The sequence below is a fragment of the Martes martes genome (genome assembly GCF_963455335.1).
Source record: "Martes martes genome assembly, chromosome: 4".
In the NCBI taxonomy this organism is placed as follows: domain Eukaryota; kingdom Metazoa; phylum Chordata; class Mammalia; order Carnivora; family Mustelidae; genus Martes; species Martes martes.
This window is the reverse complement of record NC_137891.1, coordinates 183,037,768-183,105,125: the sequence shown is the minus strand read 5'-3', so window position 1 is coordinate 183,105,125 and position 67,358 is coordinate 183,037,768. Positions and strand designations below refer to the sequence as shown.

At 56.5% G+C, this 67,358-nt stretch overlaps 5 protein-coding genes across 12 annotated transcripts in view; 3 read left to right on the top strand and 2 right to left on the bottom strand.

Annotated features, from left to right (window-relative positions):
- Window positions 1–17,279: 17,279 nt before the first annotated feature.
- Window positions 17,280–22,673, bottom strand: FBXO2 (F-box protein 2; the record flags this gene model as incomplete). Its single annotated transcript, XM_080802789.1, has 6 exons — window positions 17,280–17,724; window positions 17,958–18,096; window positions 18,565–18,660; window positions 18,732–18,861; window positions 19,276–19,656; window positions 22,652–22,673. The coding sequence occupies 6 exons, from the start codon at window positions 22,671–22,673 to the stop codon at window positions 17,590–17,592; spliced, it is 903 nt and encodes a 300-aa protein (XP_080658915.1). The 3' UTR covers window positions 17,280–17,589.
- Window positions 22,674–23,222: 549 nt separating this feature from the next.
- On the top strand, window positions 23,223–28,508 carry LOC308342378 (F-box only protein 44). Of its 3 annotated transcripts, none has more exons than XM_080802786.1 (6): window positions 23,246–23,304; window positions 24,412–24,701; window positions 25,893–26,019; window positions 26,172–26,267; window positions 26,378–26,513; window positions 27,376–28,508. In XM_080802786.1, exons 2-6 carry the CDS (start codon window positions 24,437–24,439, stop codon window positions 27,517–27,519), a joined length of 768 nt encoding a protein of 255 aa, XP_080658912.1. In that variant the 5' UTR covers window positions 23,246–23,304; window positions 24,412–24,436; the 3' UTR covers window positions 27,520–28,508. The 3 variants fall into 3 exon arrangements, with proteins under 3 accessions (XP_080658914.1, XP_080658912.1, XP_080658913.1); XM_080802787.1 differs by having other exon boundaries at window positions 23,273–23,304; window positions 25,893–25,990; XM_080802788.1 differs by lacking the exon at window positions 26,172–26,267 and having other exon boundaries at window positions 23,223–23,304; window positions 25,893–25,990.
- A 771-nt stretch (window positions 28,509–29,279) lies between these two features.
- FBXO6 (F-box protein 6) lies at window positions 29,280–36,320 on the top strand. 4 transcript variants are annotated; one of them, XM_080802863.1, is made up of 6 exons: window positions 29,280–29,443; window positions 31,781–32,085; window positions 34,036–34,162; window positions 34,635–34,730; window positions 35,576–35,711; window positions 35,888–36,320. In XM_080802863.1, exons 2-6 carry the CDS (start codon window positions 31,821–31,823, stop codon window positions 36,068–36,070), a joined length of 807 nt encoding a protein of 268 aa, XP_080658989.1. In that variant the 5' UTR covers window positions 29,280–29,443; window positions 31,781–31,820; the 3' UTR covers window positions 36,071–36,320. The 4 variants fall into 4 exon arrangements, with proteins under 4 accessions (XP_080658989.1, XP_080658987.1, XP_080658988.1 ...); XM_080802861.1 differs by having other exon boundaries at window positions 29,312–29,499; XM_080802862.1 differs by having other exon boundaries at window positions 29,312–29,508.
- A 116-nt stretch (window positions 36,321–36,436) lies between these two features.
- MAD2L2 (mitotic arrest deficient 2 like 2) lies at window positions 36,437–41,915 on the bottom strand. Of its 3 annotated transcripts, XM_080802853.1 has the most exons (9): window positions 41,791–41,915; window positions 41,346–41,397; window positions 41,143–41,261; window positions 39,600–39,671; window positions 38,952–39,052; window positions 38,007–38,101; window positions 37,608–37,681; window positions 37,039–37,131; window positions 36,437–36,780 (listed from the first exon to the last, which is right to left on the bottom strand). In XM_080802853.1, exons 2-9 carry the CDS (start codon window positions 41,383–41,385, stop codon window positions 36,739–36,741), a joined length of 636 nt encoding a protein of 211 aa, XP_080658979.1. In that variant the 5' UTR covers window positions 41,386–41,397; window positions 41,791–41,915; the 3' UTR covers window positions 36,437–36,738. The 3 variants fall into 3 exon arrangements, with proteins under 3 accessions (XP_080658979.1, XP_080658981.1, XP_080658980.1); XM_080802855.1 differs by lacking the exon at window positions 38,007–38,101; XM_080802854.1 differs by lacking the exon at window positions 39,600–39,671.
- Window positions 41,916–61,307: 19,392 nt separating this feature from the next.
- DRAXIN (dorsal inhibitory axon guidance protein) overlaps window positions 61,308–67,358 on the top strand; it is a gene marked incomplete at its 3' end in the record, with an annotated part of 10,256 nt that continues 4,205 nt past the window's right edge. The window contains exons 1-4 of the mRNA XM_080800755.1: window positions 61,308–61,777; window positions 64,167–64,357; window positions 65,477–65,588; window positions 65,992–66,081. Of these exons, the coding sequence (XP_080656881.1) occupies window positions 61,327–61,777; window positions 64,167–64,357; window positions 65,477–65,588; window positions 65,992–66,081 (844 nt within the window). The 5' untranslated portion in view covers window positions 61,308–61,326. The remainder of the gene's footprint in view (window positions 61,778–64,166; window positions 64,358–65,476; window positions 65,589–65,991; window positions 66,082–67,358) is intronic.

The window sequence follows — 67,358 nt, the reverse complement described above, 5'->3', positions numbered from 1 at the left end:
TCCGATGCACGACTCAATCCCAGGACACTGAGATCATGACCTGAGCCAAAGGCAGATGCTTAGCTGACTGAGCCGCCCAGGTGCCCCTTAACTAATTAGAATTTAGACAAAATTTTGAAAAAAAAATATATGTATATATATAATATCTAACTTTTTTTAAAAATGCAAGGCAGGCAAGACCACAGAGTGTCTAGGAAGATTATGCCAGGGCATGGAGCCACAGAGTGCTAGGCTAGGAGCTGGGAGAGTGGGCTCCCTTTGCTCCCACAGCTTCTGTCCCAAGCTATCCCTTCTGCTCCCTCTCCGTGATCCCACAGCTAATAAGCAGCACAGCCAAGGTGCAAAATCTGGGCTCTGACTCAGAGCCCAGGGACCTCATGTGGACCCCCAGTGAGTTACGGAAAGAAAGCAGCTGGGAGTGATGTCTTCCCCAGTCAGGAATCGGGGGCCACAATGAGGAGATGGTGAAGAAGCATCTGAAATTGTACCCCAGACTGCTAAGTCCCTCTTTCCCATCTTCACAGAGCTTGCATTCTAGTGAAAGACACAAGAAACAAGCAGAAAATAAAGTGAAAAAGAAGACTGCGGGAACAGAGAAACATAACGTCGCTAGGATGGTCAGGGTCTCCTTGAGGAGCCGACACTGAAGCTGAGGTCAAAAGGATGAGGGGGAAACCCAGCCTCACCACATGGGTATTCTTGAGGACATGTCTGGGTTTACCTGGGAGGAGGGCCTCGGCGCACCCCACCTTCCCCGGCCAGACTCCTGCCTAGTCCTCAGAGCACAGCGAAAAGCTATCACTCACACCAATAAAAGCACCAGTTAACCTTGATGAGACCACAATTAGCCCGCAAGGTCTTAACTCCATCATTAGCCTGGGTGTGGGAGGGGAGGGCAGCGGGAAGCACATTGGATTCCCCAAATGGCCTGTGGTGTTGAAAAGTGGCCAGAGGCTGAAAACGCCTGACTCTTCCATGGGAGTTCATTCTGTTGTTCCTCAGATGAAGCAGCCACTTGCAGTCAAGAGGGACATCCTTGGCGGCTCCCCAGTACACCCCCATCCTTGGCGGCTGCTTCAGAAGACAATACCAGTCAAAGAGCTTAGGTGCAGTGATGTGCCGGTGAATGCTTACCAGCCCGCTCTCCGAGGGGGGAAAGCCCTGATCTGTGGCATCTGCCAACGCCCGTGGTGTAAATACTCCCACCAGGGCCCACTGCAAACAACCAACCTGACCTTCTTGAAGACCAGGTTGGGAAGAGGTGCAGACAGGTGCACCACTGCTCAACCCTTGGCAAGTTTGCTCATTGGCAAAGTGCAGATTAAACGAGGTAAGGTAAGTCACCGTCACCATCAGGAAGAGCTTGAACAAAAGTCAGTGTTGATAAAATAAAGATTTCCCTTTCTCACCCAAGGAAAGCGTGGGAGTCCCAGCACAAAATTGGGAAATGTCACCGGAGCATTTAGGGATTGAATATCTTGTTTAGCCATCTGGACAGAGATGGCATGGAGAGGGGTTGTGCGGGACAGGGAGGACAGACAATGTAGAAACCAGCAATTCCCAGTCCCCACCAGTGCTCAGCACCATCTCACCTCCCGGGTGGTAGCAGAGGGAGGGTTCCCCAGGACAGGGACCAGGCTTGGCTGGTTCACCCCTGCATGTGCAGCCCCCAGCCCGGTGTACAGCAGGAAATAGCAGATGTTTGAGAGTGTGTGCCAAATGACTGAAGGAATGAATCATAGAGACCTCTCCAAACGAAGGAAGGTAGCCTCCCCCTCTCAGCCCACGCACATGCACGACAAGCAGCCTAAATCATGACCACCAGGCCAGCACCCCCCACCTCCCAGACCCCCCCCCAGCCCAGGATGCTGGGAAAGTATCATGGGACCCGAAGACGGGCATGTGGTGCCGTGTGAGAACAGGTTAGAGACAGCCCCGTTATTCATAGCAGCAAATGCCGGGGAAATAAATATCACACTGCCCTAGCCCTTCCCATCTCAGCCTCTAATATCCTTTCCGCAGAAAGAGGCCTTATTATTCAGTGCCCGCGGTGACAGCTAACGAGTAAATCAGTGGCCTAGAGATTGCTCCCTGGGGAAATTGGCTACGGCTTCTGGTGGCAGCCACTCTGCAGGGGCTGCCACCAGCCCCTGGAAGGGTCACACTGGGGAAGGAGTGGGGCCAGGGGTGGGGTATGGAGAGAAACTCCCTGCCCATCTCCTTGCTTCTCGTGAAGCCCCACTCCCCACCCCCACCTCACCCCCATGCTGTCACTTGCCTTCCTGGAATAGAACCAGCTCATGGGGGAAATAGAGGCACAATTCAAAGGAGTATCATATAGTCTTCTGGGCACTAGCTCCCCCAGGACCAATATCTTGGAGGCAAATCCACCCTCCTGGGCTGGAATGGGTAAGAACCAAATTCACCAGTTATAGTGGTAAGAGATCACCTCTGTTTTCCCCATGTCAATACCTGATTCTTAACTATTTGCCTGGCACGTAATAACCCCTCAATAAATATTTGTGAATGAAGAGATGAATAAATGAAGGCCTGAAGGAATGATGACAGAACAGGCATGGCTGTGCATTTTCTTCTATTTCTCTGCCTCGTTATCTTCCTAATCTTTCCAAGGACGCACCACCACTTTTCATCACAGCAGTGATATAATTCACTGGGTCACACCAATTTCTAGTCGCCTGCTTCAAGCACCGCTTGGTTTTGCTTTCCCTTCCTCCCACTGTCAAAGTAACACCACTCCAAGGTCCTCTTCCTCCCTGCAGATGGTGGGCATCGTAAGCAAACTGGACCCTGTCCTCCCAGCCGGTGTAATGTCTTCTGACATCCCGACCAGGCCCCAACGTGATGGCCTTCATAGTTAGAATGCCAGATGCTGGGTCAAGCAAGGAGATAGTTTGGGGGTAAGAGGACTCTCCTATTGCCTTGAAACCCCACAGAAGAGTACATTTCAGGGGACGAGTGCCTATGGGGCTCTGTAGAGAACAGGATCCACGAACTTGGTGAGGGTAAAAGGCTCAGTTCTAAGTTTTCCCCAAGGTCAGCAGGATACAGCAGCACCAATCCTGCTGCCTGCCACTCTGGCAAATCTTTCTCCTAATTATATCTGAATTATGCAAATCAATACCAATGTCGATATACGATTTCCTCTAACAAGTCAAGAACACGCAAGAAGTGAAGACCTGGAGAGACGGAAACCCATCTAATTAGGAGTGAGATTCTCCGTTTTTCTCTTGGCTGTGGGAGTAGTTGGCTGCATGATAACCCCAGGGAAGAGAACGTTGGGGTGCAAAGCAGGGCAGAGGGCAGACAGAACATGAAGATGGGGTGTGGGCAGGAGGGGTCAGGAGACAGGGGCCATGCTGACAGCATGATGGGTTCAGTGCCAGTCTCAGATCAAGCATGTAATCTTGGAAACTCTCCTTCCAGTAAGCAGTTTAAAGTGTCTCGAAACTTGTTGTTGGGGGCCCAGGAACACAGAGAAGGCACAGTCTGCTCCCCTTGGACATGGGCTAAGAAGGAACGAATGAATGAATGAGTGAACGAGTATTATAGTTATCATACATTGGACCTTCGCCATGTGTCTCTGCTCAACTCTGTGCCTCCAGGCTTTCATTTAATCTTCAACACTCTGAGTCAGATACTACTATGACCCCATTCCAAAGATGAAGATGGTGAGGTCAGAAAGGGGAAATGTCCTGCCATGGTCCCACGACTATAAGTAGGAGGCTGGGACACCAGCCCTCATTGTCCCACTGCACCCCACTTGTTCGTTAACTACAAACTGAGGGATCATAGACAGAGTGTGGATGGGCAGAGTTGCCTCTGGAAGGGTGGGAGAGGGAACAAGAACACCTGCTTTATAGCCATGGGGGCCTTGGGCACCGTGACCCCTCCTGCAGGACCCTCATGCAAGGAAGAAGTACCAACACCTGAATCTAAGAAGAGGGAAGTCATCACAGGAAGGGGCTGGCTGAACTCCATTTGGAGCTTATGCCCAATCATTTTGTTATAGCATCTCTTCCCCAAGGGGAGACTGGAACACCTGGTGAGCTCTGAGGGCTCAGCATGAAGCACTATGCCATAGTAGCTAAGAACCTGACCTCTGGAGGCAGACTGTCTCCAATCCCAGCTCTGCCACTAGTGGCCATCTGGCTTATAACAAATTACTCTCTATGCCTCAGTTTTCCCATCTCTAAAATGGGACTGATGGTGGTACTTGACATATAGTAGGACCTCAATAAATGTTAGCTATCGTGATTGTTCAGGGCAGAGCACCAGGCCTCAAGATGAACAAGGCATCATCTCTGTCCTTGAGTGGTTCATAGTATAAGGAGAATAGGAAAAGACAGCACTGTGGTAAGTCAGTTATGGAGGTGAGCAAAGGGACCATGGGAGACCAAGAAAGAAGCCCTTACCCTTGCCTGGCTCAGTGGTCTGGGGAGCTATGGAGCAGGCAGGGAAGGCTTCCCAGAGGTGGCAACACTAGGGCTGAATCATGAATGATAAATGGTGCTTACAAGGTAGAAAAGAAAAGCAATGGTTTTGCAGGCAGAGGACTCAGCCTGTGCAAAGGCCTGGAGGCATTCAGGATGTGTACATCAGCCCATAGCAGGAGCTGAAGCTGGAGAGGTGGGCAGTACCTTGCCTTCCAGAGCCCTTGAATCCTAGGCTAAAAGATTGAGATTTCATCCTAGAAATGCCGGGAAGACCCTGAACACAGACAAGATGAGATTTACACGTTGGAAAGAGCACCCTGCAGGTGAGTGGAGGCTGGAGCAGAGATGTGGAGTGGGGAAGGCAGGAGGCTGCGTCCTGGAGCCTAAGCCCCAAGCTCCCAGCTCCCAGCCAGACTCCCTCTGTGGGGGCTGAGGTGGGAGCCGGAGCTCAGCGGGACCAGAGAAGTTATTAATCGCTCCACAACGCCGCAGGCCATGGTCCATTTGCTGCTTTTCTTGGTCTGTTTTGAAACTGTGAAATGAGCTCCAGTCTTCAAGGCAGCTCTAATAACCATCCTGATTCTGACATTTAAATTACAGATGGCATTTTCAATTAAACAGGCGCTCTCAGCAGGTTTAATCTAGCTATCAGTTCTGGTCTGTTCTTTAAGTGCTAAAAAAAAAAAAAAAAAAAGGCCAACAGTGAATGCTAGGTCTCCTTCCAGAAGGAGGGAGGGTCTCAGAGATACCACACCAACTCTCATCTTCCAGCTCCCCCTGGGACTGACACAGCCTCCTGTCAACAGTCACACTCCACTGAATCCACCCTCTTGCACATCCAGTGACAGTCACAAAGCCACACACATAAAAACAGACCCAACCTCTCAGCTGTAAGCCCAGCAGCTTTGGAGTCATTTTTGTCACAAGTATACAGAGGCTGTGCCTCTTCTGTCTGATCAGTCATAGTAAGAGATTCTAGAGCAAGACAAACCTCGATGGAGGTCCATTCTCTACACGAACCAGCTGTGTGACCTGGGACAACTTGCTTAAACTTGATGAGCCTAAGTTGTCTCAGAGGTAAAACGAGAATGAAGTTAAGGCCAAGTTGGAGTCATGTATTAAGGTGTCCAGCACTGGTGTGGGCTTATATGAATGCCTATGAATCCTTGTGTCCCCCACTCTCCTTCTCTTAGACTGCGCTACCCTGCTGTCTGTGGTTCTCCCATTCAGGATTTCCACTCCTGGATTCCTGGATTCCCCCCTACCCCGGGGGGGGGGGGGGGGGGCTGTCGCTGTCCGCGGTGCTGAACCATGCCTATTGCTTGCTCTTAGTTCCCGCTGAGTTATCTCCTGACCCCCCAGCCTGCTTCGCTTGCTCTGAAAACCTCACCACCACCCCCCAAGGCAGCCCCAAAGGCCCAAATGTCCTCCTAAGATTCTGCCTCCCCATATCCCAAAGTGATTAAACCGAGGGCAAGGGGCAGAGACACTAAAAGGAAGTGTGCCCAGACCTCCAGCCCATATCGACACAGAAAATCCCCAGCAATAGTCCAGCTGTTGGGCTCTAGCATGTGTGTCTGAGGCTTGTGTTGTTCTGGTTGATCCCTGCTCTCTCTTTGGGTTCTGGTTTTCTCTGAACTTTTGTTATCTGGACTTTGAAGTGCGGGCAATAAACCTTTGCCCTCTCCTTCCCTCAGCCCTATTTCCACTTGATCAGAAGTGGATCGGGAAGGGAAGGGACAGGCGGTCCATTCAAATGTACCCCAGCTGGCCACTTGCAGCTTCTCCAAAGCCAGCTTCTCCCTGAAACACTGGAATGAGCACACACTGTGCATCAGGTCAGGACTAGAGCTCCCGTCCACCCCAAGGCCAATAGACAGGGTGAACATCCTCCTGAAGACATTAGAAATTGGGGGGCAGGGGGAACATGAGGTTGCAGCCCAGAATCTCTGTAAAACAGTGTCTCCAAGGGATGGTTTTATAAGAGAGAAAATTCTTCCAGTCGAAACGTATTTGCAGAATATGAACAGTTCATAACGCACGTTCTCAACCACCCCCATCACTGGTTCCAGCAGGTGTTCCATGTACTAAGTACTATTATCCTATTTTATAGGGAAGGAAGCTGAGTCAGAGAAGTACAGTAACTTGCCTAAGGCCCCTGGGAAAAACCAGCAGTATGCGGATTTAAACTCTGGACTCAGGAAGTCCCATTCTCCCTGTCCTCACACCCCAGGCCACCTTACTCAGGAGGGTAGGGCAGTTGGCAGAAGACAAGGAGGGCCAGTGCCCTCTCAGAGCAAAACATGGAGCCTGAACCGAAGCCACGGGAATTCAGACAGACGTAAGAAGGCAGATGGGTGTGCGTACTGCCCCCACCAGGCTCTACACACCTGCAATAGGTGCTTTCAAGGCAGGGCACACCTGTGCTCGGCAAGGCTAAAGCTTCACCTCCCCAGACAAGTCCTCTACTCTCACCCCCTCACTGTCCTTCCCAGCATTTCTCATCTGGGCTCTGTGCTCTGTCTCCCAAGCCACAGCCTTTAGGGGAAACTGTGCCCAATGAGGACCCCTTCAGAGACCCCCACCTCTCCAGTATGTGCAGGACCTCATAGGAGACTCGAAACCCTCCCTGCATGCATCCAAACCCGATCAGTACCAGTCCTCGGTGAGCACCTGGAGTGTGTCCAGTGCTGTACACAGAACGAACTTAACTCTGGAGTAAGTATCACGATGTCCATTAAGAAAAATCTTACTGAGATTCTAAGGGGCAAAGAACTTGTGCAAAGCCCTCCAGCTCACTAGGAGTAGAGATACATTTGAACCCAGATGCTGCCTACATTTTTTTCCAACCATGCCCACTACTACAAGTTGATGGCTGGGAAGTGGGGGCAGCCTGGGAAGACGGAAGGGATTCTGGAAAGTCTTGGAGGAAGAGCACTTCTGGACTCCCCCAGATCCAGCCTCCACACTACCCCAGGTGCCCCCCCTCCACAGGTCCATAAGCTTCCATCTCCCACACCACCTCTGTTGCTCCTTCCACAAACCCCTGTGGACTACAGGAAGCAGCCTTGGATGACCTCACCCCTGTCCTTCATAAGGCCTCTAGCCCTGGCCCCTCTTCCAGAGCCCTCAAGTAGCTTTTATGCCCTAGAGGAAATATAATACTCATGAAATCAAATATTTGTTTTGAGCCCTAACCATGCCAGGCGTTGCACTGTGCCTTACACACCATCCAAGTTCCTTCTCATGACCACCAAACAAGGTAAGCCCAGTCTTGCTCCCTATTTGACAGTGGAGAAAACAAGCTCAGAGAAGTCTGGAGTCTTAGTCAGAGTCACACAGCCAGCAAGGGCTGGAGCTGGTGACTCTGCACCCACGCCTGAGCTGAGGACCTCGGCACTGCAGCGGTTCTCCAGAACCCGACCCCAGGTTTGCTCTCTGTGTATCAGCACCAATTCCTCTGGCTTCCTGAGGTCCCATGGACCAGGCGGTCAGATCAGGCACCTGAAGACCCCCCCAGAAGCCCAGTGTCTGCCAGCTGTTCCTACTTCCTTCTTCATTTCCTTTCTGGCTCCGGAGTCTTCCCAATGCACGCACACCCTTCCCCAGCCTGGGTTCTCCTCCACCCAGAGGACAATGGTGTAGGACGCAGCCTCCCCCCACCACACACACACATCTGATCCCAGAACCGAGGTGGCTGACTCTCAAGGGAGGCATGTTCATTCCCTCCTGTAACATGGCCTCAGTTTCCTCATCTGTACCTGGAAAGGTACAGAATAGGGGGTGTCTGGAGTGAAAACACCTAAGACAGAACGTGCCGGCAGTCTATGGTGAGTAGGAAATAGGACTGCTCCTTTTTTCCATCCTCTTCCTCCTCCTGGTCCTCCTCCTCCTCATCCTTCCTTAATCCCTGGGCCAGGTGTCTAATGGATGCAGTAGAGTTCATCAGAATCTCTCAGCATGTGTTGGGAGGAAAGGCTTGTAACGTAAAAAGGCAACCGTAATATTATAACATGACTTTATATTTGGGGAAAATAAAACAGATACCTAGGGCTTTCACAATACAGGCTCGAGATAACTGAGCCTGGCAAAATTGTTTTGGCCATTGGAGATAGTTTCTGCATGTGGGGGATGGGACACCGATGGGGCATCGAGGAGGGCAGGTACCCCTCGATAGCTGGCAGTGCCACTGTGGGCTGAGCAGCTCTCACCTCAGGGGGCACAGAGCCCCCTCTGCCCCCACCCCTCTCTCCCTGGCCAGACCTCCAGCTCCTGCAAAGCCCCAGCTTCGGCCCCTCCCCAGCATCTCCCTCGGCCCCAGCTCATTAGCCCTGAAAAACCTGCTCAAATCCAGGGGGAGGGTTTTTCAGCTAAAATAGCTCCATCTTGAACTAGCTTTTTCCTCTCTTCCCCACATCATTAGTGAAAATGCAATCTCGGCAGCTCCTGGGCTGTGTGGGGTGAGGAAACCCCCCCTCCCCAGGGACCCCTGGCCAGGCAGAGGGCCAAGGCTGGGATCTGGCCTGGGGGTGGGCTGGGGGAGCAGGTGGAGCGGGAGAGCATGAGGGAGGCAGAGAGTCTAGGCAGAGCCTGTGTATCCTGCTCAGGCCGACACCGCGTCGTCCTCACCAAAAATTGGCAGCACTCACTGACAGCAGGACCGTGGTTGGCAGACTGCTTGTCCTACGCCCTGCGCTGTGTCAAACATCCGCTCATTCTTGCCTGGAGCCCATGAGCGGCGGGGCTCCGTCCCAGGACCCAGTCCCCCTTCTTCAGGCCCCACAGCCCTCTACCGCCTTCTCCCAGCCTGTAGTCCTCCCTGGGTGAGTCTATACCAGGTCTTGCCCGCGAGAGGGCCATGACTGGCTCAGAGGTGGGTGTGGGAACCCACTGGACTTAATGTTGGGGGTGCCGGGCCCCTTCCAGAGTGAGCCTGTCTGGGATGAAGCCACACAGAGCCAAGAGACAAAGAGAAAACCCAAATCCTGAATATGCCATTAGAGCCCCTGGATCCAGCTATACCTGAGAGAACTCTACACTGGGTTTTTCTGTTACGTGAGCCCCAAATCTACTTTTTCATTAAACCACTCCAAACTGCATTTCTGTCATTTGCAGCTGACAGAGTGGCAGCCAGTACAAGGATTTTAGTAAACCCATTTTTTGGATTGGGAAACGGATGCCCAGAGAAATTGAGCTACTCTTCCCAGGTCACACAACTATGCCTGGGCAGAACGAGTATCCCAGAGTGAAAAGCTCTTCCAAGTTGTTCCACCTGGGATTTGGGGGGGGGGGGGGCGGGCAGGGACAGGGGGATGGATTTGAGGACACTTTCAGCTTGGCCCAGAGAGGGAGGGACCAAAAGGTAACAGGTTGCCATAGTTACTAGTTCACTGTGTGGCCTCAGAAAAACAACCTCACCTCTCTGAGCCTCAGGCTGGGAACAAAATGTCTCCCTCCTGCAAAATGCAGGTGGCCTCTTGAGCAGGTGAGATGACTGCCTCTTACCCCCCAGCCCAGAGTACTGTGAGCAGGGGGCTTGCTTCCCCAGCCAGGCGACAGAGGCCCCCGTGGTTGTCAGACACTCCCCACCAACATGCACACTCCACCTGGTTTTAAATTGTCTCGCAAAGACCAAATCCAATTTGGTATAACTCCGCCAGCTCTGCAGTGCAGAATTCATCGGATGAGGAGCCTGCTTTTGGGGGAATAATTCATTTTTCCGGTGTCGGAGAGCAGAGTAATTGATCCAGGGGGCCGATGCCTCCCTCCCTCCTCCCTCCCTGGGACCATCTGATTCCAAATGCAGCCCAAGACGGTTAGGTCAAAGTCACGGCAATAAATAGGAGGGGGGGTTTCTGCTTTAATATATTGGATTATTCCACTCAGTGGTGACGAAAAACAAGATTTAATTCCCTGAGAACGCCAGCTGAGAAAATCATTTCCCTGCCTGCTTCTCCTTTACTTATTTTTTTTTCCTTTTTATTTTTTCCAAAGACATCTTTGTCTTTATGCAGGCCAGGAGGGCCTTGCTACGTCCTGTACAAGAGATTTCTCCGCACCTGCCCAGGGTCTTCTATCTTTAGAGAAGATTCAGGACCCTCTTGGCCCACCACCCTCAATCGTGGGTCCCTAGGGCACAGATTTCTGCTCAAATCCACAGGACACTGTGGTGCTGAGCACATTGATAAATTATAACAAGAAGCCCCAGGAAATGACTGGTTACTACCATGGCTCCACCTGATGAGACAGGAACCTAAGAGCTGGTTAGGGAAGTGATTTATCTTCTCACTACTCCTCAGATCGAGAGTCTACTCACTGCTTCCTCCAGGAAGCCCTCCCTGATTAAGGTCCAAGTTAGATGCCTCTCCTCTGGGTTTGCAAAATATGGTGGGCCTTTTCCTCACAGCCCTTTTACTATTGATTACAAGCTGCCAGATTTGTTCATTTTACTTCTTTAACAAACTCACATACAGTACTTGCTATGTGCAAGCCCTGACCTTTACAAATATTACTTTGTGCATTACCAATATTCATTCATTCGATCCTCACAACAACCCTATGAGGTTAAGTACTATGATCAGCCCTGTTTTATACACAAGGAAGCTAGGGCACTGACTGGTTAAGTGACTTGGCCAAGGTCACACAGCAGGGAGAGTCAGAGCTGGCAAACTAGGTATTACCCCATTTCGTTTGAACTCCCAGTGGACAAGGCCTTCAGGGGTTCACTGGAGCCTGAGACTCATGCCCTCCCTCAATCCCACCCCTTACAGGACAGAATCTGCCATGAAAGTCAAGTCATGTGGGGACAGCCCCTTGGTGTGGACAGAACTCCCTCCCTGGAGTGGATTCCAGCTGTGTGGCCTCCGGCAAGCCTGCATTCTCTGGCCCTTGGTGAGAGCCACAGTCTCTCACATGGGAAGGGAAACAGTGCCTAGGTGTGCTGGAAGGATTCAAAAGCCACGCACCAGCGCCTAGCACACAGTGAGCGCTCAGTAGGTGTGCAATACCATGAACTAGAAAATGCGGACTTCCAGGATACTCTTGCCACACTCAGAAAACAACAGAACCTTATCAATCCCGGTAAATGAAGCAAGGCCTGAGATCTGGATGGAAAGGTGGACTATTTCTTAATAGTAGCAGCAAGACGGGTGAGTTGCCAACAATTACCAAGAAGAATTTTGCAATCAAGCACAACCCATTTGCTTCTGGGAGTTACCGATATGCCAGAGAGTCTGAAATGGAGACCTACTGGGCCAGAAGAGGCAAGTGAGGAATGTTTCATTCATTCAGCAAGTGTGGGTTGAATGCCTTCCAAGTGCACTGAAGCAATGTGGAGTGGGGGAGGGGCACAAACCCAAGGGCCTCTCGGATCCAGGTCCATTGCAGCTACCTTTGCAGGCCACAGTTTGTGATCTTGACCACTAGACACCCCTCGATGTGTCAAACTTCCCTTCCATAAATTGGGGTGACAAGTGAAGCTTCCCCCAGGGGCTGTCATGGGGAGTCTGTGAGATAATGTAGACGGGGCAGGAGATGGGCAAATGTTCGTCTCCTCCCCTACACCTCACCTCTCCACATTGGCCCCAGCAGTGCGGCAGTCCCCCTGATCCACGAGGCCCCTTGTCTTATACAAAGAACCCAGCAGGTGCCAGGAACTGGGCCTAGAAGCGTCAGTGCCTAAGCTCCTCATAGCCGCAAAGCAGGATGGCACGTGGGGTTGCAGGTCCCATTTTGCAGCTGAGAACGAGGGGCAAAGCCAGATGAAACCCAAGTGCTCTGTCTCCAAATCCATGCTCTTAACCCCGATTCCCAGGACAGGAAAGGAAGAGGGCAAGCAGGGTGGGGAGGAGGCTGGAGACCTCTGCATGCAAGTTCATTTACCAAAGCAACCCCAGAATGGAGCCCATGAGGCTGAGACAGGCCACCGCGCAATACCCTAAGGGAGGACAGGCAGGGAAAGGTGTCAGGTGGCCTGGGATGGAGACGGGTGAGAGGTCAGGACCTTAAGGAGCAAATGTCTTGAATGTTCAGGGACCCAGATGCTCCTGGGGAGCCTCCCTCCTTGTCCTACAAACCTCACCTGGCCAGGTGATTCCATACCCTTCACAACCCCCTCCTTGGCTTCAGCCCCTTCTCTCATCTAAGTAGTTCTTCTTAACATCTAACTGAAAGTTCTCCTGCTGCATCACCAGCAGACCCCTACTGGAGCACTAGGAGACAGCCCCCAGCCCTGATCACCCTGTCTGTAAGATTAGCGGTGGCTCCCGGTTCAGGGTGGTAATCCTGCTGACAATTAATTGGCTTTTGTTGGAGGAGAATGAATACCGTCTCATCTTAATCTTCTTCATTATTCTCCTTGTTCAGCAGAGTCAACACAAGATTAGGTTTAATTTACGGGGGAAAAAATAGCAAAGTCATTACTCACCAGGAGATCAGGACTGTATCTGCCTGGTATTCTGTGTTCACTGCAGGGGAGGGGCCAAGATGAAGACCCAGGGCTCTGCCAAGCTGGGGGTGAAGTAGCAGGGGTGGTGGTGGGGGAGGGGCGGGGGTGATGTCTAGGCCCCCAGACCTGTTAGGGGCTGGATTCCCGGAGACCACAGTCATCCTAATCTTAAAGAACTCTAGCCTCAGAGGACCTAGCATCCTAAGTATTTCACAGGAGCCTCTGGCGTTAGAGCAGCCCCAAAGCAGGCAGGAGGCCCAGACTTTCAGGCCCAGCCTCGGCCCCAGACAAGAAATCAGGCTTGGAATTCAAATCCCTCCTGCTGATGCCCCCCTTCCTCGGCAGAGATCCGGGCAAGAGGAGCCCAGCCTGGGAACTCCCTTGACGATGCTGACACCTAGTGGTCATCTGAGGAACTGGTCCCTCTTCCCTCCTCCCTATACAGCCACTACTGAACGTACCATGCCTACAAAAACCCAGGTTTCCAAAGAAAATAAATCAGGGGCGAAAAGGAGAACCTTTTCCCATTGCAAAACTGCTAAATAGGGGCGCCTGAGTGGCTCAGTGGGTTAAGGCCTCTGCCTTCGGCTCAGGTCATGATCCCCGGGTCCTGGGATGGGGCCCCGCATTGGGCTCTCTGCTCAGCAGGGAGCCTGCATCCCCTTCTCTCTCTCTCTGCCTGCCTCTCTGCCTACTTGTGATCTCTGTCAAATACATAAATAAAATCTTAAAAAAAAACTGCTAAATAGAGGGCCCCATCAAGAAATCTAAAAGAAAATTAATTTTACCTTCCCCAGCCCCATTACCAAAACGGCCCAGAAACACTTAGCACCCCCTCCTTCCATCTGGGGCAATCAGTAATATACTTTAGAAGGCCTGGAGCCCGACAACCCTTGTCATCTCCACCGTTTCCATGCTTAGTCACCTCAGAGCCTCTAGCTTCTACCCTGGCTCTGTCACCTGGCATGTGCCCATCTTTGAACCCGTGCCAGAGGGAAGTGGCTAGGACTTGAGCAGGAAGTTCAGCTCAACTGGATTTGAAACTGGAAAGTCATGACTATCTACACATTGGTTATATCCCTGGGCAAGTTACCCAACATCTCAGAGTCCGAGCTCTTTCATCTGTAAAATGGCAATATCTGTATCTACTGGAGAGGTCGAAGGAGACGGTGTGTCGAAGGAGACGGTGTGCTTAGCACAAGAATGGGGTCCCACCAGGTCCCAACCGATGCCTGTTATCATCTCCATCACTGCTGTTATCAGCACCCTCTTCATCCTGTTACTCTTGGGAAATTTGGTTTCATCACCCTGACTGTAAGCTGCTCATGTCTAACCCCCCATTCTTAGGTCCTGCTGGATAGAGCAAAGCTTTTTCCTTAAAACATGTATACTGTGTAAGACAGAGCACACAGCAGGTGCTCAGGAAACTCCAGGACTGCCTGCCTATATCTCCAACCTCACGTCAAACCACTTCCCTACTTGCTCACTGAGCCCCAGCCTTTCTGATCTGTGAATGAGTTCATTTCCACCTCAGGGCCTTTGCACTTACTGCTTCTACAATGCGTTCCCCACCCCCACCCCCAGATACCTGCATGGCTGGTTTCTCCTCATCCTTCAAATGCCCCTTCCTCAAAGAGGTCCTCCTTGATCAGTTTGACGAAAGGACCACTCTCACTCTCTAGTTTGTTTACTTCACTATGAAAGTCAAGTGCCTAAATGACTAAGTGGAATGCCAGTTCCACCAGATATTTGCTGTGTGGCCTCAGGCAAGCTGCTTAACCTCTCTGTGCTCCAGGTTTCTCTCCTATGAAAATGCAAGTAGTAATAGTTCCCCCTTCATAAGGTTATTTTAATGAATCTATATATATATAAAGCTCTCAGAGTGTTGCCTGATATGAATGTTAAGTACTCTATCATGTTGATAATTATCTTATTTATTTAGCTGCTTGTATTTAGTTTTCTGTCTAGACTGTATATTCCAGGGGGCAGAGTCCTGGTCTAGTTTAACCCTTCCTGGCAGATAGTAGGCACTCAATAAGCACCGACTGATTAGAAAGGACCTTCAGGAACATGTACCTCTCCTGAGTCTATGTTCAGGGACCAGAGCCATGGCCCTGACGGGTCCGCTATGCACACTCTCCCCTCAGGGAGGGCCCTGAGGCGCCCCCTGCTGGTCAGCGTAGCTTTTCCCTTGAAGGAAGCAGACACCAGCAGTCCTATAATCAATGGGGGGGGGGGGGCGGGGTTAGGGGTGAAGTGCCCCCTGTTTGAAGCCCATTGCCCCTAGGCTGAACCTTGTGCTTCTCGAATGAATCTGTGAGCCATATGCCAAGTCTTGGTTTCTCAGCATCCTCATGTGTACAGCAGGGTTAACAATGCCCTCTCCCCCTTCCTTCCCCATCGTCAACTGGGTCATGGGGGTGGTGTGACAGGCTGTGCCCCCACACATGGCGAGCTTTGCTTGCCCACCTACCCCTGAAACATCAGCCTTTTGATGACTCAGGAGCAGCTGTCTGGTTTTCCCAAGCTAAATGCCACCAGTGTATCCAACAGTCCCTCTGGTGACAGGCACTCAGGGACAGTGGGTCTGAAGCACCCCATTATCTGAATCCCTCAGGTCTCCTCTGTGGGTCCCATGCTCTGGGGCCTTAGGGCAGAGAATCTGGTCTCTGGATTTCTGGCTCCCTTCTCCTGAGAGCAGACCATTGTCCGCAGGTGACCTCACAGGGCTTGCATTCTCCTCCCCCCCCCCATTCCCACCTCCCTGGCTGTTCTGTCTCCCCCATCGTGGCCCCAGAGGCTGAGGTTTCTCTGTGCCCTCTCCCACCTCACTTCACATTTGTCCCCAGCCCTCACCAGGGGCCTTGGCTTTGCTGCTGGCCACATACGCTGCCAATCCTGTCTCTCCAGCCCAGAGCCCCAGACCTCTCAGGAGCCTCTCTTCTGACTGCCCCATGATGGGGGGGGGCTCCTCCACCCGCAGCACCTCCCATCCCCATGTCGCAGCCCTGACATCCCATCCCCACGGGCACCTGGGTTCAACTCCTACCTCTCACACTCACTGAGTCTCCATCCAGCTTCCTCCTTTTGCCCCCAGGGGAGGAGGGGGTGTCCCAGTCCTCTCCCAACTCACCCTCATGGGGCTCCCCACACGCCCATCCTAGCCCATCGCCCCAGAGCACTACCTTGCCTATTACTCTTTTGTGTAAACCTGGAATCTCACGGGGGGGGGGGGACCCTCTTCCTTCACGCTTTCATCAAACCCATCAAGGCATCAATTCCCCTGACTGGCAACCCACGTAGGTGTGGATGGTGCCTTCCCCACCAGACTGTGTGAGATCCCCTAGAAATGACTAAGGATGTGCATAGGGCAGGGGCTCTGCCTCCACCTTCAGACTGGGAGTTCTCTGAGAGACTGAGGGTGTCCCCAGAGATGGGACTCCAGTTGGAGCCCCCCCCCCCAGGACACTGGATATTTCTTTCCAGGGTGCCCCATATTCCTGGGACAAAGAGTGTCTTCCTCACCCCTGGACCCTCAAGGCCCCGCACGGAGCCCGGCACCAGGGCTGGGGCTTCAGGAATCATGAGTGAATGAATGAACCTGTGAACAAGTGCCGGCGGGCCCAGCTTAAACCGGGCCGTCCCATCTGACCCGCAGGTGGCAGCAGGGCTCGGAAGCAAAGGAAAGCTGGACGGCTGCTGAGATTTTTTTTGGTCACCGTTTCCAAGAGGAGAGCACCTGCGTTGAGACTCTCGGTCACCCCCAGGACCTGGGTTTGAGAGCTGCTTGGGAGGCCAGAAAGAGTGCCTGGCACCACAGCCCTGGCCCTTCTGCTCAAACCAGCGCTAAGGGGCCCGCCTCTGGGCAGGGCTGGAAAATGACCGAAGACCAGATGTGAATGACTCCTGCTCAGTCCAACACCAGAGACACCCCAAAGCCACCCTCCCCATCTCCCCATCCCCACCCAGGGCCACTGTCACCCATCCCTGGGCTCAGGAGAATTCCTATTCTCAGTGAGCGGCCAACAACCCCCTCCCCACACCCCACCCCCCAAAGATCCTGCCCTCAGAAAGGAACAGGATGGGGACCAAGGTATCCAGAGGCCTGGAGGGCAACGCCCCCCCCACACACACACACGCCCCGTTCTGGCCTCTGGGCAGCTTGGGTGTCAGTCAGGCGCCAGGCCCAGCTCCCCACTCCTCGCCCTCACAATCCCAGCCTTTGTCCAGCCGGCCCAGGCCTGGCCAACTCTGCACCGGCCCAAGGGCCCCTGGAAACCAGAGCAGCTGGAGCCCCACCAAGTATTTTTCCAGGCCGGGCCAGGGGCCCTCAGGAGACAGAGGATGCAAAGGGAGCGGTGTTCATTCATCCGTTTGTTCATTCATTCCTTCCTTGGACAAATAATATTTATTCGGCGCCCACTTCGTGGCAGGCATGGTACTAGGTGCAGGGGGTTCAGCAGTGGGCCCAGCCCAGGCCCAGACCCTCACCCATCTTACTTTCCAGATGCAAATAGATGCCAACAAAACCGCTCTTTCCCAGTGTGGGGGCTGGGCTTGGAGTGTGGGGCAGGAGAAGCCGTGTGGGGGTCGGGGTGGGAAAGGGGAGGAGTCTACCCACTAGACCTACATACCCCAGACCTCTGCCCCTCCTAGGCGAGGCGGCTGAGGTTGGAGAAGGGGGGTCCCTCAGGGCTCCACCCACACGCTGCTGTTGGTCACCCGGGCCCCGAACCAGCCCTTCCAGTAGACGGAGTCCTGACCCCCGTGCTCGAAGCGGACAAAGCGGACGCCGGGCCCATAGTCGGTGAAGGTGTGGGAGATCTGGGGAGTGGACGTAGGAGGGTCAGATTAGGGCCCTGGCGCCTCCCCCAGCTACCCCACCCCGGTACACTTTCCCGCCTCCAGCCTCCCCCCCTACTACGGATTTCTCAGCCGGGGTCTCTCTTCCACACCTCCGCCAAGTAGGCCCCAACCTCGTTCCGTGGGCGGGGTTCCCACGAGCCCCGCCCCTCTTTCCCAGGCCCCGCCCCATCACCCGGAGCCTCCAGATTCACCTGGATCCAGCCCGCATCGTCGCTGTCTGGGGGCACGGCCACCTGCCCGCTGCTGAACTCAGCCAGCACGTCCTCGTGCTCCGACAGCAGCTTCACGGTGAGCTCGTACAGGCAGCCGGCGTCGCTGCGGCCCGAGTACCTGCCCCGAGGGAGGGAGCGATTGCCCGCCAAGCCTCCCGGAGCTGGTACTGCGGGTCGCGCCTGCTACAGAAGTTCTCATTTCCGCCCAACCCCGCCGGCCGGTACTGTCAAGGTGCCCGTTTTACAGATAAGGAAACTGAGGCCAGAGAGAGAAAGGACTCGCCCAAGGTCCAAACCCAAGGCCTACACCCCAGACCCAACTCTGAGGCAAGCCAGCCGGCAGTGACGCGCTTTGTTTTTTTCACTGCCAACATTTAGAAATCAGGAGGGGAGGTGGATTTCCACCTTCTCCTGAAAACCCCTGGCCCACATGGCCACGACCACTAGAGTTGGGATGCAGTGGCCCCTGGGGCAGAGCAGCGGCTCCAAGCTGCCCCTATACACACACACACACACACACATACACACACTCCCTGCTTCACACCCCCCCCCCCCACAGTCCTGGCCCAGCCCCATGGCCGCTCACCAGTCCTTCGCCACGATGGCCGGCTGAGTGGTGTCCAGCAGCTCCTCCCAGTAGCCCTCAGCCTGCAGGTCAATGACCTGCGCTTTGCGACACCACCTGGGGAACTGGAGTTAGGAGGGGGTGGCGACCCCTCTCCCCTCTTTGCCCTCCATCCCCCTTCTCCTTACTCAAAGGACGAGGCGAAGTACTTCTTGACGCTCTCATCGTGGATGAATTCCACCCCACAGTCTCCGGGCAAGTCCTCCACCCTCCAGCCGTCCCCACCGTGCTCCACGTCGCACCAGCCCTCCAGGTCCTCTGTAGGAACAGGACAGCCCCACGCTGGTCACCCACTCCCTGCTGAGGGTGTGCCTGGGCTGGCTCTTTGTCCGATAGTTGGGGCGGGGGGACACGGGACGCTGGGCAGGTGATGGTGTGGGTAGAACCGGAGGCACTTCCTGTCCGTCCCCAGATTCTTTCTCCCGCCTGGGAGGGTCCCCCACGGGGCCGGTCTTGCCCTGGCTGGCTGAGAGTGGAAGGACCTGGGAAAGGGACCCCACTCCCCGCCCCCAGAGAACAGGCGACCAGGGAGGCAACCATATGTACAGTATTTGATGGGGCCACTCGGCAGGGCATCGGGCCAGGGCTTTATGTCACGCAGCACTCCGAGCGGGCCAGCGTTGTTCCTGCCCATTTTGCAGAAGGGGAAACTGAGCCCGCCGAGCCCCTCACCTTCTCCGCACGGATTGCGCAGCAGGTTGCGCCGTCGCTTGCTCAGGAAGTAGAACTGCTGCCAGTGGTCGCGCTCGTCCTCGGCGCCGCCTTCGGGCACCAGCCCCTCCTGCTGGCACTTGAGCAGCCAGAGAGGGGCGCCGTCCACCAGCTCCTTCCAGCGCAGGCACACCAGGCGGCAGGCCTGCACCAGCTGCGCGGCGGGCAGCTCGGCCAGCACGCGCAGCAGCAGCGGCTCGGGCAGCTCGTCCAGGTACGGCGCCGCCGCGGCCTCCTCGTCCTCCTCCTCGGGCCGCTCCTCCCCGGCGCTCGCCTCCTCCGCGCCCGCCTCCTCCTGCTGCCCCTCTGGGCTCACCTCCTCCTCCGGCTGGCCCACGCTCTCTGCAGGCGGGGGCGCGGGGGGGGGGGGTGCTGTGACTCTGCTCAGACCGTCCCTCTCCGAGCTCGAGAACCCCCATGCGTCGGGTATCTGCCTCCCACCCACCCTCGGATAATCCGCAGCTGGGGCCCGAGATTCTGTGCCCAGAGACTGGTGCCCAGTGGAGGAGGCCCACCCAAGGTTGGGGGAGGGGTGAGGACCACAGACCAGTCCTCAGTCCCAAGAGTGGCCTCAGAGGCCTCAGTTGTCCCTGCAGGGCCAGTAAACCTGAGAAGACAAGAGCTGATAAAATATTCCTATAAGGGCATGCATGCATTGCACAAACTTGACTTGATGTGTCACACCTCCACTCCTTTATCCTTACCACCAACCCCTGAGATCCCTGCTCCCCTCACCTCCTCTGGGGAGTGCTCCCAGACTTCCCACCAGGACATCTTCCCACTGTGGAGCTCCTGTCCGGCCTAGCCATCGTCCTAGCGTGTGTGGGGGCTTGGAAACACCTCTCTCAGGACCAGACTCAGTGCGAGAGGGCAGGAACTGGGTCTCGGACACTCACGGCTTCATCCCAGTGCCCGGCATCTGGAACCCTCCCTGGCACACTGTCAGCAGCTAATGTTTACTGGGCACGGAGCAAGAGCTAGACATAGTTCTAAGCGGTTTCTTTACTCTAAATCCTTACAGCCCCTCTTCGAGGTTGTTCCTGCTGCCGTTGCTGTTTCATTGATGAGGAAGCTGAGGCGTAGAGGGGTGAAACCGTCCAGGATCACACAGCAAATGAGTGGTGGGAGCCTGCACTTGAACCCAGGCAGCCCAGCTCCAGAGCCACCATTAACCACCATGCCCTCAATGAAATAAGGTATTGGCTTTGGAGGCACCGTTTTGAGTTTGAGTTTGATTCACCAAAGGTTACACCCCTAGTATGAGGGCAGGGCCGTGGGGGTCTGAGGCTGAACGGAAGGGAGAGCAGGGGTTGGAACCCCCCGCCAGCCACAGCTGGGTGACGGGGGGGCTCCCTAAAAGAGAGCAGGTATGTGGAACAGGGACATATAATAAATGCTGGAGAAATGAAGGTCCTTTCACTCCCTTCTTTTCCTACCCCCGGCCCTCTGTTTCCTCATCTGTGGAATGGGAGTAATCATTGGGCCAGACCACTCAAACAAGTACTGATGTTCTGATCCCCTGAGGAGGGGGCCAGAACACTCTAAATTGTAAGGAGGGGGGCAGATGTCAGGAGCTGCAGGCTGGACTGTCTCCTGGAACCCAGCCGGCCTCAGCTGGGCCATCAAAACCTTGAGTAAGCAGATACTGAGTGCAATGTCTCGGGAGGAGGAAGACAGTGGCGAGGAGATGGGGCCACTCCGGGTGATGGGGGGGGGGGGGGCAGTGTTCTCAGACGTAGGATGGGAGGGGTAGTCCTAAGGGTTAGAGACTGGAAAGCCCAGGCAGTGGTAGAAACAGGCTGAGCAGTGGGGGAGGGCACAGGCAGGGTCTAGACCCAAGTCAGGGTGTTGCCAGGACCCTGGCCTGCCAGCACTTACCTCCTTCCCCATGTGCAGTATTTTCTCCCCCTCCCACATCAGACCCTCGAGCTCAATCAGGGTTTACCTCTTCAGAGCCCAGAGCACAGTCAAACCTGCATAACACTCTCCTTCGTTAATAGCTCTTTTTTTTTTTTTTTTTTTTTGCCACATCTTTATGATGTGGGAGTTTACCCTTTCTCTTTTCCAAAGAAGGAACTGCGGCCCAGAGAGGCTTACTAGCTTCACTCAGGAACAAAGGGCATGCAGAGAGGAAAATGCCAGGCCCCAAAGCCACATCACCTGCCTGTCCTGCTGCCCACAGCTCTCTGGGGAGCTGGGCCCAGTGTCCTCACCTCTCCGCCCCTCCCCCTGCCCTGCCCTGGCCCTGGTGGACACCTGATGCTCCCCCGAAAGGTGCACCTTGCCCGGTCCCCTCTCCTGGCCTCAGGCCTGGCTCTCCAGGCCCCAGATCTGATTACAGGCCCCCCCACCCTTTTCCAGCACACACAACTCCCCACATTGTTGCCATCGGAAAGTTATCTGGCCCCTGGAAGCTGCCCCCCAGGCTGACTCACCTGCACTGGGCCCTGGAGGGGAACAGCTGAGCCCTGGGAAAACAGCAGGGCCCATTCTGGGGCCCTACAGAGGGTGTGGCAAGGGGGTCACGGATGGGGGGCAGGGGCTGAAGGAACTGGGAGTTTCAGTGCTAGAGGAGAGGGGCTTGGCTGCCTGAGCGTGCATGAGTGTTTCCCGTGGCCTGCTCCGAGCAAGGCCCCCTCTCAGATGGGCCTGGTGGGGGCAGGGGTGGGGGAATCTGCAGACAGGTCTTGTTCCCACCCTGACTCAGCAGGCAAACCCTACAGGCTCAGTAGGGACTTCAAGGGATGGGGGGGGGGGGTCCCTTGTGCCAGACAAGATGACTGGGCAGTCTCAGGGCCCTGAGCATAGGCAAGAGCTGTGCCCCAGCAACCACTGACGGCTGGTCTGATCCCCACTGGGCAACCAGCAACGCAGTTGAAGAGCAGCCCCACTAGCCAAGGGAGCCCAGGAGGAAGACTGGGGTGGGGTGGGAGAGGCCGGTAACCCCAAGAAATCCATGGGGCTACAGGAAGCTGAAGGGCCAGAGCTGGCAAATGAAAGAAGTTGATGGAAGAAAAAGGCATGCAGCCTCCTGAGATGTGTCCCAGACCCGAACCCAACAGACCCTCAGGTAGCGAGAGGGGGGAATGTGGGATGACTCCTGTGCTATGTCCCTGGTAAAGAGGACCCAGGAGCCCGTCACCTCTGGAGGCCTCCAGCCAGCCAAAGGGCTGTGCTCTTTTAAGAATGTCTCAAGGGGTTTGCTTGGGTGAAAGTTTGCTGCGCTGGATGTCGGGGACCCCCTCGCTCTCTGATGCCCCCTCTCTGTAGCAGTCGCCCGCCTGACCCGGTCTCCCCTCCCGGGCTTGAGCGAGTGGATCCGGCTGGCGGCAGCTACCTGGTTCACCGTCTCCGTCCATCGCTGCGGAGGGCGGTCTTGAGAGGAGGAGGAGCCGGAGCGCTGCGGGGCTGCGGGGCTGCCCGAGTCCCGCGGCGGCGGCGGCGAGTCCAGGCGCTGTCCGCGTCTAGGTCGGGGCCCGGCTGGCCGCGCCTCTTAAAGGCCCCAGCCTCCCCCCACCCCCCGCCCCGCCTTTGGCCGGTCGCCGGGACGCCCCGCAGTCTGGAGCGGTCGGCCCCAGGCCTGAGGCTACTGGTTCCTCGGCGGACCCAGGAGGCAGGGAAAGGTCGGGAGTCGGGTTTTTTAATGGGGGGGGGGCAGGAATCCGATTTGGGGCGTCCGTCTTCCAGCTCCCTCCAGGGGTGGCTGCTGGGAGGAGGAGACGAGGGGGCAGCGAGTCTGGGTCAGGCGGAGGGTGCGGGGCGCGCAGCCCAGGAGGAGGGAGGGGGCAGAGGCTCCTCCGGTGCCCCCCACCCCCACCAGGTAATTTTCCTACAGCGCGATGGGGAGGCACTGCGCGGGGCAGGGCCGAGGGGGCGGGCCCGGGGCGGGGTCTGGCGGTCAGGGGCGGGGCCGCACGCTCCAGCTAGGACAGGCCGAGGCCCGCCCAGCCCCAGGGCGGAGCGGGACCGCGCAGCGGCGGCGGAGCGCAGGTGACCGCGGGGAGTGGGCGCTGGGAGCCCCGCGGTGGGGGAGCCGGCGGCCCAGGGCCCCGCGGGCGGGCGGACTGCGCGGACGAGGAGGAAGGCCCGGCGCGGACAAGGCCCAGGCCTCGGGGACTGCGCGGCGCGGCCGAGAGCGGCAGCGGAGGCGAGAACCCGGGCTGGGGTGGCTAATCAATGCCCAGGGGTCGGAGCCCCGGCTTTGGGGGGTACTTGAAAGCCACAACGCGAGGTGGGAAGGCTGCAGGCGCGCCAGGGATCCTGGGGCTGAAGCCCAGCCGCGGGGGTAGAGGTGGGCGTCTGGGAAAGGCCTTTCCCCATCGCCCACCCCCTCGCGAGTCCCAGCTGGGCAGATCATTTTATTCTGCGGCCTCGAGAAAGTCTTTTGAGCTCTTTGGACCTACGTCGGAGACAATGATAATTATCCCCTGCCCCCAACCTCTCTTCCACCTCCATCTGAGGACTTGCTGGATGGTTCTGCCGGACTGCGCATTGTTACTTACACTCCATAAATACAGACTGGCCTATTGGAAAAGGCTTGCTCTAGAAGCAGAGAAGACTCCGTCCTCTGTCCCTGTCCGTTTGACCTTGGGCAGGTACTCGCACGCCTCCCGGCCTCCTTAGCGTCCTTTAGAGGCCGTTGTGAGGTGACAGTAAAATCGGTCACCTTTTTTTTTTTTTAAAGATTTTATCTATTTACTGGAGAGAGAGCAGGAGAGCATGAGCTGGGGTAGAGGGAGAAGCAGACTCCCCTGCTGAGCAGGGAGCCTGATGCTGAGCTGCATCCCAGGGCCCTGGAATCATTACCTGAGGCTAAGGCAAGACACTTAACCGACTGAGCCACACAGGCGCCCCCAAATCAATCACCTTTTATCAAGCATCTGCTGCATCAGGTCATTTGAAACCATTTTAGTACCCTTCCTGACCCCATTTTACAGAGGAGGAAACTGAGGCTCAGAGAGGCAGAGTGAATATCCCGAGATAGTAAATGGCAGAGCTGGGATGGGAATGTCCACCGCCATGGGGTGCTGCAAATTTTCAATTCTGGGGAGGGAGCCCAGTCTATATATCTTTCTATATATCTTTCAATAACTACAGGGGGGGCATCCAGAAGCCACCCGCCATGGCCGTGGGGAACATCAACGAGCTGCCCGAGAACATTCTGCTGGAGCTGTTCACGCACGTGCCCGCCCGCCAGCTGCTACTGCGCTGTCGCCTGGTCTGCAGCCTCTGGAGAGACCTCATTGACCTGGTGACACTCTGGAAGCGAAAGTGCCTTCGGGAGGGCTTCATCACTGAGGACTGGGACCAGCCCGTGGCTGACTGGAAGATCTTCTACTTCCTCCGAAGCCTCCACCGGAATCTCCTACACAACCCGTGTGCTGAAGGTGGGGTGCAGAGCGGGTCTGGCGTGCCCCCAATGCACACACTGCCATGATAGCAGCTGGCTTTCATTATGCACTTACTATGAGCCAGGCACCCTGGATTGTTTAACTCCTTTAATCCTCTCACAATAATCCTAAGAGGTAGATGCTGTTAGCACTCCCGTTTTTCAGATGGGCAAACTGAGGCCAAGAGTGGCATTTTTGTATTCCAAACCTTATTTCCCCAGTGACCTTTCCTAGGAGAGGGACTGTTGGCCAGTTGGGACTACCTGTGCCCAAGATACAAGACCAGGAAGTCAGAGCCATATTCTGTTGGCCTAGTTCCAAGACTCCAGGGCTAGGCTTCCTAGGACGGCCCCAGAGTGCAAAGGGGACTTTACTTATGGAAGAATGAGAGATCCAGTCTTCTTTCCAGCATATTACAACAACAGGTAAAACAAAATTTCTGCATCACCTAGAGCTCCCTTTTTCCCTTACTGTGCTGTAACTCATCGGCTCCACACTGGGATGAGATGGGAGCCTTGTTTCCCATTATGTGGCCAAATTCTGGAGCAAGATAATAATGACATGACTCCAAGCTGTCCACAGTTTCAGATGCCTGCCTCCCTTGACTCCCCAACAGCCATGTTCTTGACCACCAGTTGGTATACTATGGTCCATGAGCCAAATCTGGCCCAGAAGCTAAAAGTCATTTTTGCAGTTTTAAGTGGTTATTAAAAAAAAAAAAAAGACTGCAACAGAGATAGATAGTATATAGCCCACAAAACTTACAGTATTTTGGCCCTTTACAGAAAAAGTCTGCCAGCCCTTGTTCTTAACTCCAGTTTACAGAGGACAAAACCAAAGCTCAGAGAGGGAAAGCAACTTATCTAAAGTCACACAGCCCAGTATCTGGACAAACCTCAGATCTGTCTGGTGGGTGTCAGAGTGTTCTCCATCCCGGAAGGGTCATTCACGTGGTCATTCACATGGTCACATGTCTTGGGATTCCCAGTGGAAATCACTATGATGCTGGGCACATAGGCAGTATCTAATAGAAGACAACCACTATGGATCTGCAGTGTCCTACAGCATGGGGCTCGAGGGCAGCTGCAGAGATTCAGGGAGAGGATCAGGGAGGAAGGGGCTCTTGTAAGAAAGAGACCACTGGGGAGGGGGGGCCTCCCTATGATGTAAATTCTGCTTTATGGCCAGAGGGCTTTGAATTCTGGAGCCTGGACGTGAATGGCGGTGATGAGTGGAAGGTGGAGGATCTCTCTAGAGACCAGAGGAAGGAATTCCCCAATGACCAGGTCAAGAAATACTTCGTGACTTCTTATTAGTAAGATCCGAGGCTGGGGAAGTGTTGGGGTGGGGGGAAACCCAATACACTTCACCCTGGGGTCTCCTGCTCTGGGAAGGGCAGTCCTAGCCCCCCCCCCCAGTGCCCTAGTGCTGAGCCCCAGCCCCTCCCACCCCTCTGCCCGCCCCCAGCACCTGCCTCAAGTCCCAGGTGGTGGACCTCAAGGCCGAAGGGTATTGGGAGGAGCTGATGGACACCACACGGCCGGACATCGAGGTCAAGGACTGGTGAGTGCCTGGGGCGAGGGTCTGGGGGAGGGGGGCCTGCCACTCAGGCGCCCCACCCCCACCCTGCCCCCCATCTCCAAGGCCCTGATGGGCCCTCCCTCTGCCCACAGGTTCGCAGCCAGGCCAGACTGCGGGTCCAAGTACCAGCTGTGTGTTCAGCTCCTGTCGTCAGCACACGCACCTCTAGGGACCTTCCAGCCAGACCCGGCCACGATCCAGCAGAAGAGCGATGCCAAGTGGAGGGAGGTGTGTGGGCGAGGAAGAGGGCAGGTGGCACATCGCCCGAGGTGGAGACTGCAGTCAAACAGGCTTGGGTTCAGATCCCAGCTCTGCGGCTTCTCACCTGGGCCTTGGTCACTCAGCGTCTGAAATGATGCTGGTAAAGCCATGTTCAAAAAGGGTGACCATTATTAGTTATTAATATCAGTTATTACTACTATCTAGACCAAGGGCACCCAACATTTTCTTAACAGGCCAAATACAAATATTTTGGGCTTTGCAGGCTGAGTTGTCTCTGCCCCAACTACTCAGCTCTTCAACTCTGCCACTGTGTGGTGAAAGCGGCTTTATGGACATGGCTGTGTTTCAAGAAAACTTTATTTACAAAATTTTACAAAAGGGCAGTGGGCCCCTGGGCCACAGTTTGCCAATCTGACCAGTACTGTCCAGTAGAATTTTCTGCAGCAGTAGAAATGGTCTGTCTGCACCTGTGGTATGGTATAGCCACGTGTGACCATGGAACGCGTCCTAAGAGCCAGATTCTGCTGTGACTGAGGAACTAAATTTTTAATTTTATCTAATTTTCATGAATTTCAGCTTAAATAGCCACACGTGCCCAGGGATGACCATAGCGGACATCTTTTGGCAGTTTACAGACTTTCCTTCTGTTCCCTTCCATTCCTTTGAGCTGCCCTTAGGTAATCCTGTGGAGTGGACCCGGGAGGATTTGCTCCATTTTACAGATGAGGAAACTGAGGCAGAGAGGGGAAGTGGCCTGCCCAAAATCACAGAATTAGAGCTAGCACTGAGTTCTGCAGACTCTTGGTCCACCACTAAGACCTTGGCCCCTTCCTTGCTCTTGACCTCTCTCCACTTGTCCCCCACCCAGGTCTCTCACACCTTCTCCAACTACCCGCCCGGCGTCCGCTACATCTGGTTTCAGCACGGCGGCGTGGACACTCACTACTGGGCCGGCTGGTACGGCCCGAGGGTCACCAACAGCAGCATCACCATCGAACCTCCCCAGCCTTGACACCCCCCAAGCCCTGATCCGCCAAACCCTGACTGCTGTCAGAGAACGGCTGGGTTAGGGAAGGGGAGGGTGACCAGGCTCCCCCAGACCTCCTAGTTCATCCTTGCCCCTCAGTCGCCTATTCTGTGGAGCCTCTCAGTTTGTGCGGCCCTCACAAGCCGTGGCGGGGGGCAGTGCTCTAGGCCCAAAGTCTCAACCTGAATGACGTCAGGGGAGGCCTGGTGTCAGGCCCTTTAAGAGATGGGGCCCCTGAGGTTGGGGAGGTGCAAGGTGTTCTCCCAGGCTCCTCCAAGAGTGGTCTCCAAGCTCAGATGCCAACCTAGATGTGTGTCTCTACCTTCCCCTCCTGGGTCCTTCCTCCCTGTCTCCATTGGGGGCCCTCGGAGCAGGGACAATCTGGACATCTGGCAAGCCTGTGGCTGCTCTGGCTAGTGCAGATGCTGGGAGGTGACCATGTAGCTCAGCCAGATCTGAGAGTGGAAGGGGGGCTGTGCTGGCCTGTCCTCTGCCTCATCCTGCCACTCCTAAGCTCTTTGCTCTGCCTGCCTGCTCAGAGACGTGACTTTGACCCAGAGGCTCAGGCCTAGTCTGAGATGGACAGGGCCAAGATGGAGTGGGGGCCTCACTGTCAATGAAGCCCAGAAGTCAGATGGGTATCAGGCAGGGGTAGGATCTTCAAAAGACCCCTGGAATCCTGTGCATGGTAACCCAGGGCAGGGGAGGGGTGGATCAGACCCTGAATCTGAGAGCTGGGGCACTAAGCCCTGGGATGAGGTGAGTGGGTGGTTTTCAAGGACCACCTGTCCACCTCTATGCTTAGACCAGCTTCCCCGGGGCTTGGAATGTCCTAACCTACCCTTGGAACTGCCTTTCCTTGCACCCCCCACACCCTGCCCAGCCTCACTCCTGCCTCTCCCTCCTGCTGGAAGGACAGCAGTGCTCGGGTTTTGCCCCTGCTGCATGCAGCTAAATAAAAGGTGTTTCCGCCCAACCTTTGTCCTGTGGTCTCTGGGAGGAAAGGCAAATTTAATGGGAGGTCCTGCCCTGGACCTGCAGAAGGTGAGCCTGTGTGGCTTCTGTCCAAGGTGCAGGGAATGACTGACACTTCAGTAGCCAGACTATGGCAGGACCAGGGCCCTCATACAGATTCCTTAATGAGTCACCGACATCTCACCCCAGCAGGCCTCCAGTACTGGCAGCTTCCTCCAGAGGCCTGGCCACAAACCTGGGGTGAGGGGGGAGCAGTGGGTATCTGAGATACACCTCATGCTGGGTGTGCCGTCACAGGCTCACTGCTCACTGGTATCTTACTTACTCTGCCAAGAGCTTTACAGACATTAGGTGAAGCCAAAGCATTTAGAATGGTGTATGGCACACAGTAGGTGCTCAATGTACTGTTTAATTATCTCAATAGTCAGCTGGATTAGGGCCTCAGCCTTGACAGGGACACCACTCACTAGCTATATGTAAGTTAGCAGAAGACACCCTTGGGGGATATGCAGCCCTGACGAGTTAAAAAGGTGGCCTGGGCCAGGCACCTTTGCGCAGTGCACAACCTGCACAACCCTTTTTGGTTGCCTTAAGTAGGTGCTTGATGATTACCTGTTGAAGGAGTTAAGGAATTAATGACAAAAATGCGGAGATTTTTACCTTTGAGTAAACTGAGGTCTCCCTGAGGCCGAACTCTAGTGAAGGTAAAAGCCCTACTCCAGCCGTCTAGAGTGTCAACAATCTCCTTCCGGGGAGAGTCCCGCCTCCCTCCCTACAGCGGAGGAACTAGTGAAGCGGCCTCAGAGTGGCCCGCGCCGAGGTGAAGACTACGTTAGGTGAACGCCCTCTTCTTCCCGGAAAGCAAAGGGAAGCGGTGGGACCCTGCTGCTGAGCCGCCGATTACCTGGAGGAGAAGACAGGTTGAGGCTACGAGGTCGGGGGAGCCCGTCGCGCGACCCCCGGCACTGCGGAGCCCAAGACCCCCGCCGGGTAGCTGCGGTAGAAGCGGGCTGCGGGCTTAGGGAAGGCGGTGGGCGGGGAGAAGGCGGGGGGCGGGGAGAAGGCGGGGCGGGGCGGGGCGGGGGGCGGGGCGAAGCGGTGGGCGCGGCCCCGAAGCCCGAGGGGGCGGTCCGAGCGCGCGCGTGACACGGGGCGGGGCGGGGCGACAGTGGACAGCGCCGCGGAGGCCGGAGGCTCCAGACCGACGCGGAGGTCCGGTCCCGCCGGGCGTCCCGCCCCGCGTCCAGGTCGCGGCCCAGCTTGGGGAACGGGCGCGGGGGGGGGACAGGCGGGGGAAGGGCTGGGTGTCCTACACCCGAGGGCGGGGGTGGCGGACGGGGGGCGGGGCGTTAATTGAGCCGGCGGCGCTGTCCACCGCGGGCCTGCGGGGCCGCCGGGTAGGGACCCGGGCTGCGCGCGGTGCGCTCGAGACCAGATCCCACGCGGCCAGGCCCTGGCTCAGACTCCGGGAAGTGCTGCCTGGGAGCGACACCCTGGCCACAGCTCGCTGGTGGCGCCCCAGCCCAGGGCCGATCTGGGACCTCCCGGCACACGCACGCCCGCCGGTCCTGGGACGGGCCAAACTTTCCCAAGCCTCAGCTTCTGCTCTTGAACCGTGCTTACAGGGGTCGTTGAGAAGGCCGCGACTCGGGCCGGGCACGTGGGAAGTACAGGAACACCCCCCCCCCGAGGGTGGGGGAACCTCACCCCATGCCCCATTCGTACGCAGTCGGGCTTCGCCCTAGACCCACGAACGCCAGAAACTAAGGGAGGGGGTGCGACGAATAACGTGCGACCAGAGTCAGAGACCAGACTCTGGACTCCTGGGTGAGGAGCTCTTTGTACCTAAGTCGCCTCTGACTCCCACCCAGCGACTTTTATTTGGCCTAGACGGTGCTTTTAGAAGTTGCCAACATTTAAAAACCGATAGGTTTCATATTTTCGAAACTGCTTATGTAAAGTTCCTTCTGAAAAAGCAGAAGACCTAGCCACATGGAGTTTTTCCCATCATAGCATTTTTTGCACAAGGTACAAGTACCGTATTTATTGTTCTCTCCCGTGAGGACACGTTCCTGTCTGGGCCCGAGCCACGGTGTGCGTCTGCTCTCGTTTTTGCTGGGATGGTAGCTTTGAGAAGTCTGTGGGAGGATTCTTTGGTCAATTCTCTATGGAAAATGAGAAGCCTCCTCAGAGACTCTACCTGTGGGAGGAGAATAATCTCTCCCTCTCCCACCTGTGAGCAGATAAGGCCCATCTGAGTGACAGGGGCTGGCCTTCCCTCCCCCCCCCCAACCTGGTGGGGGAAGGGGACTTAGAGATCTCAACAGCCAGGCAAGATTCAGGCCAGGGTAGTGGCACTGTAAATTTTCCAAAACCCTTGTGCCATTCAGGTGTAGAGGGAGGAAGGTGTTCTCCGGAGCCACTGACTACTACTGACGAGCGTTTTTGCTCTAATGATAGAGAAGTAATGATGCCTGCCCAGTGCTAAAGGCTTGCCTTGTGCTAACTCAGACCTCCCGGCCCTGCTGAGGCTGGGACGGTCATTCACTCCTCTTAAGGCTCCCCAGCTAGCCACTGCAGGCCAGGATTAAACCCCCGGGCGGTCTTGCTCAGGGCCCCTCAATCGGCTTTGCAGTTTCTGAGCATTTCAAGGTGGGTCCTGACCTGATGCCCCAACCAGGATGGAAAGGCAGGTCCTCCTCGCTGCGGTGTCTTATCACATCTGGCTTCCAGGCCAACGTGAGCAGTTTGGGGAGGAGAAGTTGGTTTTAGCAACTAGCCCCACCACTTAATGAAGCTGTGACACAGAACGTGAAATCTATATTACACCCACAGACGAACAGTGAATTCCCAGCACTAAAATAACCTGACCACACACTTCTGCAGAGCTTGCAGACAGTGGCGTGGCCTTGGCAAGGTCTGCCAGTTCGCTGGGCCCGGCAACTTAAAATAAAGTAATTATTTTTTTAACAGGGCGGCGGGGGGGGGGAGTAGGGGAGGGATGGGTGCGGGGTGGGGGGGGGAGGTCAGGAGAGGGCCTCTTTAAATATTAGCCCCTGAAGTCTTTGTTAATATTTTTATTACACTCTTTCAAATGTGTGTAACGTGTGTGAGTGCTCCGTATTCTGACGGCCCACTGTGTACCCGAAGAATGCCTGACCCCTCTTGTTTCACAAAAGAAAAAGGATGAAGAGCCCCTGGCCCAGGTCCCTGGAAATCTGAAGGGTCCACCTCCTTGGTCAGGGCTCATAAACACTGTTGCCCCCTACAGGCCTGTGGGCGCCCCCCCTGCCTCCCACCCCCCGCCAGCCATGGCTCTGGTCAACATCAACGAGCTGCCCGAGAACATTCTGCTGGAGCTGTTCACGCACGTGCCCGCCCGCCAGCTGCTACTGCGCTGTCGCCTGGTCTGCAGCCTCTGGAGAGACCTCATTGACCTGGTGTCCCTGTGGAAGCGCAAGTGCCTGCGGGAGGGCTTCATCACCGAGGACTGGGACCAGCCCGTGGCTGACTGGAAGGTCTTCTACTTCCTGTGCAGCCTCCGCCGGAATCTCCTGCGGAACCCATGTGCGGAAGGTGGGCCGGGGGCTGCCCTGGGGCTGGCTCCCCACCTTTCCTGAAACCCAGGGCCTTTGCACCTGCGATTCCCGCACTATCTGGAATGTTCTCTCTCACAGCCCTGACACCTATACCACTCGCCCTTGGTTTCTCCTTGTTCTTCGGGTCTCCGTTCAGACCTCTGGCCCGGTCCCCCTGCTCCCCCACCTTCATCCCGTCTGTGCCGTTTTGTTCCTCCGTAGCGCTTTCCTAACCTGTAATTGTGTTTTTTCTTGTGGCTTTGGTTTTTTGTTTTGTTTTTTCTCTGCTACAAACTTCAAGGTCCAGGGGCCTAATGGGTCTTGGTCACTGCTCCACCAACACGAGTGTCCACAGTGATGCCTTCACATAGTGCTTGAAAAACGTTTACTGAATGAACAAACTGCACGTTCAGCTTTCCCTCTCTTGCTCCATCTAAGCCGCGTGACTCATATGGCGGGCGCCCTCCGTGCTGGGCCCTGGACTTCACTGGGCTCAGGGCTTCACAAATGTCCTTATCCTCCCGTTGCCCCCATTGCCCAGAGGAAGGAAAGGATTTTCAGAGGTGACTGTAATCACATCATTTGAGGGCCCTGTTTAACTTACTAGGTTCTCTTGTACTTGCCAGGGTCTTTTTCCTTCACTGAACACCTACTGCATACCACGCAGCAGGCTTCTTGCGGGGGCTAGGGCAGTAATTAATGGTCTGTACATAGTTTGTACACTTAGAATCCCCGTCGTGTCGGTTTTCTCTCTTGAGCCTCAAGAGGACCCCGGGAGTTAACCAAATAAGTAGGGTTGGCTCCATTTTATGGGTGGGGAGCGTTAGGCCCCACAGTGAGGATCCTGCCCTGAAACTGCCCCGTTGCCGGGGCCTGGTCCCGACCGATGAAGGCCCTCAGGCCCCTCTCGGAGTCCCCATAGACCATGGCTCAGACAATCCCTCTGCCTGCCCCAGATGCCGCTCAGAAGCTGCCTCGCCGGGCCGCCAGCTCAGCTCACACAGCTCCATGGAGCCCGGCGGCAGCCCCAACTTACACTGGGCTGTGGGCCGGCAGCCGGCAGCCCGGCCTCGCTTGGACCTCCTTGAGCCTGAGCTCAGCACGGCCTCTCCTGGATTTCTGTGGTGGTCCTCTGCTTCTCTCCGGGCAGGCCCCACGGCACCTGGGGAATATGTGCGGGCTCCTAGTAGACGGAACAATTTGGAAAAGTTCCCTTGGTGATTGTTCTGGAAAGCCTTGGTAGGGAAACACTGCTGGGTGTAAGGTCCTCTCGGTTCAGCGTGGAGGAGGAGACCAGAACCTGCCAAGCCAGCCTGGTGGGGATCGCAAATACGGGGTCGCTACGTGCCTCCAGCACCGAGGATGGCCATCTTCATGGTTCTCCCTCCCACCCTGGGCAGAGCGGCTCCAAGCTGGCACGGCAGCAAACCCAGAAAATCGATCCGTGGGCCCCCCGGGATCTCAGTTACATAGTTAGGGTGTCAGGGGAAATGTGAGTCATCCCGTAAGTGGTCTGCATTGGGACAAACGGACATTAGTCATTGAACAGAAGTGTTATCATAGGCCCTTCACAACTTCCTGTTTTGAGAACTGAAACTTTGGTATTTCCCCGAACCCCCCAGCAACACCAGAGGGAGAAAAGGCTAGTTTAGAACTCCTGGTAATACTTTTTTTCCCCCCCTCCAGCCTCATGTTAGGAGTCAAACCAGTCAGGGACGAAGTGGGAGAGAGAAGGTCCCAGATCAGAGCTGATGTGGTGAGGACAGGTGGAGATGCGTTGGAGGAAGGGCACTGTGTAGGGGTGCTTCGAGGCACAGTTGGGGTGCACACTTGAGACGGGAGCCTGAGCAGGCCACGCCTTAACCCCCCTCCCTCCCTGGCGCAGGTGGGCAGGACCGGACGAAACATTTACACAGGGGATCTGACCTTGGCTTCTGTTTTTCCCTAGAGGATCTGACTTCCTGGCAAATTGACTCCAATGGGGGAGACAAATGGAGGGTAGAGAGCCTCCCTGGAGACCATGGGACAGATTTTCCAGACTCCAAAGTCAGGAAGTACTTTGTCACATCTTTTGGGTAAGATTAACAACCGAGCTGGCAGTGTCGAGAGGGAAAAGGGTCAGGACCCCTTTTGCCAAATCTCAGGCCTAAGTGAGGCCCCCCCCCCCCCCCGTGCAGCTGGAGGAAGGCAGTTCCCAGACGGGCTCAGAGTCCCACTTTCCTAGAGCAGGAGTACTCAGCGGCCACGATGAACAGCCGTGGAGGGTGGAGACCAGTACGGGGGCCTGGGAGCCACTGGGTGACTAGGGTTGAGGCAGAGATGCCTGTAGGTTCCTCATCTAGGGACAGGGGTTCCTGGAGGTGCCCTCGTTGGGGCCCTTGAACTAGATCACATGCCCCCTAGGCACAACTGGGTCAGGGCCCCTGCGTGTTTCTCCTAGACCAGCCACAGCCAGAGGCAGCGGTCCTGCAGCAGTCTGGGGACTGTGCTGGGTCCTGGCCATGCAAAGCACACCTGGGAACATAAGCCTTTCCTTTTGCTCCCCAGGATGTGCCTCAAGTCCCAGCTGGTGGACCTCAAGGCCGAGGGCTACTGGGAGGACCTGCTAGACACGTTCCGGCCTGAAATCGAGGTTAAGGACTGGTGAGTGGGGCTCGGGCCACGCTCCGCAGCCTTCCCTCTTCTCTTCCTGAGGCTACCTAGAGGCAGCGCCCACTCTTTGCCCAGCGGTGTCCCAGGGTAGGCGCTGCCCCGGGAGCCAGCACTTGCTCATTCCACACCTCCTGACCTTCCTGCCACAGTGCATCAGCAGATGCTAATTCCACTTTACAGATGGGGAGACCGAGGCCTACCCACAAGCTGTCACAGACAGGTACTAGAGCATCAGAGGCAGCACAACGCAGCCTCCCTGGACCTCGCTCCCTTCCCTTCCATCCCGTCTGCCTCCCCGGCCCCTTCTCTGGGCTTCCCTCAGCTCTTTCCCAGGCTCCTGCTCTGTGCCCAGAGCTGTGCAAGGCTCTGGCTTGGCCCACAGCGGAAGCAGGACCCCAGTGCCAGCCAGGGCCACCACTCTAAGGGTGTGGGGGGTGGTACTGAGGAACGTGCGGAGGGGTGGACAGCAGGGCCAAGCAGAGGGTGAGCTCTGCCAGCTCCCATCGCACAGGCCGCCCCTTGGATCTCCCATTGAATCCCCACTCTGAGCCATGATAACATTCAGATGGCTCAGCTCCCACAACCCAGGCCTTTATCTCTGTAGAGAGCCTTTTCATGTGTTAAGGGAACGTCTTCACTGGGCACCCAAAAGGGTTGCCACTTTGCTCTGATATGGCCCCGCACAGAGAGACTGCAGACCCCAGGGGCATAGGAGGTCCCAGAGAGCAGTGAAACCAGCTGGGCCTCGGGCTCCAGTCTGTGGGTCTGCTGCCTGCCCTCCTCCAAGGCCACCTTCTGTCTGGGGGTGCACAGTGCTGAGCCCCACCTGCCCCTAGGTTCGCTGCCAGAGCCGACTGTGGCTGCACGTATCGCATTCGAGTGCAGCTGGTCTCAGAAAACTACATCGTTCTGGCCTCCTTCGAGCCCCCGCCTGTGACCATTGATCAGTGGAACAATGCCGAGTGGACAGAGGTGAGGCCTTACCTGCTTGGCCCTCACCACCCCCTTCTCAGAGCCCCTGCCTTCCAGCTCGGGGGGCTGTTCCCTGCGGGACCTGCCACCTCCCCTTCCCCTCTCCAGCGGAGTGATCACCCCATCTTTCCCCTCCCCAGTCCTGGTGATCTCTTCTTCCTCTTCCTTCCTCCCAGGTCTCCCACACTTTCTCGGATTACCCATCAGGGGTCCGCCACATCCTCTTCCAGCACGGGGGCAAGGACACCCAGTTCTGGGCAGGCTGGTACGGGCCCCGTGTCACCAACAGCAGCATCATCATCAGCCCTAAGATGACTAGGGACCGGGGCCCCTCCACGGCTCAGCCTGAGACCCTGTAGGGGCAGGAGAAGGCTGCCCACCTGCCCTCGTCACTTCATCTCCAAGGGCCCTTCTGACAGTCTGACATCCGCTCTCTGGGCCAGTCGACTTCCGGAGGTCCCCTCCAGCTGAGCCTGTAGTGGGCACTGAGGGCCCCTACCCTGGGAGCTCCTACCCCAGTTCCAACCTTGGGCAAACCCAGCAGTTTGTGGCAACTCCCTGTCATATACTCTGACATTTCATGACAATAAATGTTTTCAGTAAAACCAGCCTGGGGTGGGGTCTAGTGGCGGAAGCCCTGGTTGCTTCGGTGGAGAAGCTGCCCCTCCTCCCAGGGCAGTTCGGCTGCTCCTGTCCCTCCCACTCCAGGTAGTGACGGCCCAGCTCAGCCCTTGGGGCCCTTTATTGAAACAACTCACAGCACAGTATTTGAGACAGACAGTGTTGGCCGGCCAAATCCCAGGAGGCTAAGATCAGAAATCACAGTCCGAGCATCCTTCCCTGCCTTCCCGGGGAGAGTTTCTCCATGAAGGCAAGCAGCCCTGAGCAGCGCCGTGCTGGAGGGTGGGCGGTCCGTACACAAAGGCAATAAGAGCACTTGGAATCTGGGGGGCCCTACAGCACTGCCCTAGTCCGGGGCCCCCGGTGTCCAGCGGTGGGAGCGTCCACGGTGGGGGCAGGCACACCCTCAGCTGCTTTTATGAGCTCGCTCTTCCACGTAGAGCTGCATCTGGTGGACAGGAGTACACAGCCAGGGTCAGGAGGACACCCCGGGCACCGCCTGAGGAAGTCCCACAAGCCCCGGGCAGACAGATCTCTGCCAGGGGCTGGGGTCGTGTGGCGCAGCCACCGGTTAAGAGAAAGGCAGTTTGGAGCCTGACACCAGGCGTTTCCTGGTCATCTCCCACGCACCTTGAGCCATGCAAAAGCCTCTGGCAAGGCCTCAGCACACCTTCCATAAAGCTTACCAGGTCCCCATGCGGCTCACCTTTAAAATGTCTGACGTCATGGTTTTTAGTGGGATCAGCCGGGGGTCGTGCATGTGGACATCCTGCTCGTCTGCCAGGATCCAGGGAAAGTCCTAGGGTGGGGGACCGGGGGATGCTAGACCGTGGCCTGCCCTCACTTCGCGACCCCCTCCCTCTCCAGAGCTGGGGATCCTCAGACTTCGGGGAGCAGCAGAATCACTAGGGAGCTCCCCGCAGGACAGATGCCTAGGCTCCTGAGAGGGCGAGTCTACAGATCCGAGCTGGGCTGGGAACCCAGTGGTTTAACTGGCCTCAGGCACCAATTCGGAATCTGGGGGACAGTGAGAACTGCCACCGAGCTGGCAGCCCCAGGACGTGGCTCCGCCCTCCTCTCCGTGCTGAGTGCCCAGGCTGGGCAATGACAAGCACGTGGCCACCCAGCTGACATACCACAAAAAGCCACCAGCTGCTGGGCACTGCCGTAAGCAAGGTAATGAGCGCGCTGTCAGCGGCACCCCTGCCTGCTCTAGTTTTCAGGGCCTCCTGGCTGTGTCTTCCTGCCTACCTTCCCCAGCGCATCTCATCTCACCTTGATGACCTGAATCTTCTCCATGTTCCGCGTGGCAGCTTCTCTCGTGTGCACTAAGACGGTGAAGGTACAGCCTAAAGAGGCAAGAGTTTGGTCAGGGCCGGGCCACCTCATGCCTGCCACTGGGCACAGCCTCTTCCCACCTCCCCAGCTGGCTCGGCAGCCCCCCGGAGAGGAGAAGAGTGGAAACCAAGGACCAGGACAAGACACAGTCAGTAGGGAGCCTGAAGCGGGTGGAAATCAGGGTAGCTTCCTGGAGGAGGTAGACTCTCAGAGAAGTTCTAAACGGCAGGAAGGAAGAGAGGCAGCTTGCTGCAGCCAAGCAGGGACCTGAGAACACAGACCAAGCCAAGGGAGCCCTGGCCGTGCCTGAGGACGGGGGCGTGGGGGTGAGCACACCTGGGGGGTTGTGGTCCAGGACAGCGTCACATACGCTGATCTTCAGGATGAAGGCTCGGAGCAGCTGCTCCACATGAGACAGCAGGGAGTCTGAGCTGGCAGGAGAAAAGGAGGGTCTCCCATCACCCTGGCGCCCCCTCCCACCAGCAGGCAGTCAACCCAGGGAGCAGGCCTGGGGGCCCAGAGCCCCTCTCTGCTTCTGAGTGTGTTGGTTTCTAAGGGCCTGGCTACTTATCTTGTCTACACGGTTAAAACCATCTGAAAACCAATGTCAAGTGCCATCCCAAACTAAGTCCAAATGGGCCCCAGGGAGCCCCAGGAGGTCGTTCTAATATGCAGCCCAGTCTGAGAACAAGGACACAGCCCAAGCCTGTTCATACCCCAGGACACCAAGCCAGGAAGGGAGAGGGATTGCCCGAGCCTACACCTTGCCCCAGGAAGCCAGCAGCTGACCAGCTAGCACCCTTGCCCAAGGCCAGCCTCTGGTTGCCTAAAGACTGGACACTTGACTGGGAAGGCAGAAAACTGGGTCTGTGTCCTAACTCTGTCACCATTTGGGTGACCCTGGGTAGCTCATGTCATCTCTCCGGTCCTTATCCATCTGGAACATCAGGTTGGGACTAGCCCTTCAGCAACACTATGATATTCCAGGTGTGGACATCATAGAGGTTACATGGAGAGAGCCCTGAGCTGTGGCTCAGCTGCTAACAGGACTTGGGGTGGTGCACCTTGCCAATCCTCTCTTTGCCAAGCTTCCTGGAGGAGGTGGGCTCTCAGAGGGGTTCTAAAAGGCAGGAAGGAAAGAGGCAGCTTGGTGCAGGCAAGGAGGGACCTGAGCACGCAGACCAAGCCAAGGAATTCAGGGGCTGCCTAAAGCGGTGAGCGTGAGGCCTGTTTCTAGAGACTTCACAGCAGTCTCCGGGAGACCAGGGAGAAGCAGCTTACCTGATGGACAGCAGTGGCGGCTGGGTGATTTCAAACACGAATTTCTCCACTGGGCGGTGCTCTTTGTCCAAAATCACCACCACCACCTTCTCCACATCATTCTGCAAGGACAGGAATCCCCTATTCCAGAACCGGGTAACCCACCACTACCACCACCTCCCCGCCCCAGGAAGGATGGGAAGGACCCACGCGCAGCCCTGCTCAGCTTCTAGGCTGAGAGTCCCTGAGAGCCCAGAATGAGGTTTGAAAAGTTCAAGTAGGCACACTGCCTGACATGAGTGGTACAGACTGAGACAGGAGAGGATGCCTGGGCCTTAATGGGGCTACATCTCAGAGAGAAGGAGGAAACTCTGAGGGGCCAAGCCCAGACAGAACTTAGGGGTGGAAAGAGAAACAGACGTGGGCTCTGGGGCAGTCAGGCCCCAATCAGCCAACTCCACTCACCAGGGCTCTCAGGCCCCAGCACACAGATTGTGGCTCATGTGTCCTAACATCTGTCCCTGGGCAGGGGTGGTCTCCAGGGTACAGGAGACAGGCTTTAGGGTGTGGAGTCATGGGGACCCTGCACGGTCCTAGCATCACCCCATCCTGGAGCACTGGAGGAACAGACTGGGGGTAGAGGTGGGCTGGGGGACTCAGTACCCTCACCTTCTCCAGGAGTGGCTTGACACAGTGCAAGGTGTCCTGGATATACTGGTTCAGCTCCGGGTGGCAGGACATCTACGCACAACCCCATGATGGCTCGTGAGGCCCGAAGCACCAACAGGAAACCACCCAACACCCCTCCAGGAGCCCAGGGAGAGAGGCCGGCAGCTCCCTAGGGCTCCGCACCCAAGACACTGACTTCCCATCATGGGGCTAAGAACTGTGAATTATCCAGAGAGAGGGAGAAGTTAGAAGAATTCAGTCCCAACATCAGCACTCAATATAGCATTGGGGGTTTCTAATGGGTCCGTGGGCTCCTCCAGGGGCTGAGAAGTCCCTAAATTGTGTGTATTTGGGCATACAAGCATTTTTCCCATGAAATCGAAAAATTTAATCAGCTTTCAAAAAATTGAGAATCTGGAACTAAGAGCTATGTGGCCTCAGGTAAATCACTTAGTTTCTCTGAGCTTGACTTACTTCATCTGTACAAGATCTCATAAAGACAAAGTGAAGAGTGGATAAGCATCCAGTACACAGCAGGTGCCCAATAAATGCTATTCTGTTTTCATTGTACATCCTTCAAGCCTCCACCACCTTCCAGTATCGGCTCATCCATTTATTTAACGTTTACTAAGTGCCTTCTAAGGGGCCAGCACTTCTAGAGTGGGGAGAGGGGAGCACATACTTACTGCTTTGTCTGCTTTTTGGACCTGAGAACCCACTACAATGAAGGCCAAAGGAAAGCACCTGAGATTTCTAGGAATCACCTCCCCAAAGCAACCATTCATTCATCAACCTCAGGAGCTCTTTTAAATACAACCATGCCCCAGGGGCAATTCTGATCCCAGGGCCTGGTCCCTAACTTCAGGCAAGGGGAACTCCAAGTTCAGAGGGGACGAAAAAGAAAGTTACTGCAGTAGGAGTGAGAGGCTGTCAGCCTATCAACTGGGAACTAGAAGGCAAGGCCAGGGGCATCTGGGTGGTTCAGTGGGTTAAACCTCTGTCTTTGGCTCAGGTCATGGTCTCAGGGTCCTGGGATCGAGCCCCGCATGGGGCTTGGCAGCAGGGAGCCTGCTTCCCGACCCCTCTCTGCCTGCTGCTCTGCTCTTGTGATCTCTCTCTCTGCCAAATAAATAAAATAAAATCTTCAAAAAAAAAAAGAAGGCAAGGCCAGCCTGCTGGTGAGTGTGGTGGGGGAAGGGGCCTGAGCCTGTGAGCAGAGGATAGTTCAAAAATCCACCCTCCAGGGACGCCTGGGTGGCTCAGTTGGTTAAGTGGTTAAGCATCTGCCTTTGGCTCAGGTAATGACCCCAGGATCCTGTGATAGAGTCCCACACCGGGCTCCTTGTTCCTTGCTCAGCAGGGAGCCTGCTTCTCCCTCGGCCTGCTGCTCCCTGTGCTTGTGCTCACTCTCTCAATCTCTCTGACAAATAAATAAATAAAATCTTTAAAAAAAAAAAATCCACCCTCTACCCACCCTGTGGTGACCCAGTGGCCCCTGCCCCGATGCGGGGCGGAGGCGGGGGGACGGGAGGAGGACGCTCACCTGGACAGGCACGTTGTACTTCTTACGCTTCTGGAAGATACCCACCGGGTAGACCTCGCGCACGTAGAGGATGAGGTGCACAGCTACCTCCAGGAACTCGCAGAGCACGTCGGCCACCACTGCCAGGGGACAGAAGCCGGTGAGCTGGGAAAGCCCGCCCTCCCTCGCCCCCCACCCCGAGTCCACAGGCCCCGCCTCCCTACCTTGACCAAAGTTGAGGTCCTGGCGCGTGAGCGTGGTCATCCTTACCGCCACCTAGGGAGTGCGGCAGGAGTGGGGGCTAGTTCCAAGGGGCAGGGAGCCGCAGGGTCCGCCGGCCTCCACCGCCCCTCCCCTCCATCTGGGGGGACTGGGGCAGGGCGCTCCCCCTTCACACAAAATCAGGGCCGCTAGAATGGACCCTCCCCCCACGCTGGCGTCCCAGCTCGGGGACATCAGCTGCGCCCGATCGCCCTGCTGCCTCGGTGGGCAGAAAAGGCCAGAGCTGGGCGCATGGCCACAGAGGGAACGGCGGGTTGCGCAGGCCCGCGAGCGCAAAATGGGACGCGCGGAGAGCGAAACTAGGCTGGAATAAGACTCCCCAGGCTCTGCCTGGCCGGAAACCTCTCCCGAGGGAGCCCCGCCCCCGCCCCTCCCCTTCCCCGGTACCGGTTCCGGCTTCGGGGCCCGGCTGCGGGCCCGGGCCCGGCGCGGGAAACCAGCGACCCGACCACTCGCGCCTCGGGCTCAACCAGCGGCCTGGAAGCAGCTCCGTGACGTCCGCTCGGCGCTCGGGCAGGTCCTAGTGACCGCCTCCGGCCACGCCCACTTTCCCGCGCAGCCAACCGTGGGGGCGGGAGGGAGGAGCGGTCGGGGGCGGGGCCTAGGAGGGGCGGGGCCTAGGAGGGGCGGGGCCGGCCTTGGCGCCAAGGTCCCCCGGTCGCGCCGCCTCCCTTCTGTTTGGGGTGGGCGCGAGAAAAGACAGCTTTGCAGATCGCTAAGCATTTTGCTCCCTAGGCCATCTTTCTCTCTTTGGGAAGCTCTGAGAGGGGGCGGATAGGTGGTGCTGGTGAGAACCAGGTGGAGGGCACAGCGGGGGACTAAGACAGCGACATCTACTGCTAGCTCCAGAGTCACCATCCCCGGACCTCAGCTGCCCAACCGAAAGCGAATCCGCCGGCTCCGGGGGCGGGGACAGCGGAAGACAGGGTGGACCAGGGAGTCCCAGTCCCGCCCCCACCCGGAAACTAAATGCAGCCTGGGTTTACCTCCCAAGGAGATAAAACCTCCCGGGCCCAAGCATCATAGGGGTAGCTGCCCTTTATAGGGCGCCAGCCCTGTGCGAGGCCCGGGGCTAAGTGTGCCAGCGGATTATCTCACTAAATCCTCACACCAAGTCCGCGGCACAAGTACTATGATTGTCCCCACTTTACAGATGAGCCAAACGAGGTTCAGAAGGGTGAAGTAACCTGCCCGAATCACACATCTTTTGAGGGAGAGGATAGGTGGAGTTGTCCTCGGCCACAAACACTTTACAGTTTTGGAATCCCCTAGAGACACGGACTCTGGAAGGGCTGAGAGGCCCCTGGGATATAATAATAGTAATGTCAATCGTCACTAATACGGATTGAACATTTATCTGTGAAGCACTGATTTCTTTAATTCCCTCATTAACCCTCAGAGCCAAGCACCCATTTCCTAGCCCCACTTCATAGATGGTAAACAGGCTCAGAGATGTTCCCTAATTTGACAAAATCACACAGCCGGTAAACAAACCCAGTTCCGACTTCTAATCTGACTCCAGAGCCTCAACTCATTTTCAGCCGCTTTATCTTACAGGTGGGAAAACTAAGGTCAGAGAAGCGTGACCACAAGCCTGGGGAGCTTGTCCCTGACCTCCGGGGACATAAGAGCTTGTCAAGAGTCATGCCCACCTGTGGGTACACAGATCTTGCCAGCAATGTTTATCGGTTACAGTTCAGTATTGGAAACCTGTACTCCTTTTCACTCCGGATGCCTTCAAACCTGCATTTGCCCACTTCTGGGGTGAAGGCAGAGGAGAGGATAAGTAACCTGGTCCATTAAGCCAGGAATACCAGCAAAGCATTTCTCAGAAGCAGTCCTAGGAAATCTGCATCAGAATCCCTGGGGAGCCCATTTAACACCTGGAACCCAGGGTTCCCTGACCTACTGGACCAGTCTGGGCGCAAACTGGGGTATTGGCCCTTTAACAAGTTCCCCCAGGCGCCCGGATGCCCCCAAAAGTATGGGGATGGCCATAGCAGTCTGGGCTGTTCCCAAGGAAAATCTGCATTTCATACAATTTCCATGCTTACCCCAAAGTGATAGATGAATTATTTCAAGAATTGATACACCTGGGGCACCTGGGTGGCTCAGTGGGTTAAAGCCTCTGCCTTCGGCTCAGGTCATGATCCCAGGGTCCTGGGATCGAGCCCGCATTGGGCTCTCTGCTCAGCGGGGAGTCTGCTTCCTCCTCTCTCTGCCTACCTCTCTGCCTACTTGCGATCTCCCTGTCAAATAAATAAAATCTAAAAAAAAAAAAAAAATTGATACACCTGGCAGCCCATTTTGGGCTTGTAAACAGTGTCCCCTGCCTCCTTGAGATTTAATCATCTTGGATACTTTAGTACTGGAGACAGAGGTCCTTCTTTGTCCCTCTCTGGGGCTGTTCAAGCAGCTTTTCTCACTAGCGACAGGAAGTGGCAGTCTTGCGGGGGCGGGGTGGGGGGTCCAGGGGCAATTCCTTGTAAATTGTTTCTTAGGATTGGATCTGGGGTGGGAAATTCAGAGTCCAGCTACTCCTGTGGGATGGCTTCAGGGTACAGTGTGAGCAACGTGGGAACTCATGCCAGGTCCCCAGCCTTAGCCCCCTGCCCTGAGAAGACACAGTGCAAACCACCTGTCGGTCTCCTGACCCACGGAGCTAAAGCACGTCAAAGAAACCTTGGCGGACATACGACCCAACACTCAGCATCTTTCAGACACAGAAAGTAAGGTCCCAACAGCCTCTGTTTGACTCCGGGGCACCTCCTAGAAACCCATGGACAAAATGCCTACGTTTGGGGCTTTGGATTCAAAGCCAGCCAGAAGCAGAGGAAGGCAGGCTGGGAGACAGATGAGGAACAGTTCAAACTAATCTGCCCCTTAACCCCAAAAAGGCCTGAACAGGCTGGACAGATGTTCCCTAAACCCCTGACGGCCTTGGGTTCCGTGGGGGCCAAGAAGCTGGAGAGGGGTGGGGGGCTAAGGGAGAGCTCTAGGAGGACTCATCTGTCAATTTTATCCATAGGGCTCTGCGGCATCTGGCTTTCTAGATCTTAAGCACATCAGTGTGATGGATAGTCTTGGGACCCAGATTACATTATGGGGTTAATTTATTACATTTTTGAATACCCATTTGCTGGGAGACTGTTTTTCAAAGTTATTTGCATATTTTTCATCATAATGACAATATGTAGGAGGGCATCTGGGAGGAAAGGATTGGTGTTTAGGAGGAGAGAGCTTATTTGCCAACTGGAGCAGGTCCCTGAGGGTCTGCAATGAGGACAGAAAGAAAATGACTCTCAAGAGACATTGAAATTGAAACCAAGAGAAGGCAAGATGTAACAAAGTCTTGCAACGACCAAGGCCTTCAGGGGCAAAGGAAGATTCCTGGGGTCCCCCTGAACAGACATGCAACGAGTGAACTGGGTAAAACAATGGGCACTGGAGTGTCCAGACCCCTGAGATGCTTCCAAAGTCCTCCCAGACTGATTGTGAGACTCAACATTCAGGACTCAACATTCGTCCCATCCCTGCCTAAGATTCCTAAAATGCCAAACACAGGAGGGGGCTGCGGGGGGCAGTCACAGAGAGTCAGCCACATATAGTCTGGTGACAATCCCACTGGTCCCCGGTTGCTCAAGGACCATTCCAGTTAGAACACCTCCTGAGGGGCGCCTGGGTGGCTCAGTGGATTAAGCTTCTGCCTTCTGTTCAGGTCATGATCTCAGGGTCCTAGGATCGAGCCACCGCATCGGGCTCTCTGCTCAGCGGGGAGCCTGCTTCTCCTCTGTCTCTGCCTGCTGCTCTGCCTACTTGTGATCTCTCTCTCTGTCATATAAATAAAAATAAAAAGAACACCCTCTGAGCAGAGACCCAGCCCTGTTCATTCTTTTGGTCCAGCACCTAATCCAGGGCCTGGCCATACCCAGGTTCTCAGTGAGGACATGCAAATGAATTAATAAGACAGGAGAAAGGAAGTCATGGTGTACACTGACTCATTACCACTTGCCCCACTTGAACCCCAACTTATTCTGGATGAGAACAAACCCGGGGTTTCCATGCCTGCACTACGGGTCGCCACGTGCAGGGAAGAGAGGCTTTCAAAAATGAAGCAAGAGCTGGGGGGCCACTATGTGCCCCCTTCCTGCACCCACCAGGCTGCTCCTGGGCCTAACGCACTGCTCCCCCTCCCTACCACTGGTCCTTAGCCAGCTGTGAGGCCCTTCCCTCTCAATCGCAGGTTCCTCATCTGTAAAATGAGGTAATGGTAGCACCTTTCCATAGAGCTGGGGGTGTGTGTGTGGCAGAAAACAAGTGAGATGTTTGTAAAAATGTGAAGTCCACAATGTCTGGCCCATACCAGATTGGTGCTGTTATGACAATAAGATTAAGATCTACCCGCACTGGGGAGCCTGGGTGGCTCAGTGGGTTAAAGCCTCTGCTCAGGTCATGATCTCAGGGTCCTGGGATCGAGCCCCACAGTGGGCTCTCTGCTCAGCGGGGAGTCTGCTCCCCCCTCTCTCTCTGCCTGCTTCTCTGCCTACTTGTGATTTCTGTCAAATAAATAAATAAAATCTTAAAAAAAAAAAAAAAAGATCTACATGCACTATCCAAGCCCCTAGAGCAAGCACTCTGTAACCAGCCACCATGCTTTTCAGAACCCGATCTAAAACACCCTCGGCTGCATCTCCTTCCCCATTTCCAAAAAGGCAGCCCCCAAGTTGCCTTACGGGAGGACATGCATCCCCATGGCCAAGATGCCTGAAGACAAGGGACTGTGACCCACACTCAGCTCCTCCCCTCCCCGATCTGGCCTTCTGAGATGAGGCCTCACCAACATAGTTCCCCAGATCCTCTGCTGACCTCAGACCCAAGCCGGGGCCCTGACCTTAGGCCCGCGACACTGGGGGCTTCCAGCACCTCGGCCAGGGCAGAGTCCACACCTGCCATCCCCTCCCTGGTGTTTTGCTGACTCCCCAGCATCATTGACCCCTTGTTCGTCAGGAGGACCTTAAAATAATCTCTTCTTAGACTTAGAACCTCCACCCAGAGACACAAAATGTCTTCTGTACTGCAAGTTCAGGGATTCCTGGGCCCTCTGAAGTCATCCCAGACCACAGGTTAAGAACCCTTGATCCAGCTCAACTGCCACTTTTTAAAAAAATAACCGCTTTACTGAGATGTATTTCACAAACCATTTAGTTCTCCCTTTAAAGTATGCAATTTAGGGATGCCTGGGTGGCTCAGTCGGTTAAGCATCTGCCTTCGGCTCAGATCATGATCCCAGGGTTCTGGGATCGAGCCCCGCATCAGGCTCCCGGTTCAGTGGGGAGCCTGCTTCTCCCTCTGCCTCTGTCTTCCACTCCCCCTGCTTCTGCGCTCATTCTCTCTCTCTCTCTCTGACGAAGAAATAAATAATATGCAATTTAGTGGGTTTTGGTAAGTTGTACAGCAATCAGCACTAATTCCAGAACATTTTCATCCCTCCATAAAGAAAAACCCACACACACAGTAGCAGTCAACCCCCACCCCCATCTCCCCTTCAGCCAGCCCCAGGCAACCCCTAGACTACTTTCTGTCTCAATGGGCTTGCCTATTTTGAACATTTCATATAAATCCTACAAAAGGCGGCCTTTTATATCTGGCTTGTTTCACTTCCATAACGTTTGCAGGATTCATCCACATAGTGGCATGTATTTCATTCCTTTTTATGGCCTAATAATATTCCATTGTATGAACCCTCCTCCCCGCCCAGCCGCAGATTTTCTTCATCCACTCATCAGCCAATGGATATTTGAGTGGTTTCCACTTCGGCCATACAACTCTGGGGAAACTGAGGCTCAAAGTCACCATAACCACAATGGGATAGGAGTCCAGGCCTCTTCTAACATCTGTCTCCCAGTGCACCACTCTGGGACAACCCAGAGGACAGAGCGCATGGCAGAAGATCACCCCATTGGTGAACAGCCAGAGGAGCAGCCTTTGAACCACAGTCCTGGGGATACCCACCACAGTTTCATTCCTGAAAAGGAGAATCACGCCCACAGAGCCCCCTCCCATCCCAGCCCCCATCACCTCTTCCCAGCGACAGTTCCTCACTGTCTGCCCACTTTTGTCCTTGCCCTCTTGCAGTCTACTCCCAACTTTAGGAACTGGAGTGAACTGGTTAAAGCCTATCAGGTCATGGCTCCTCCCTGCCTAGAACCCAGTCCATCCTGGCGCCCATCGGGCTGATTATATTACAATAAGAGCACTTAATTTTTCCAGAGCATTTCCCCATGAGGCCAGGATCTTAGCAACATTGTTTCCTTACAAAGGTCATCGCACTTAATCCTTGAACTCTAAGAGTTAGAGATGATGATGAGCTCAGAGAGGTTAGGCGCCTTGCCCAAGGTGACCAGGAATGGCCTCCGCAGATAAGCCCAGGCATCTGGCCTGACCACAGAAAGGAGCTCCTAAACCTCTGAGCCGTAACTGCCACATTCTGGAGGAGGAGGAAAACAGTCGAAAAGGAAGCCATTGGGCGAGCTCCCGGCGCCAGGCAAGGCTGCCTCTTCTTGCGCGCCGGAGTCCCGCCCCACTGCTCTTTGATCCTCGCCGTGCTTGTGGCCCCACTGACCCCGCCGTGAGTTATGGGGGCCACGGGACTCATAACACAGCATTCCCGGACTCCCAGGGTCGTCGGGACGCGGCGCCCCGCGCGGTGATGGATGAGCCGCCTCTGGGGCTGGCTTTGTCCCGGCTGGGCTGAGCTGGGGAGCATCAGAAGCACTTTGGACAGGGCGTGGCTAGAGGAAGACTGTGTGTGTGTGTGTGTGTGTGTGTGTGTGTGTGTGTGTGTGTGCTGGGTAGAATTGTATTTCTACCTTCCCTCCCGGGGCGGGGGGTGGGGGGCACACAGTGCAGCCGTCACGCCCGGGATTCTCACCTGGTAACGTCTGAAGATCCCCCTATACCCCACATTGAAGAGCCACCTCTCCCAGAACCCCGCCCCCCGCTCCGCGCACTTTCCGAGGCTACAAAGGCCCTGCGGTGCCCCGTCCCGCCTTCCTTGCACCGGGCATTTCTTCTGTCCCATTTGACAGCCCGGGCGGAATAATCCTTTTGGGGACTGGCCGGCCCCTGCCCAGCCAGACGCGGCCGCAGCTGAGCGCACAGCTCCGATCCATTGTTGGGGTCCGCCAGGGACCCCCTGCCGCGACCCTTTGTCGCCCGCTCCCGGCGGGGCCGTTCCAGATGCGCCACCGCTGCCCGCGCCCCGCCCGTCCCACGCGCTCCGGGCAGCGCCGAGGCGGCTCTTACGCACCGGGAGGAGTGGGCCCGCCTCGCCCGGTGCCCGCACGGCCGCCCGACTGCGCCCGCCTTTGTCTGCCTCCTTTGTCTGCCCCGCGCCCTCGCGGCGGCGGCGGCGGCTAGGCCTCTGGGGAGCGGGCCCCGAATGCCGAGCGCAGCTGGCGAGGGCGCGCTGGCCGGGAGCGCGCGGGACCCGGCCCGGCCCGGGGCTGCCCCTCAGCAGGGGGCTAGCCTTGCCCGCTCCAGCCGCCCCTCCCCCGCACCCCTCTCCGCGCGCCCGCCCCCTTCCCGCGCGCCCGCCCCCTCTCCTTTCCTCCAGCCCCACTCAGCCTGGGCATATCCTCCCGCCGCCCGCGCACCTCTCGGTGCCGTCCACGCTTCGCGGCTTGGCCCTCCGCTGCGCTCGGCTCCCGCAGGCGCTCGGCCCCGCGCCCCTAGGCCCCCGCCCCGCCGGCCGGACAGGTAAGGCCTGGCCTTAGGCCCGCCCCTGACCCCGCCCTCCCGCCTCACCTGGTAGCGGGCCGGGACAAAGGTGGGCTACCTGGTGCGCTTAGGGGCGGGGCGCGCGGTGGTCTGTGGCCAGAGGTGAGGATCCCGCTTTCTGCCCTACCCGCCCCGCCTTCGGAGCCGTCGGTCCGAGTGTCCGCCGCCTCCGCTCCTCGCCGCGTCTCGGCTGAGCTCCAGGCTCAGCTCCCGGTTCTCCGCTCCAGCCCACCTTCCCGCCGGACGCTCACTTTTCTAAGCTCTGACGCTCTGCATTGCGCGCGCCCTCGCCGCCCTCTCTGGGTCGCGGCGTTCGCCCGCTCTCCTCCTCGCTTTCTCCCTCTGGGACCGCGTCTCTCTTTGTCTCTCTGTCTCTGAGTCTCTGGGTGGTCTCCAAGGCCGGAGAGTAGACTGGGGAGTCCACCACCGTTCAAAGAAGCTTCGAAGACTCCCTGCGCCCCGGACAGAGCTGGCAGGTGTGTCCTCCTGGCCCTTTCGAGGCTGCCGGGACGGGCTGGGGGGCGGCTAAAGTGTTTCTGGGAGAGGAGGTTCTGGGTGCGCCCCTACCGGTACTGCTGGTGGCCCCGCGCCTGGGCGGGTTCCGCGCGGTAGCAACCCCGACAGCCCGGGCTCAGGGCCGCTTCCTGCCCACTGGCTTTTCTCTGTTCGCGCACCTGGGTCTCAGCCGCCCGCGGGAGCCAGGAGTCCAGGTTTGAGACCAGAGGGCTCTTGGGTTTCCCGCCAAGTCTTCTTGCTTTCCTCCACTGGGTGTTTCCTTGGCCTTGGCCTCCCTCTGGTCTCCTGCCCGGCACACTTCTCCACGCTGCCCTCCTCCCGGCCTGTGTGGCACACCGAAGTGTCCTGGGGCTGATTCAGCACCATCCCTCTGTGATCCAGGAGACAGAGGCCCTGGGAGTGATCTTGGACAAAGGAACGCATGTCTCTGAGCCTCAGTGTCCCCTTCATAAAACGGGGATAATAGTACCTACCTACAGGGACGTGTGTTGGAACAGTAAAAAAGAGCAGATTGTATACCAGCTTGCTTGGGGGTCCTGGGAGAGGCCTCAGTCCCTGGCTGGGTTGGGAATGGGGGCGCCACAGCAAGGGGGAAATGACCACCAATTCCAGCCTTAGAGACTCTGCAGAGAAATGGGACTGTGGCCCCCTCCCACATGGAGGTCACAGTTACAGCCCCGGGCCATTACAGTGTTCCCGCTCTCATAGGCACTGCCCTCTCTTCTCGATCCTCCTCTCCACCTGTCCTAAAATCAGTTTAAAAATCAGGGTGAAAAGGGTCTCTGCTTCCAAAATGAGATGAGTGTCGCTGTGGCAGTGTTGCCAACAGCTGGTCATTCATCATAAGGTATCTGTGTGACTCATTCCCAATTCTGAACCTCTGCCTTGCACGGATTTCTTTTTTAATGGCCCTAGCTCACAAGCCATTTCCTTTCCTCTGAGGGCATTGTCTTGCTGTATCCTGGACCTGCTGTGTAATTGCCCAGAGCCTCTGACCATTAAAGCATCCCTGTCCTCCTAACAGGTGACACACACCCAATGCCTCCCCCCCCCCCAGGAGTCCAGCAGGGACAAGGGCCAAGTGGCTTCACGAGGGTCACTTCAGCAGAGGGAAACCTTCTCTCAGCCAGCAAGTTCTAGGCTTCCTTGGCTAAGTGCTGGTTTTCAGCCCCAGCCAGAGCTGGCAATCTGAGTCTTTCTCTTTAGAGAGGCAAGGCTGGGACTAGGGGCACAGGCGCACCGCATCCAGCCTCCTGCCCACGCTCCTGCGTGGCAGACAGGTCCATCTTTGCAAGCCAGGACCCTCCTGCCATGTCTGCCCCCTCTGGCCATAGCCTTCCTCAGGAAAGCCCGCTCAGCAGCCCCTGCAATCCCGCAGAAATCTCCTCCGAGCCTCCTTGCCCCTCACCCACTTTCTCTGCGTCCTCCTCACTGCTCAATCCACCCCCTCTCCCCAGCCCTAAATCCTGCAAATGCTCCCTGTTGCACTCAGTTAAGGACTCTACCTGCCTCCCACAATACTCTCATTTGCATCTTGGGTTTCAGCCGCTGAGGAGGGCTGAGCATCTCCACGCTGACTTCCTCTGAGCTTTTGCTGGGGCTCTTCCCTCCATCTGGAATGTCTCCCCTGCCCTGCGTTCAGTCGAAGGCTGCCCTCCTTGCAGGCCAAGGTTAGCTGTCCCTTCTCCTGGGAAGCCCTCCTGCTCCCCACTTGCCTCCCTGTCTCTCTTGGGGTCTGCCCTTCCCTGGGGCAGGGCTGGGTCTTATTTCGTTTGTGGTCCCAGTACACAGAGTAGGTGCCCTAGGTACACGTGTTCGGTCAGCTGGAACGCTGGTCACAGGGTTAGGAGTGAACTGAGAATTGCAAGCCACAGGTTATCCAGGGTTGGCCCTGGAGCAAAAGACCATAGCCGGGAAGGTTGGCGGGGGAACGAGCCACCTGGGAAAAATCCCTGTGGCACCAGGGGCTCTTCATACTTCTGGAAGATGAGGATGATTTTGGTGCCTGGTTATAGACAGGGAAGTGATCGCCCAAGTCCCACAGAATGGGTTTGAATCCCTGCTGTTGGCCTCCTCACCATTTGACCTGGAGGGAGTTGCTCTACTGGGTTCAGGCAGGAATGTGGGGGAGCCGGGATTTGCATGCTGGCCTCCCTGATTCTACAGCCTGGGGAGAACAGGAGCTCCCTCCAGAGAGGGGTTCTGGGCATATTCCCAAGGGTGGGTGACATACGAGCATCCCTAGTCTGTCCTTTCCAGGTGACACCTGCCACCCTTGCTGCCCCAGCCCCTCTGCCCGTCTTCGGCCAGCCTTTCCTCTTGAGCAGGCCGTTTGGCCACCAGAGCACAGGCCTTCTCCAGGAAGGACGTGGGAGGGCAGCTGAACCTTTGCTGCTAGAGGCCCTGCCCCTCACCCCCGCCAGGTCCCAGCTTTGGCCGCTCTCCGTACCACAACACCATGGTCTGGCACTGACCATCTGGTACACATCGCCGGATGGGTGGGGGGGACAAGGCCTCTGCTGGAATCCAGACCTGTTGAGATGGAGTCCTTGCAGAAAGTACACGTTTTTTTGAGGCTCTCTCTATGCCAGGCTCTGGCTTACGGCCCCCCACATGCACCATCCTTGAGAGTCCCAGCACCCAAACTGGTGTGGGTCCCTGAGGGTAGCATGAAGAGTGGCCAAAGACCCTGCCTTTGGAGTCAGATAACCGTGAGTTCAAGTCCCAGCTCTACCACTTTCTCTACCGGGTGACCTTGGGCAAGTCCCACAAAGCTTTGCCCTGATACCGAGTCCTTTTCGTCCACTTCAAAGGGCTGAATTAGATAATGGGCATAAAGCTCTGGGCCCTGATTAGTACATGGCCCATATAGGATGCTCAAGCAGCACATTCCTCTTTCACATGTGGGACTGAAGCCCAGAAAGGTTAATTGCCTTGCCCAGGGTCACCCAGCTATAAAGTGCTGGAGCCAGGATTCATCCCCAGGCCTGCCTGACACCAGGTGTCTTCCCACTCCATGCTGGCCTCTGCCAGAGCCAACAGCAAGCATTTTGTCACTTGATGATTAAGTGGTGGGTCTGCCCAGACAGCAAAGTGGTGTTAAATTGTCTGGGTACCAAGATAATGAAGTTTGGGGAAGAGGGGGACCAGGGGATTGCTTGGTGGGGGGGGGGGGGCGGAGCGGTAGCTACATATAATGTAGCAGGAGGCAGGATTTTGGCTCAGGGGGTGAGCAGGATTTTGGCTCTGGGAGCCCCTGGGAGGGGGGCTCCTCAGCCTCCCAACTCAACACCCCTGTGTAGGTTTTTTGAGGTGTGAAGCCTTAGGGGGGTTGCCAATTCCCAAGGTTAGGTTTGGAAACAATGTAAGCAGATGGGGCCGCCCCTGTGGGGAAGCCAAACCTCATTTACCAAGACAATGGTCCTGTCCAGGCAGGCGGGGGCCTGTCCTGCCCCACCCCACGGAAACCATCGATCACCCCACTGAGGACTGAGGACATGGCCACCTGCGCTTGCCCCCCTACACACACAGGCACAGATGCACAAATGCTTCCTGGACCAACCCCACTCCCCCGCCTCCACTGGCCACCCACTCCCTCTTTCCCTTTCCCTGTGAAAACCAGGGCTGTTGCTTATTTCGCCCTTACTGGGGACTGCTACTTTATATACCTTTATGTCTCCTCCTCCTTACAAGGCCTGGCATTTTACAGGAGAAGAAACTGAGGCTCAGAGAGGTTCGTTGACTTGCCCAAGGTCACACAGCTCTTCCCGCTCCACTCCATGGGCCCCTCCCATAGCTCCACTTCATGGATTTGTGTCGCCATCTGTGTTTGAATCAGTGCTAGTTATGTCTGGGCCTTGGTCTGTCTTTTTTTTTTTTTTAAGATTTTATTTATTTGAGAAACAGAATGAGAGAGAGAGAGCGCGCATGAGAAGGGGTAGGGTCAGAGGGAGAAGCAGACTCCACGCGGAGCGGGGATCCTGGTGGGGGACTCCGTCCCAGGATTCCAGGATCATGACCTGCGCTGAAGGCAGTCGCTTAACCAACTGAACCGCCCAGGGGCCCCTAAGGCCTTGCTCTCCCATTAGACCTGCGGCCTCTCCACCTGGTCAGAGTGGGGACGCCTGGAGCACAGGGGACTGTGTCTCTGCCCGTAGACTAAAAACTCCCTCCAGCAAAGGATATGTTTTCCCCCATGTTCTGGGAACTTCCAAGGCTGGATCTGGAACTCTCCTATCGGGCTGGGAAACCCCTGAGGGCATCACTGGATCTGCCCCTTTAGACGGCAGGTTTCCTTGGGCCCGGGGCTGAGGGCTCCCTGTGGGCAGGAGCGGGTTCTCTCTTATTGGTCTAGGAGTCCTCCGTCCTAGTCTTCCAAGGCAAGACCTGGATCTCCCCCATCACACTGGGAGCTCCCTAGGGCCTGGCCTAGTGTCCCCACTCAGACCGGGAATCATCAGAGCAGAGATCAGGTCTCCTCCTTCAGACTGGACCAGGCTGACGTGACATCCAGGTCCTACACCCAGAGGGGTTCAGCAAGTGGTGACCCCCTGGTGTCCCTCTCCCTGAAGCTTTCATTGCAGAGAAGCACCCAATGTTCAGCCCCTGGGGCTTCATGGGTCAAGATGCCACGTCCTCTGCATGAGGCCAGACTGGCTTAAAGTCCTCTGGAAGGGTAGGTAGGGTTCTGGCTCTTCTGAGACCCCTTCCTATCGGCCAGGGAGAGAGGTAGGGACTAGCTCAAGACTGTCAAGGCCCCAGAACATCGGTGAGCACCCCCCCAGGACAGCACCCCACAACATCAGTGAGCATGCCCCAGGGCAGCACCCCACTAGTGAGCTCCTCTTTGCTGCCTTCTACCCCATACACACTACTTGGGTTCCATGCATAGAGGAATCCCCCCCCCACACACACACACACACACAACACACAGAAATACTGATTTCCTAAACAATCCTATGTCGTGACAGGCTGATAATCCCATTTCAGACAGGGACGTCATGACTCATGGGGAGGTCTGATGGTGGGAGTAGCTAGAGGGGCAAAGTCTGGTCCCAAAATGCCTTGGGAAGAGCTCAGCCCAGGAACTTAAAAGCCACCTGCCCCCCCCCACACCCAATCTAGGCTATAACGGTTTTGATTGAACAAGCAAAATTACCCATTTTCTAGCCCTGGGGGAGTCAGCTCCCTGTAAAGAAGACAGGAATCTGCTCCCAGGAGCTCTAAGACCCCCCGCCGGCCAGAGCTCCAGCTTGGGCAGCCCCATTGTTCTAAGAGCAGAAGAGCAGAGGGAGAGCCTGGGGCTGGCCCCCTCCATTCTCCACTTCCAGCCCTTCCAGGAAGCCGCCAACCTGGTGAGGAGGAGGCACCAGAGGGAGGAGCCAGGCAGATGGGTTCCAAGTTAGGACATTCCTAAAATCTTCATGGACATATGGGAACATAAAACCAGAGATGATTCTTGCATCGAACAAAATCTGTCCTAAACACTACTGAGCCAGGCTTCCAGGCCTGTAGTCACTGCCAGGGCTCCCAGGCTGGGGGTGTCAAGGGGCTGGCAGTAGGTGAGAGCTCTTTATTTTTTAAGTTTTTATTGATTTATTTGGCAGAGACAGAGAGAGCACAAGCAGGGGGAAGGTCAGGGAGACAGGGAGAAGCAGGCTCTCGGCCAAGCAGGGAGCCAGATGCGGGACTCGATCCCAGGACCCTGGGATCATGACCTCAGCTGAAGGCAGCCGCTTAACCAACTGAGCCACTCAGGCGCCCAAAGACCTTTTTATATATTGAGGGGTTCATCTCTTTTCTGCTGGATAGGTTGCAAAAATGTCCCCCAAAGAGTTTTAAGCCTTAGAGGCAGTAATCAGATTTGTTCTTCTGACCGTGAGGCAGAGAACGTTTTGGTGAAAAGCCGGAGCAGAGACAGAAGGGCAGCGAGAGGCAGGGGAGGGGGCGGGGGGAGGTACTCAGAGGCTGCTGCTCGGAAGAGCAGAATCATCCCAAAGAGACCACTGTGTCGGTCCTAGGGTGGATCCCAGCAGCTCTGGGGGTCAGGGTCCCACTGGTGCCCGAGGGTCAGCCACTGTTAGAGAGATGGACAGAAAGATGGACAGGGCTCCTCCAAGAACAAGAGAGAGGGAAGGCCAGCCCTGGCATGGGGTTGTTACCATATGATTGTGCTTTAATTTGTAGCACGTGCCAGTATGTCCTCTGAGTTCACGCTGCTCGGGAGATGGTCCTAGACCCTAGGTCCCTACTCCAGATCCTGGAGGATATCACCTGTCACTGCTCCCCACAGGGGGCTGTCAGTTAGATAGGCAGACAGATGGAGAAGGCTTGTCACTTACGGTGGGTCACAAATTCCCAGGTTTCCAACACAGACAAGACCCTTAGGACACCCAACTTGTGACCAGTGGTCTTTTTCTTCCACTCCCCTCACCCCAACTTTTTTGAGCAGTGCAAGTCATTTCCCATGGAATCTTATTCATAATCCCAACCCATCAAACCGAGAAAGGGAGTTTCCTATGAACAGAGGTTCCCTTCCCCCACCAAGAATCTCTTCCCAGAATCAAATTTTCTCTGTCTCACGAAGACACAACTTCAAGCTCTCCTAAGCAGTCAGCCCTCTACGTAGACATGCCAGGTGACAACCTTATGCGCCCCGATTTACAATCCTGCCTTAAAGCGAATCAATGAGAAAAAAGAACTCATCCCCAGCGATACGAAGGCATGCAGTGGATGTGGGTTGCACTTGTCCCCAGGAGGCTGGGCCTCTAACTGGCTTTATGGGTCACGTCCAGAAAATCCTAGAGTGGGTACATAAGTAGGTGCAAATGGTCACAGTTCTTCTTTGAAACTGTTCCGCTTGCGTCCTGGGGACACTCTTCAATGACCCAGGAGAAGCCCGAGTTGTGATCGCGCCGTGCTCGTGTGCACATCTGAGCAGAGAAGGCATCTGAGAGCGTCTGCTGTTTTTGCTCCAGAATAGTTGGCTTTCAGAATAGTTTAAAATATATTTTTAAAATGTGACGTTAAAAATGGAACATCTAAAGGACCCCCGAAACATCGCTACCCAATGTGGGGGCTCCGATGTGTAGTTTTCCCACGTGAGGAGGAGATGCAAAGTCAGAGAGAGGGGTTCTTGGGCCAAGTTCTCCCAGCGGGTGGTTGTCTGGCTCATAGCCTGGACTGAGCTCCACACTCTGCAGCTCCGTCAGAGCATCACTGAGATTCCTGGCCCAGATCCCCAGCAGCCAGCCCTCCTCCCATCCCCATCCAGCTCCCCGCTGCTCCCCGCCCCCAACCCACCATCCCCCAACCCACCGTGCAGAGTGAGCTGATCAACAAGGCAGGAATGTGAGTCCTACAGCTGTCCTGGGATGCCCAGTGGCAGCCCAGCTCCACAGTTGTTGGCCAGGCAGGTGGGGCAGGAGTCCCCCTAGTCTCCCGGCCCCCACATGCCAGGGTGTTGGTGGGGGAGGGGCTCAGGAATCAAAGCCAACTCCAGGCTCAATTAATTGCCTTCATTTGCACGTGCAGCCTTTGCATGGGGGCAGTTCACAAGTCAACTATCCCCAGCGTGCAGGGACAGCTTCAGGACATGTCAGCTCTTTCCCCTCCGTCCCCAGCCGCCGGTGCCCGGTCCCCTTCTTGGTCCTTGACTGCACTCACAGCAATAACCGACTATGAGGGGGAGGCAGGGGACCCCTGATGAAGCTTAGTGCACGGGCAGTGGCGTGAAGGACCGTCCCGAGTGGCATCATCTTGGATGTGTGACTGAGCAACCCCACCCCAGAGTCTCCGCTTCCTCGTAAAAACGTGGAAAATGGCGCACTGTGCAGGGCGGCTGAGAGGACTCCGTAAGAAGTGGGTGAAAACAGCATGTGAGAGCTTCGTTTCCCCAGGAAGTAGAGGCTCGGAAGATTACGTTTGCTTTGGTTTTGTTTTGCCTTTAATGAGTCACTTAGATCTCAGTTATGAGAGGACCGAGGGCCATCTCTGGGCTGTGGATGGTCTTGATGCCCCTTGACAACTCTCATCCAGGCTGCTGGGGAGGGGGTGAGACCCAGGCCCAGAAGAGCAGACTTTGTGAGCGAGCGAGCCACAGGCAGAAGCATCCAGGGCTGACGGGGCTGGGGGAGGCGGACACCTGCTGCCCCTTTCTGCCTGGATGCCTGGCGCTTTGTGACGCTGCCTCCAGCCGGCTTCCAGAGTGACAGAAATGGATTGGAGCCCTTCATCGCTGTGGATCCCTGGCACGACTTCTGTAGCGTCCCACGTGTGCTGAGTGGCGCTTTGCCAGGCTGGCATCTCGGCTGCGGGGCTGGGCCAAGATCCTCGTACAAACCCTGCGGGCTTGGAGAGAGGGCTCCATGTAGTCCCGGGGCAAAGTGGGGCCAGGATCCCAGCCCTCACTCCAAGAACCTTTCTCAAACCCACACACACAGACACACGCGTGCACACACACGCGCACACACCACCACCACCACCACACCCTGAGAATTTATGATCTTCCACTCGGCTCTCAGTTTGTGCTCAATCTGCTTCCATCCCGACCCACAGTTAGTGCCTGTTATTTGCAGGGTCCTGTAGATGTGATAGGAACAGAGAGAAGAAGGGGATGGAGCCCCTAGGATCTGCTGGACCCATCAGAGTCTTTAAAAAAAAAACAAGGCTGATTGGCCCAGCAGGAGACAGCACGGGCGGTCTTCAAGAGCTGGGCAAATCTGTGTGGGAGCACGGGCGGGGAGCACTTCTAACTGGGGGACTGATGAGACTTCCTGGGGGAGAGGACATTTGGGGTGGACCCCAGAGGATGGGCAGGATTTGGACAGAGGGAGCTGGGGGTGGAGCGCAGAGGTTGTTCCAGGCAGAGGGAACAGCCCAAGTGAGAACAGAGACGGGAAAGAAGGGGTGTATTCGGGGCTTGGGAAGTAGTCTCTACTGCCTGTGAAGGGAGGAAAAGTCAAGGCTGGGAAATCAGGTCGAGGCCACATTATACAAGGTCTCAGGTGCCAAGGTCAGGAGACCATGGTTGAATGGGAAGGCAAAAGGGAGCCAAGGACAGTTTAAAGCAGGCGAGGGTCAGGGTCAGAGGAATCTGTCAGCAGTATGGACTGGTCTGGGACGGGACGGTGCTGAGAAGTTCTGGAGAGAGGGATGGTTCCCCATGGTTGCATCCGCACTGCACCCTGAAATCCCCTTCTGCTGGCCCCAAGCAGGCTTGTGCATGATTTGTGGGGTGCAAAGGGAGGGAGGGAACAAATATGGTTCTGAAATTCACTGGGGTATGTTAAACAGACCCACAGCCTTTGGAAGGGTCTTGGCAACAGGGTATCAGTGAGAGAGAGAGAGAGAGAGAGAGATGGCAACGGGGTTGGTGGGGGGCTCGTGATGCCTGAGGGTGTGGGATGGGCCTCCTCTCCGGGTTTCTGCAGAGGAGGGGGTGTCCTCAGCGCTCAGACCGCTCAGACCTCGGCTCCCGCTGCCCATATAGGCCCGCAGTCCCGCCCCCCCCCATCCTGAGCCAGCCTCCCCGGCCCCTTCTGCACTTCTGGAGTGACCTGCCTTGCTGACTCCCACCGCGGGAGGGGGGATCCCAAAGCTTCCCTCCCACGAGGCCACTCTGTGGGCTTCTCCCGGGCTATTGTCCCTGCGAGACAGAAGGGCTGGGCCGGGCGGGGGACCGCATCCCACACAGCCTCAAAGCCTTTCTCAGCCACAGGGAGAGCGAAGTCTGGCCAACACCAGTCTGGAGAGCGGCCCGCATCTGCCTCAGGCCTGGAAACCCGGTTTGAGGGGTTCCCGGGAGCAGAACAATACTTGACTGACAGGCCTTTAGAATGGGCCCCTCCTCTCTCCCAGCTGCCTCCGAGCAGAAGGCCTGGCCGCCTGAGCTGGGCCTCCAGGGCCCTCATTAGGGAAAGGCTGGAGGTGAGGCTGAGGGGGCAGAACCAGCTCGTGGCCCCGTGAGGCGGCCAAGACAGCGGGGCCGGGACTGCCCGGTGTCCGGTCTTCGGAGCAGAAGGCTGTGTGATGAGACGGGAGCTGTCACGCCAAGCCACCCCACGGTGCCACCCAGCTCTCCCAGAACGTGCAGGCAGCTCCCAAGGTGCGAGGGGATATGACAGACTCTCTCTCTCAGTCCATGGTTCCAGAAAGAGCAGAGCTGAGGGCAGTGGAGGGGACAAGGCCTGGGCCTCGCAGGGGACCAGCACACTCCAGGCTGGGAGGAAGGGGGAGCAGGAGAAAGGATGGTGGGGACCGGGCGAGGTGGGAGGAGCTGTTCCCCACCCCGCCGTCTGGCCCCCCTTCTCCTCAGAGTGGGTCAGTCTGGAGGGGACCCAGCCTCCCTGTCCCACCCACCCTCCCCGCCCATTCCCAGGGCCTCACTGGGCGTTGGCTAAAGGCGAACCTGGTAAGGGTGCAGGGGGGCGGTGAGGCGGGGGAGAGGGCTGGAGGGAGAGATGCTAGGAGTTATCACAGGCCCACCAACCTTTCCTCAGCCCTGCGTGATCCCATGGCCACAAATCAAAAGGAAATGTTTGTGTAAGCCCCTTTGCCAGCTTAATGGGACACATAGGAGGCCCGGGGAGGCCATAAAAATGCAATCAGCCTGCTAACCTGGTGCTGAGCTTGTCCAGATGCCATGAGACTGGTAGAGGGTGGGGGCCGTGGGGGAGGGCCGCAGGGGGTCGTCTCCGGACTTCGGTAGACATCCCACCCACCCCCAGCCACGGGGCTCATGAGCCTTAGCTCTGAGGTCCTCCGGGACATCGGGGGTTGCTCCCTCCTCCCACAGGAGGCTGATGGAGAATGGGGGGGTGATCCTGAGGGTAGGTCAGGGTCAGCTCACCACCCCATCACCTGCAGGTAGCAGACCCAGGCTTCCACAGTTCCGCAGCCCCAGCGGGGACAGGGCTGGGTCAGAACCTGCCAGGCCCTTAGAAGGAAAGAAAGAAGCAAGGACCGGACTGGGCTGCAAGGCAGGTGCAGAGCACAGACATGGCAATGCCACTGTGCCAGGTCATTCCTGCTGCAGAAAACACTAGAAGCCACCTCGGATGCTTGTCGGAAGGACAAAGTGACATAAATTCCCATGAAGCACTAATAAAGCTGATTCCTGCCTGGGGCCCACTCTCAGAGGGGCTGTTCTGTTTGTTTGAATTTACACTTTGAGTCAACCTCCGGGATGACAGTCCTGTTTCTGAGCTTGGAAGGACTCAGCTCATTCTGGGGTACTTGGCAAAGGGCAGAGGTGTGTGCAGAGAAAGGGATTCTAGACTCATCTGGAACCTGGATGTTGCTTACACTATTTAAACCAGGGCTTCCCAGCCTTAGCAGTGTGGTCTCTCCAGGCCAGCAAGTCACCATGGTGGGGCCATCCTGGGCACTCGGGGGCGTCCGGTAGCATCCCTGGCCCCAGGCCCTGGAATCAGCAGCACTGCCCCGCTGTGGCAACCAAAAACGTCTCTAGGCATTGCCAAATGTCCCCTGGGGGCAAAGCTGCCCTCCGTCCCTGTTGATAGACACTGGACTCTAATAATGTGGGCAAGGGGACTTGGCAGTGGGGAAGCAGAAGAAGGCTCCTGGGCTGTCCACTCACGGTGCTACTTTTCTTCCAGACCAGAGCTCATGGCTGGGCCCGGCACCCACGTTGTCCCTATGCTGTTCCTCGCCCTTCTGGTGCTCCTGGAGTTGAGCCTGGCAGGCTCCCTGGGACCTGGAACCTCTGCTCGGAACGTCCCTGAGAATCACATCGACCTCCAGGAGCCAGCACTGTGGATGCCTCCAGCCAGCCACCACCGCCGGCGGGGCCTGGGCAAGAAGGAGCGGGGCCCAGGCATGCCTGGCCGGGCCCAGGACGGAACTGTGGTCTCCACCACCAGGCAGGCCTCCAGGCTGCCAAGGGCAGAGGAGCTGCTGCCCGGGCAGAGTCCTGCAGGCCTGGTGCAGGACAAGGAGCTGCTCCTGGGGTTGGAGCTGCCCTACCCCGAGAAGGAGAACCAGTCTCCTGGGTCAGAGAGGGTCAAGAAACGCAGCAGGGAGCACAAGAGACGCAGGGAGAGGTTGAAACTGCACAGAGGTAGCCGGAGGTCTGCGAGGGGGTGGGGGTCCTGCCCTGGAAGGGAGAGGTAGGGGATGGGAGAAGGTCATACCCAAATGACCAAGGGGGCTCTCTGAGCAGGAGGGGGAAGCCATGAGGGAAGTGTGAGGACCCTGGGAAGATATTCAGAGCCCCCAAAGAGGGCAGGCAGTGAGCCCCCAGAAGTGGGGAGGGGTCTCTCAAAAGTCAGAATGATCTGGGAAGAAGAAGGAGCTGGGAGAAGCCTGGTGGTCAAGCGTGGGAGGAGAGGGATACACAGCTGTCGAAGCTCCATCTTCGCAATGAACGATCCTCCTAAATCAGGAAGTTCTACCTTGGGTCTGACCTGAATCCAGCCCACGACGAGCCCTGAATTGAAATGCACTCATTCAGTGCCCTCCAATCACATCCCTTAACCAACTCTGAAGCCCAGAGTGGGGACCAAGTGTTTAGACTCTTGATGCTGGGTCTGCCCAAGTTCAGGTTATGACTCTGCCACTTCTTGGCCGTGTGCCCTGCGCAAGTCACCTTTCTGTGCCTCAGTTTTTCCCTCTGCAAAATGAGGATAATGGCCCCATTTACCCCCGGGGTCGATTCATAGATGATTTAGATGCTTAGAATGGTGCCTGGCGGGCATCAGGGGCAATGAGCGTAGCTAATTCTCAACTTGCTCTTGACGTGGGAATCGCCGGCCCCTGACCTGGATGCAGATGACCCAGGGAGAGACGTGGTGTCCTTATCCCTCCTGCCTCTGCCCTGTGTGTCTCTTGGGGCACTCCCCCGCAGCCCTGCTCACCTTCTTTTAGGTCACCCACAACCCCAAATCCCTGTGAGGGCCCCGCTGCCCCTGGCCCCAGCCGCCCCCTCCCTTTACCCACTCAGTCCTTAACAAACACGCCCCAGCCGCCCTGTCCACGTGGCTCTTCCTGTCTCCCCCAGCCCCGAAGCCACGAGGGAACCTCGGCTTCCAAGTCTCTTCAGGTGACCAGACAGCCTCCAGGGGCAGACCAAGTTTTACAAACGTGGGACACGTATTCTGTAGGAGGAGAGTGATGGAGACTCAGGCCCCCCGTCTCTTGCATCAGCAGGGGCTTGCTTCCCTACCAGGCTTCTGAGACCTCCCCCCAAGGTGGACAGAACCCAGTTGAGAGACCCCAGCTTAGACTCAGCCTCCCACCCCTAGAGGTCAGTGTCAGGTTGGACGCTGGTATCCCCGAGGCAGGAACTCATCCTGGCTCAGCCCCAGGTCCCAGCTCCATCAAGCCAAGGGGGCCCTCCGAAGGGAGTCGGCGTGTTGGGTGCATGGAGGAGGGGACAGTGGAGGTCTAGAAGCCAGGCCCAGCCCTGCTAACTTGCTGTGGAGCTCCGGTTGCCTGAGCCCCGGTTTCCTCTTCTGTAAAACGAATGGAGCGGATTCAGTGGTCCCTAAGTCCCCTTTCTACTCTCTGCGGTTAGTTTCTGGAGGGTGAGGTGGCCCCAACGGACCCAACCAATCTGAAAGTCAGATCTTGCCTGAGAAAAAGAGTCAAGGATGAGCCAGGGTCCCCCAGCTTCTCTTAAAGTCTCTTTGTTCTGATCACCCCAACCCTGCACACTCTGTCCCCCTCACACTTAACCTACCCAACGACCATGGGTCTTGGAGGGCAGCATTAGTTGTTAAAAAGCATTGGCTTTGCACTCAGATGGACCTGGGTTTGAATCCAGGCTCTGTTGTCTGGTAGCTGTGTGTCCCGAGGCAAGTTGCCTAACCTCTCTGTGCTTTAGTTTCCTCCCCCATAGATGAAACTGAAGGAGAACCCATATCCTAAGAGTTCCTACGATGGTTAGATGAAATAATACTTGTAGGGCAGGACCCAGCATATGGCAAGGACCTGGTACACAGTAGGTGCTTAATAAACAGGGAGGTGATTATCACCACATAGGAAGACTCATTTACACATGATAAGCTGCAGCTCTTACCTTCTCAGTCTTCTCCCCTACTGCAATGCCTCTTAGCCTCATCACGTTCCTCCCCTCCTCAAACTTCACCTCTTCCAGGAAGCCTTCTGTGGTTAATCCCACTAGTTTCCATTTGTTGCACCCCTGGCTGCACCCACCAACCCGGACTTGAACTTGCGGGAATGTTGCTCTAGAGAGAGAATCCTTGGGCTGTCCCCTCAGCAACACCACAAGTTCATTCAAGACGTTCCTTCCCACCTCTTTCCTGCCACCCCGAGACCCCCTTTCCACCTCCCCAGGAAGGGGAGCAGCAGGAATACTGGCTGAGCCGATGGCTTGTCCCATGGTCCCTGCCGCCTCCTTGCTTGGCGTTGGAAACGTGAGTTTTGCTGTGGGCTGACCCAGGACGGTGAGCAGATAAAGCCCCTGTGTGTCCCCCTCCGTGTCTCAGGCCGAGCCGTGGTCCGAGGTCCTAGCTCCCTGATGAAGAAGGCAGAGCCCCCCAAAGACCAGGCCCTGGATGCCACGATGGAGGAGTCCTCCACCGGCCTGGCCCCCACCAACCTCTACCTAACCACCTTTGAGGCAGCACCCGCCACAGAAGAGTCCCTGATCCTGCCTGTCACATCCCTGTGGCCCCAGGTAAGGGGCCCCAGAACAGCCTCAGAGTATACGCAGGGAGACTGAGGCCAGGGGGTGGGAGGGAGTTGGTTGAGGCCATCGAGCCAGGTCTCTCGATGCCCGTCCAGGTCGGGTGCACCCCAGCAGACACTGTCCAGGAGAATATGGTCCTAGGGGCTCACTCCAGGGGTGGCAAGGAGGCGAGGACCCTCTCTGCACAGTGGCTCTCCATGGAAAAGAGCGGGGACCTCGGGGAAGAATTTTATACAGACCCAACAGTCCAAGAAGAAGAATTTTTAAAACCATGTCCCCCGGGCGCCTGGGTGGCTCAGTCGGTAAAGCATCTGCCTTCGGCTCAGGTCCTGATCCCGGGGTCCGGGGATCGAGCCCTGCATCGGGCTCCCTGCTCAGCGGGGATCCTGTTTCTACCGCTCCCTCCACCCCTGCCTCCTGCTCCTGCGCGGGTGCGCTCTTTTTCTATCAAATGAACAGATGAAAAATCCACAAGAGGTTCATCCTTCTTAGACCCCTTTTGCGGCTTTGAATTTTTTCCAAATAAAATTATTGAAGATGATCAATAAAGTATATGTATAGAAGTCAGACTTTTTAAGCAGTAGGTCATTCTCACTCCCTTTTGGGTCTTATACCCCTCCGTGAGATTCTTTTTTTTTTTTCCTAAGTCATCTCTACACCCAATGTGGGGCTCGAACTTACAACCCCGAGATCAAGAGTCACATGCTCCACTGACCGAGCCAGCCAGGCGCCCCACACCCTGGCCCCGCCCGTGTCTGATAAAAGCTGGGGACCATCTCCAAGGAATACACGGTGTCTCATGCTGTCCAAGGCCCCCCAGAAGCCGCTCGGTTGAGAACCCTGCCCTAGAAGATGCCTTTATTGCCCATGTCCTGCCATGTGCTGATCCAGCCCCGAGACCTCTGGCCAGGGCTGTGAGCCCAGCTGAGCTGTGGTCTCAGGGTGCCACAGAAAACCAGTAATTTTGCAGGGGAGAGAAGGGACAGCAGGGAAGTGAGTGGCTTGGCTTCATCCAACTCCCCCAGCCCCTCTGGATCCGGGGTCCCACATTTCTGTTCCCACCGGTTGGGAGCTCCAGCCTCACTCCTCTTTGTGCCCCTTCTGCAGTCTCAGCCCAGGCCTGATGGGGAGGTGATGCCCACGCTGGACATGGCCTTGTTCGACTGGACCGATTATGAAGACTTAAAACCCGAGGTCTGGCCCTCTGCTAAGAAGAAAGGTATGTCCGCCTCCCCTGCCACCCCCATGCCTGGCCTCCCTTCTCTCCCCACCCTCTGTTGGCGGGGGTGGGGGTGGGACCAGTGATCCCAGCCTGACCTACATGTCCAGAGTGGGAGGACACGGAGTCTAAACCAGGACTGACACCCAGGATGCCAACGCCATTCTCAAGTGCTGATCGCGGGCCAATGTTTTCCTCTACCAACTCATTTTACCCTGAAAAACGATCTGTTGGGTCTATCCTGCTGCTGATCCCATTTTAGAGAGGAGAAGACTTAGGCAGAGAGAGAGAGGTAGAGAGTCTCGTCCATGGCACACAGCGTGAGTGGCCGTATGAGCCCCGGTGCTCAGGCCCTCTGCTCTGCTGGGCGTCAGTTTCTGATGACACATCTTCTTGTCCCCAGAGAAACACCGGGGTAAATTCTCCAGCGACGGTAATGAGACATCACCTGCTGAAGGGGAGCCATGTGACCATCACCAAGACTGCCTGCCAGGTACCCAAGCAGCACCCAGGATCAGGGCAGGAGGCTGCTGCAGGGGGGTGGGGGGAAGAGCCCGCACAGAGGTGAGGGCCTTGGGAGGGGGGGGACAAATGATAACAATCAGGACTACCCCTTTACTGAGACTTGCTGTTGTACTGTAGTAAACCCTCATAGCAACCCAGAGAAAGGGCCCCTCTCATCCCCAGGGTTCAGGCAAGGAAATCGAGCCTCAGAGAGCCTAAGTGTCTTGGCTGAGGTCACACAGCAAGGAGGTAGCTCAAATCTGGGTCTGTGTGGTTCTCCACCCCTGCCCCATGCTGTCTCAAGTCAGGATGAGCCCTCCCTTGACTTCTTCCTCTTAACACCTGTTTGGGCTTAATTCTGTCCTTGTCCCCTTATGACACTGTAGGGCCTCGTAGGGGGCTAGGGAGGCGGGTTGCCATCATCACATCCTCCCTGTAGAGCAGCTGTGCCCATCATACAATGTACAAACAAGGGGCCTGACGTTGGGACTAATGTCCTAAGCTGCTGACCCTTGTTGGGTCAGTTTGGACCCCCGGCAAGTGGATACCGAGGTGGGGTTCCAAGGGCAGGAGGTTTATTCTGGGGGAAGAGGGAAGGCCTGTGAATGGCAAAAGTGGGGAGGAAGTAGAAATGGACCCAGAAACCTGGGGTGCCATCTCAGCCAGCCCAGTCGGGGAGCTCCGGAGCCAGATGGCCTGCTGATGAAGGCCACGTTGGGCAGGACCGGCCAGACCCTGGTCCCTTCGCTAGGGGGGTTGGGCTGCTGGGAAATCAGGGTCCCATCGGCCCAGCCCAAAGGGTGCTAAGAGCTGGAGGCCGCCAGCTCACTGCTGTCCTCACCTCTGGACAGCACAGGGCTGCGGCAGAGGGGGCGGCCGGGGGAGACCCAAGCGGCCCCAGTGCCATGCTTGTTAGTCCAGCGGCCGGAACATTCCACAGAACAGCAACCAAAGAAGCAATTTCGCACTGTTTAAGGCAGACCACCAGCTCCCGGACAGGCTGCTTCCTCTCCAAACCATCGTTTTCACCCTGAGCAGAAAGAAAAGTCTTGAATTTGGGCCAACTGGGCAGTCACCCTAGGAGCTGGCCGGGTCTGTGGGGGGCAAACCCGGTCCTCAGGCCTCCCTGGGGCATCCTTCGGGCCCTCCTGCTGCTCCCCGGGGACTTCAGTTTCCCCATCTGTCAAAGAAGACGCTGGCGGCAATGATCCCCGAGGTCCCTCCCAGCTCCAAGCTGATTACTTACACACACACACACACACACAC

What these genes read in the sequence shown, in the direction of transcription:
- LOC308342378 (XM_080802786.1), top strand. Translation starts at nt 24,437, where the DNA reads ATGGCCGTGGGGAACATCAACGAGCTGCCCGAGAACATTCTGCTGGAG. An exon ending in ACACAACCCGTGTGCTGAAG is followed by an intron (nt 24,702 to 25,892) that starts GTGGGGTGCAGA and finishes CTTTATGGCCAG; the next exon opens with AGGGCTTTGAATTCTGGAGC. An exon ending in GACATCGAGGTCAAGGACTG is followed by an intron (nt 26,268 to 26,377) that starts GTGAGTGCCTGG and finishes CTCTGCCCACAG; the next exon opens with GTTCGCAGCCAGGCCAGACT.
- FBXO6 (XM_080802863.1), top strand. Translation starts at nt 31,821, where the DNA reads ATGGCTCTGGTCAACATCAACGAGCTGCCCGAGAACATTCTGCTGGAG. An exon ending in GCGGAACCCATGTGCGGAAG is followed by an intron (nt 32,086 to 34,035) that starts GTGGGCCGGGGG and finishes GTTTTTCCCTAG; the next exon opens with AGGATCTGACTTCCTGGCAA. An exon ending in GAAATCGAGGTTAAGGACTG is followed by an intron (nt 34,731 to 35,575) that starts GTGAGTGGGGCT and finishes ACCTGCCCCTAG; the next exon opens with GTTCGCTGCCAGAGCCGACT.
- MAD2L2 (XM_080802853.1), bottom strand. Translation starts at nt 41,385, where the DNA reads ATGACCACGCTCACGCGCCAGGACCTCAACTTTGGTCAAG. An exon ending in GGACCTCAACTTTGGTCAAG is followed by an intron (nt 41,262 to 41,345) that starts GTAGGGAGGCGG and finishes GTCCCCTGGCAG; the next exon opens with TGGTGGCCGACGTGCTCTGC. An exon ending in AGTACAACGTGCCTGTCCAG is followed by an intron (nt 39,672 to 41,142) that starts GTGAGCGTCCTC and finishes GGTTGTGCGTAG; the next exon opens with ATGTCCTGCCACCCGGAGCT.